The sequence below is a fragment of the Amblyomma maculatum genome, chromosome 11 (assembly GCF_055883805.1).
Source record: "Amblyomma maculatum isolate TAMU_Amacu chromosome 11, ASM5588380v1, whole genome shotgun sequence".
Taxonomy (NCBI): domain Eukaryota; kingdom Metazoa; phylum Arthropoda; class Arachnida; order Ixodida; family Ixodidae; genus Amblyomma; species Amblyomma maculatum.
The window spans coordinates 14796291-14857238 of NC_139354.1; the positions used below are offsets into that span (position 1 = coordinate 14796291).

Consider the following 60948-nt stretch of genomic DNA (forward strand, 5'->3'; position numbering starts at 1 on the left):
TTTTGTAGCCGTATGACTGCCCTTAGTAGGATGTCACTGAGTAATTACTCCCTTATTATGATATTTGTTATGTTTAAAAATTTTGTTTATTTTTTAAATTTTAAACACCGATACTTCGCATCAGCAAACAGTGGATTTTCATTCTGAGCAGTTTGACACCATTAAAAGCATTTGATATTTTTTAAAATTATTATTGTAAATGATTGATTGAACGATTACACACTATAATTTCTTAGCATCATCAAGAGTGGCTTCATGCTGAACACTTCTGCCACCTTTGAAACCCCTTTTTTAATATATTCATTTCTTTAATTCATCAATTAATACATAATTGCAATGATTTCATCGAATCGTCATTGAACATATCACACGCCAATCAATCATCAATCAATACAACCACACATTATCTTGATGTGATTATTTTCACACAGTCCCCGATTGTTTCCGACACGCAACGCTGACTACAACTACACCAAATGCTTTTCGACGTCGAATGCTCTTGTACACTATCGCTTGAAGAATTCTTATCTGTCTCCTGCTTCATTTTCGTTAAATATTGTGCACTGGGGAACTGCTTGTTATGTCGCTTTTTTTTCTGCAACTTGTGCTTCACTACTGAAGATGAAAACAATCGGATGAGATCCAGAGTTTTTTTCGTATCACTTTTATATGTCTCGACTCCTTCTCATTACGTGGGTGCTTCATCACCTAGCCCAAACCTATGTAGTAAACTATAATATGTTGCACACGTTGGTATTTGTTTTGCACAGTTTAACTGCTCTGAATTTTTTTTCTTAAATGTGTTACTTTTAACCTGGTGTGTAAATCCGAGCCTCCCACAACCTTCAGGAAAGCCATCCTATCTAATGGGTCAAACATGCCCAGACTGGCCTGACCCTGCAGTGGCTTGTGCAACAAGGTGCACCCGAATGCGATAGCTACATAATGAACAAGTTGTCGAAAAATCAGTGCAGTCCATAACTAATAACATCAACCATTTGAAAGATCTGGAACAGTTCAGCACTAGGAAAGGCACATGCAGTAATTCTTGGCGCAAGCATGTAACAATATCGTTTGTGATTTACAGCTCCTTCGTTGTCAGCACAAAAAAATTATTAAGTACTACTTACCTCTCATTTCAGTCGCTTGTATCAGCCTCACAATTAAAGTGTGTTTCTCATCAATAATTCTTCTATTCCACTGACATCTGTGCTCATTTCTCAACTCAAACCTATCTTGTGGTACTCAATTCTTCAGTTGGAATCAAATGAAGGCTACTTGCACCAGAAAATTTGTTCAAGCCTCAGCTTCCAAATAATTACCAGTTTCGAAAATACATAATTGCAATTGAAAATGCACATGACAATGGAAAGTATAGAAACAGCAAGCTACTGCGCCCACCGCCGAAGCCACAGTAAATGCAGTTTCATGCAAGGTTAAGATGGCACACGCCATAGAAGCTGAGGCCATGGTCATAAAGCGGCATACAGAAGCTACGCAGAAGACTAGAGGGGCACCGATAACTTCATTAGACTCAGGCCAGTACAAAGCCTCCCGAATCAGATAAAAAAAAGCTATAAAATAGGGCGGTGACGCAGTTGCTAGCACTGAAGTGACGTCAGAATTAGCGCGACACTCTTGCTCACCGACTCTGCGACTGGTGACGTCATGCGCTCAGCATCCTATAAAAGAAAGGATGTTGTGCGGCTTTCCCACATTCTACGGGCGACACTACTCGGGCAAGCACAGCAAGACACTGGTCTTCGGAAGCCAGCCGCAGAAGAGCCCACCTTAAGCGATCTTGGACCTGCGACCGGTCATGGAAGCGCAAGCCCCCGTGGAAGCACAAGCTCCCGTGGCCCCCGTGGAAGCACAAGCCCCCGTGGAAGCACAAGCCCCCGTGGCCCCCGTGGAAGCGCAAGCCGGTGATCTTGCAGATGACTGCAGGTGCGCGATATGCTTTGCCTGCCAGAGGAGGATGCGTGCGGCATTGCCAGTGTGGTTGCGTGAACAACCTATGCAGGAAGGACAGGCTCAGCCGCAGAGACTACGACCAGTCGAGGAAGGTGGCGACGAAGGTATTATTCTGGCTGATCCCTTGTTATGGTAGTAGTGAGGACATTGTGTCGCGAAGGGTTTCTTGTTATTGGCACTAATTCTTGGCATAGGCGCTGTTCACGAAAGTTCGGAATAGCTCAGCGTCAGTGAGCTCTTGGCTTATATGCATCGTTTTTCCTTGGGTTTTCAGCCTGGGATAACAGTACTTCTAAAAAATCTACTCATTCATACTAAATCGCCTTTAATATACTGAGCGCACGTGGGCTCTGGTGCAGCAGCGTTCCTCATTGTTTACAGTGCTGTCTTGTGCGGGGTTTGCCGGGGTTTTATCGGCGACATTACTTCGTATATCTTACCACCGACATCCCGTCCCCTACGGAGTGTAAATTCAGGCGTGGTTTTGCGGTTTCCATACATGCACGGCCCGTTTATGTATTTTGTGAAGTGTCTCCCTTTTTCGCTTCAAAGCACCTAGTCTGCATGAATTACGCAGACTGCGTAGAGATAAAGCCGCCTCGGTTAGGAGAGCCTACGGACTACACTGCTACAGTAAGCTTGGTTATGACATGCAGCGACATAGCTGTTTCCCGCTTTTCCGTCGCTTCACTTGGACTTAATCATCGTGGCGTGTATAAGTGTAACGCCATGCTCTCATGCTTTGCAGCGCGACCCGCATGTCACTGAGGAGGGTGTCGTTTTTAAGCCTATGCGCATACGCATAAGGGCATATTTCCACATTTACATTAGCGGCGCACTCATCGCTGTGGTTTTCATGCGCTGCAGGGAGCGGATCTGGGTCGTCGGACATCACCCCGAGGACCGAGACGTCCGTGGTACTGAGCGCCTCTTCGACGCCCTCTGACCCGTCCCCGCAAGAAGAACCCAGCACAGCCAGCTCAAACAGCGCCTGATCCAGCAGCCCCGTATGGGTCTGGTGACGCTTAGGATGTAAGTTATGTTCATTTGCTGCGGATAACTCCCATGAATCTCTCTACGATTACCATCCGGAGATAAAAAAATTGAAGGCCATGAAACTAATGCCAGTCGCCATAAAACTCTTATTACGTCCACCAGACATAGTTCAATAACACAATTCCTTTATAACCCTCTTCTTTCTGTCCAGTTTTGACGGGGTCGTTCATGTGCGAATGTTGTCTTTTTTTCGCGCCCCTTGCAGTAATGCGCACTAGTCTACACACCTTCTCCAGAGCCTCGCAACGGTGCGCACATTACCAAATTGCGATTATGGCTCGGTGTCTCGATACTTGCTGCCGTCCACTTCAGTGCAGATAGTATTTCTACACGTATTCGTTATAGCACGATCAATGTCTGTACATCCGGGCACCTCTCAACAGTTCCGCTTCCTTTGAGCGACAGCGCGGTATTCCAGCCCTCTAAACAAACTTGCAGACTCTACAGTACTCATATTTATGGGCGTGAGGACAGGAGCGTCTGATCGGAACTTCAGTCGCACCTCTGTTCGCATCCTACTTGCGGCATCTTCTGCTGCTTTCAAAGACATGCTTAAAAGCATGCGCTCTTTAGTTTGTCAGACCCAGGTTTACAGAACCTTTTTCTTACATCGTTGCAAAAGGTAGCCGCCGCGTATCGCTAAAAATGTTTGAGGCTAACTGCCATACGCTCCCTCCTTCGCGGTGATCTCATTACTACAATGCGTTTGAAGACTTCTGTTATGTTCCAGAAACTACTGGCTTCTTTGCCACAATTTCAACGCCTAACAGTTTTCATTAGCCTTTACCTGCTGTTATTAAAACGCCGAGCTTGTCATTAATCTCGGCTTGTAATAACATGCATTTTTTTCTTTCATTCCAGTGCTCTCATCTCGCCCTGCACTCCCAGACTACAATCTGCAACAAGCTATAGCATAACCTGCAAATGTATTCTACTACCTTTACGTCTCGTTATATTTTAACCACCTCTTGTGCTGCAATAAAAATTGATCTGGCTTTTGTAATCACTTCTTCCACGTGAAGTTGAATGGCAGTCTCTTCTGACATCATTCTACAGTCCGCTGACTTGGTGAAATTATTCGGGTGCCGCCACCAGCACGGATATCCATGGCCCTCGGAAGGCATATTAGATGTTGCACGCGCGATGCTTGCAGGCAAGGCTTAACTTGAAATAGCCTGGATTTGCACATGTCAATTCCGAACAACCGCAGTTTAATGGCGCTTAGCCGAAGAGGAGATGCAGTATAGTTTTCGCCCCTGGGATTTTTTTGACGCACAGGACTTGCTTTCTTATAAGCCAGCTTAATGCACTTCCAGATGTTATCAGATACAACCAGGAAAACGATGCTCTTCGACCGTGACAACCTTTATCAGGAACAAATTTCATTGTTATGCTCCACACACCGCTTTTAAGGCTGGAGTCTTAACCGACTCGTAAGTGGCGGGAGCGGGAAGATCCCTCAGTGAGCGGTCGAAAAATTCCTGCACAGTTGCTATGGTAACTGCAGCCAGCCGTTGTCGAGTCGCAGAAGCAGCGAGGGCCATATTGGCATGTACGTGACCTAGCCCAGCAAGCGTTGTCGGAAAAGAAAGGTCGCCGTCAGTGTAGGTGTAGCGAGGGCGCTGCCTGAGAAAGAGGGCATCGCGTTATTGTTAGCTTGCTGGCTTGCGCGCATAGTGTTGCGCGAATGAGCTTTCTTCTTTATGCAAGTAGGCGATCCAATGTGTGTGTGTGCTGAATTTTTAATCGAACGGCGCGATCACTGTTCCTCGAACTACAGGGCAAGCGATGGTATTCCCATTATCCAGCTGACAGCGGCGAGTTTTCAGCTTCTGCACGGAAAGTGAGCGCGAGGTTTACGATGAAAAATAGGCGTATGCTGGAAATATTGGGGAAAGAAAGCCTTCGCTGCGTGACAGTTTCTGTGTGCGACACGTTTGCTACAACGCACTGAGGTGGTTATTTCCTACAGCGCCTTTATCAGCAGATCTCGGCTGCTGATTGGCGCGGAGATAAAGGAAGTGACACCAAGCTATAGTGATACTGTCACAAATGGCGCGTGCTCAGATAAGGGCTATTTGAAACCAGACTTCACCCGTTTAGCCCACAGCAATTCTTTGAAGAGCCTATAGTTGTGTCGTCCTGTTTGGGAGGATCCGCGGATATCCCCTTTGTAAGGAAGTTCTAGCAATTTCAAAGCAATTTAGTACTTGAAGCTTTTCGGCAACTGTTCTGTTTACCTCATGTTCAATACTAGCGGGCTGACACAGGTACTCCACTGCAAAGATGTAAAGATCAACCAAATACCAAATACTCTGTACCAAATACTCTGCTACACTCGGTGTAGAAGCACCCATAAATGCAGATAGTACGGTGGAAACCGTATGAATGGATACAGTTTTGTTCCCTTGAAGACAATTCAATGCGTATCACTTGACGAGAGGAGTATACCATCTAGGCTGTAATTTCACAAGTCTTTTTTGTGGGGCATAAAGCGGCGAAGAGCGTGACCATCCATGGCCCCACTGTCACTGCTCAAGAATCAGTGATTCATTGTTCGTGCACTCCTCAGTGAGTGTTTCACGATCTAGCCTAGGTTTAAAAGGCATCAGATGCGGGGACGGGTATACTATATGACAGCTGTGTTCTTGTTTCTACCTTTAACTCTGGTCATAATATTTTTTGTTGATTAGATACGCTTCGAGTTCCGATTGCTGGCTGCCCTACCACACGCTGAGGATATCTGCAGGCCTGCTGATCTAGTCTGCCTTATTATGACGCAATGAGTGGATGCCGTTCAAATTCGAAGTATTCCGCTTTAGTGTTCTTTTTTTCTTCGCTTCCATATTATTTCATAAACGACTTAGATAAAACTGTTTTGATTGATAATCAGCTCTAGTTATGCTACATCCATGTCGTCAGGTGTCACGTTGTATGTTGGACTGGTTTCTTGACCGGCTGCCGACGTTCGGTAGAAGAAGAAAAGGATGATCACTGCTTGCTAGCTACGGACGGTTTTGTGGTTGAGCTAGTTGAGCACTGGACCGCAAGCAAGACCTAGACGTAAGTAATCATCGGCGTGCAGCTTAGCCGCGCTAGAAATATTTTCACTTTTTAGGGGCCTCACCTGGCTTTGTCCGCAGCATGAATTAACGCCGCTGATGGTGCGTTTTTCGAGCTATGAACGCGGTGCTGCCCCAACTGATTTCTCTTCACTAAGTTAGTTGGCAGCCAGTGTTGAAATATGTTTGCTTGCTACACGCTCCCACAATTTCAATGCCTTTTTTTTTCCGGAGCTACTCGTCCGAGATCTCATGACATAGTTCGAAATTAGGTGGCGTCTCTCATAGCCTGAGTCGCTTTGGGACGTTAAACCCCACAAACCAACCAGTTCGAAATTAGGTGGGAGTGGAAGGCGATACCCTGTATCTGTCCTCGAAATCAAGTCAGCACTTTTGAGCGTCGTGACACAGCACGTTTGAATCATCATTTTTATCATGACTAGTGTCTAGTCATGTGCATTGGATCTCCGATCTGACTGGCTCACGACAAGTGAGTGACTCATGAGTCATGACTCATGAGTTAATCACTTCATAAGTCAACTAAAATAGCTCACATGACATGGATAGGTATGAGACGACATTTATTACCACTTCCCATTGCATGGTTGCCAGCCTCATCTTATATGTCACGCTATATCACACGTTACCCTTTGCTGCCATATGTCCATTCGATTCACCTGAACTACATGAACTGGCTCATGTGGCGCTGCACTTCGCCATTCGTTTCAGCCATGGAGGAAGGAAACAACATAGGAGAGGTCCTTGACATTCCCAATGCATTGAAGATAGTGTGGCGGAAGTGACGTCAAAATTTAGGGTTAGCCAAGGCGGGCCATTAGCAACGGCGACGCTGTTGCTATGAAAACTCAGGCCACTAGCAACAGCGTTGCTAAGGGCCCTAGGTACGTGAGCGTCGCGGAGAAAAAGAATGCGGAGGGTAAAGGAGGAGGAGAGACGTTGCAGCGTCCGGTCGCGGCGCGGCGGCGCCGGCTTCAAAAAATCCGCGTTCACCAAAGAAACGACGACGGGTACTTTAAACCATGTCTGTAACAAGTAAGCATGTGCAAGCGTTATGATGCATGCTGATGAACTTCAATCCTGATCAGTAAAAGTTGTGTGCGCTTTGTGCCAGCTGCCGCATGGCGCGCATGCATCGAGGCTGGTCCGCGTCCAGGCTTCAGTGCAATATGCTATTTCACAATTCATCTTATTCTCTGCCGGTTTGTGTGAGTGGCAATGTTCTAGCTGACCACATAAATGCAGCTGGTTTTTATAATTATGTGTGCCGAATTCATGAAAGAAAGAATTCTATCGGCTGTGTAGATGCCGCTCAGATGAACGGCGCTAATCATTCTGAACATTTTCAAATAGCACATCGCAATATAAGTGCGTGTTGTGCAAGTGCATATATGTGTAGCTTAAAGGTGGAAGCTGGCGATCTATGCACATGGTCATGACTGATCAGCATGCATTACACCGCATGCATATGTTAGCCCCTTCTGAGTACGCGCAGTCGTTTCCTTGGCGAACTCGATCGTGTTCTCGTTGACAAGTGAAATAATTAACTGGGATCTCTTCGCCGTTTAATACAACGCACATGCCAAAAGCATTGTGGCTAGTTAATGGCGAAATTTCGTCCTCATTTGCCATCTGAAAATTCATCAAGTTAACCTGGACGTTGGCGTCGGTTGACGCGAGTTGCACACAGCCGGCCGCAGCTTGTTGGCGACTCCAAGGCTAGCAGACGGCCCGGCCTGCACTCTACCATTCGTTTAGGAAGCTACCGGTGCCGATACTGCACCTGAACCGCCTGAGCTGCTGGAACTGGTGCTGCACGCTTGCGGCACCACCGCAGAACTTTACGGAACTGGTGCAGAAAGGAGGAGGAGGAGGAAAAAACTTTATTTAAATAAAAAAATATAAACACTTCCAGGAGGACCTCTTAGTCCAGGAGCCGTCTGGCTGTTCCTTCTAGCTTAGCCCGCTCGACCAGCCGCAACTGATCTGCAAGTTGCGTGGCTAGAAGGGCAGCCTCCCAGGAGGAGGGGGTGGGGTGTTTGACGGGAGGAACGCGGATGGGATGTGGGCATTCCCATAAGTAATGGTAGAGGGTGAGTGGGGTGGCGTTGCATGTGGTGCAATATGGTGGGAAGTCCGTGGGATGAAAGATGTGGGCAAATTGAGGAGATGGGAACGAATGTGTCTGGAGTTGTCGCCAGTACTTGCTGTCGAAGTGAGAAAGCGTGTGATGTGGTAGCGCGTACGTGGCACGGTAACGACGATAGTAGTGAACAATTGTGGTGTAGTCGAGGGGTTCGATGGGGGTGTATAATGAAGGTTTGGGAAGGCCATCCACCGGCGCCCGGAAGCTTAGTTCTCGGGCAAACGCATGAGCGCGCTCATTTCCGAGGATGTCCTTGTGCCCAGGAACCCATGTTATGGTGATTGGATCGGGAAGGGTAGATAGAGTAGATAATATTTTAGCAGATGAGTGTGGGAGGGTTCCTCGCAGGAGATATCTGCAGTGTATGCTGTTTGGGAGTCTGTGCATATCGTGGTGTGCTGAATCTGCAACTGACTGATGTGTGCAATAGCGAGTGTAATGGCCAAGTATTCGGTCTCGGCGATGCTAGTGCAGTGGATGAAGGCGGCATTGAACGTTGAGCGGCGAATTTCCGTGAATACAGCAGCGCAGATGTGAGGAATGTCCGGATTGTGTGAAGCATCCGTGTAGCTGATGTTCTGTAGAAAGCGCAGCTGAATCGAACGGACCTTATATTATACTTCCACGTTTTTCCTCCACGTTTTGCGGACATGTTTTTGCAAACATAACCAAGTAAAGCCTGTTTCACATGCAAGCAAAAACCTGTTTTGAGCTGTCGCGGCGGGTGGAGAGGCGGCGAGAGCGGCGTAGTTCCAACACGTTGGAAATTTTTCGCTCTGTCGCTGACGCTCGCGATGAGTTCGCTCAATCGCTTGCGTGTGAACCAGCCTTAATAAGGCTTTAGTCAGTTCTTAGCTATGTACTTGGTCTTCAAGTCACCCAGGCCGCGCTGAATAATACGTAACAGAGGCCAGAAAACCAGTCTTTCGCACGAATCACTGCAGACTCCAAACTGCTGACTGCAGGCACTTCCACTCGCAAAAAGACATCGTCTGCTTCATCTTGGTTTGCCGAGCATTTTACGGTCGACTGTCTACTCGCATCGCCAGTTCTTGGTGGAATTCCAGCAGTGTTGGCAACGTATACCTTCATATCCATCCATATCGTATCCAGGAGTAGCATTCTAGGCTCACCACCAGGAGACATCTGTTTCCATTAAAGTATCTGTCTCTCTTCCTGTCGTATCGTGCCGATTTTCTGGATTTGATTTGCGAAAGTTAGTAGTTTGATCAGCATTCTTTCTACCTTCGCTGCCGGATGGAATAATTAAAAAAGGAATTCATCATCTCTGTGCATACGAGGCTCTCTTTTCACATTTCGTAATGTTTAATTGACTCATGCGTCCAACCTCTGCATTGTTCTAAAAGAGCATCAGCATGAAGAGAGCAAACTAGACCAGGCTAAAGAAGGGATTTTGTCGGAAGCATCGCTGTACTGCTGTAATTGTTCACTCCGTCTCAGACTGTAGCAGTGCTCTCACGACTGTGCCAGCTGACCAGAATGGACTTCTTTAATTGCATCTGAGTGGCAGCGATTTTTTTTAGTGGCCTTCATGAATTTCACAGGAGACAAAAACGACTATCTAGCTACGCAAAGGGCGGTTGTTAACATCTGAAACTTCCAGTACGTAATATCGATACCTGGTGTCTTGTAGCTACTCTTTCCTGTCTTTCTACCCATACTTGTCAGGCCCTAGTTTGTGAGACCGCATATTTGGCAGCAGCAGACTCGTCGGTTGCGTCAAAAATGCCGAATAAAAAAATAAATGCATATTTGACGTTTTTCAGTACCCGCCAACTTGACATATCAGCGATGTAATGAGCTCACAGCAGCGTTCTGTTGCAGAAATGAATATAATCTTGAAGAACTTACACTAAATAAATTGAGGAATGACTCAATACCTCCAAAAACGAAGTCAAGATCTAAACACTGATAAAAATCTCGCTTCCTGCAATACAACATTCTTTTCCCCTCTAAACAGTGTAAATTCAAGCCACATTTAGCAAGAAAACCTCCAATTTGGCAACTCCGGCTGTCCCTCGTGTTTGATTGCCTGGTCGTCTCGTTAGACCGGTAAAACATGATGGTATGGTGGTGTCCTGCAACCCCCACAGCGTCACATGCAGGCAACGCGGGCCTGGAGGCACGAAACGCAAAGCGGGAGCTGGACAAGGAAGCGATGAGCAAGCAAACCTCAGTTTTGGCCGCGCATGCGCACGGGACGCGTAACTAAACGCGTCTACAGAACGTTATATGGCGATAACTTGCGCTGCAAAGCACCGTCGGCGCGTTATAGGCAGGTTTGCTCACCGTTGTACATTAGCTAGCATAATGCGGAGGAAATACATTTTTCTTTGATTCCTTAATGTGGTTGAAAGAGGGTTAACTGCCCCCTAACTCCCTTCCCGCCTATGCAAGACAATTACGGCAAAAGGAATGGCGGTCCTTCCTCTTTCGTGTCGACTTGTGTTTTGTTTCTGACTACACTAGGTGCTTTGGATTAAAATGTTCCGTTCCTGCTCTTGCAGAGGGGTGAGATGGCCCGTGATGGCTCCCAGCAGGACCCACCGAGTATCGACGAAGGTCTCTACTCGAGACAGCTGTGAGTATGGTGTCATTATGCCTACAGCAGCTGTCAATATTCCGTGCATTCGTTTGCGGAAGTTGGCAATACAAGTAAATCAACTGGTGCAATGTGTTGCAGCTAATAGGGAAGGCAGTTTCACAGTTTCTTTGGTAGCTTATACTGCCAGTATACACACAAGGAAAAGTACGCCACCGATGTATGCTGCTTGTAGTGTTTAATTGGTCTTTAACTTCAATGTGAACGTTAAGGTTGCTAAAACGAATTTTGGCGTGAATTTCAGAGGAAACAAAAGTTCCATATCTACAGCGCGATAAACGAGACAAGAAAGAAAACATATAACGACAAACAAAGACAAACGTTGCTGTCCTTCGCGTCTGATGAGGAGTCGCGTCACTACCAATAAGGATGTGGTATCAGTACCTCTGCTGCGAAACGTCCGTTCAGCAAATAGATGACGCATTAAAAAGAAAAATGGAAGAAATAACAGATTCATACTGCTGCTTGGAAGTGAAGATAATTTGCGAATATACTGCTTTGGCTTCTAAGTTCCAAACCTGCGTGCATGACAAATACGCGTCTTTAACGCTATTTACATAGTAATAACTATTTATCTCTCTTGATCAGACAGATTTTATATTGCTTCCAGTTTGGGTTTTGCATGATCTGAAGCCCCACCTAAGTCCTTGATGTCGATTGGTAATCTGTCGCTGCCGGCGCAGTACAAAAAGTGTAGCTTATAGCAGCGAATACCTAAGTCAAGACATCTGGTAGCGAATTAACCTACATGCTGTCCTGTATTATTGGTATGTGTAGTACTGGTATGGTAGAATGCTTTAAAGGTACAAAGCTTCGTCATATAGAATGAAGTCAGCATGCTGGGACTGACAAAAAGTGAAGTGTCCTCCTGCACACTAGAGGGACTAAATGCAGAAAGAGTTCAATCTCAAAAAGAAATACTGCGTCATTTCATCTTGAAAAATCTAAACTTGACATCTGTTCTTGGCGTCTTCGCTTGTTTCAGTTCTGAGGTATACATGTACTACGCCTTATTTTCTTCTCTTACTAATTACTGTATATGCAGTTAAACCCAACTGCTGCTGCACAGCAATGGACAATGGTAGTTGGTACTGCGCAACTTTTTCGTAGTTGGCGGTTATATTATAACAGTAAGCACGCAAAGAACGACGCTTTTTCACATGGTGTTGCATTGCATTCATTGTAACACCTACTATTATGACCTTTATTTGTCCTTGAAAACACTCTGAATTGTGCTGAACTACCGGCTAGTTTGGGTTAACTGATCATGGAAGATACGACCGAATTATTCTGTCAAGCGTTCCGCTTTTTCCGTTTCGTAATAGTTGTGTTAATTCACGCTTTGTGTTGTACGCTGTAGTTTGATGGCGCTGTATAAGAGTCTATAGATTCACGCTTTAACACAGCTACGTGCTGGGCCACGAAGCGATGCAACGGATGGCCCGGACTGACGTTCTCATCTCGGGCATGCGGGGACTTGGCGTGGAGATTGCCAAGAACATCATTCTCAGCGGAGTCAAGTCGGTCACCGTCCACGATGAAGGCGACTGCACCCTGTCTGACTTGTCTTCTCAGGTCTGAACGTTTCTGCTGTACTTTTTAAGGTTAGGTGTTGTATGCCTACAGTGAATATGGCAATCTTGCCAAATGTCCCATTTTCTACTCTTCTGGACAAGTAGAAGCCCTTATACATAGCAGGTTTCTAGAAGTAATTATTCTTTGTCTGTGGAGCTGCACTGGAAATGCAGGCTGATAGGTAACTTGCTCTTGTATCGAAATATATTCCGTTTAAGTTTCCTCTAATATATTTATCTGTGAACTTTCCCGCTTCGAGCTGTTCATTAAATCTGCTTTGCTCTACCGCCTGTAGGCCGCACTCGATACCTTATTCATAGTAGAACCATCACTTTGGACAGCCGATGGTTCAGGTTTCAAATTCCGCAGCAAGGAAATTTTTTTTTCAGCTGCAAAGCGCCTGAGAAAGCTGCATATAATTATGACGTAACGTATAGCTGCCGAGACGTGAACAAGTTTTTATTGCCTAAATAACCCTTTCTGATTCATTTTTTAAATGAGCAAAATAATTTATATGCAGTGAGAACCAACCGCACAAAACTCGATCCCACAGGCCGCACATGCGTTTACTTTAACTCCACGAATGCCACCTATTTTATTTTATACAAATCCAAATCCCCTTTATTTCCAACCTACAAGCTGGGGGGTCTAGTTGTCACGGACAGCTTGACTGGGCCCTGGGGACCTACAGGCAGCATCACGAAGTGGATTTCACAGCAAAATCAAAAATGGATATGAACACGAGAGCAAAACAGTGCTTACACTTCTTGAAAAAATCTACACCCAGGGGATATCAAAAATGAACAAACAGTAAATGCAGTGTTCGCACTTCCCGGTGAGTTTTACAATAATATTTCAGTATAATATATTTCATATATTTAAAAACCAATAAACTCTAGCACATTATGATGCAAACAAAAGTTTATCGATTAAAACCCAATAAGTTGTCTGTCGGTCGAGTAGTGGTCTCAGTTCATATTGCTCAGTGCCGTTAATTTGGCTTGCAATAATGTTCATTGCTTCGTCAGAAAATTTATTTCGTGTCTAAATGTGTAAAGCGGGGCAGTAAAGTCATTGCGGGTTTTACAGACCTCCTCTCTTAGATTAAAGACTTCCAGCCTTGCGACAGTTGTGAAAGCAGTGAAGCCATTTAGCACTTCCTTTGAAGTTTTCTTCGACAAGATACGCTAGTCTTGAAGAATGGCTTTAGGCCATCTGGGCATTAAACCACCGTCCCAAGGTAAAATGTCCCAGGCGGCGCTTGTTAAAAAGTTGAAACACAAACTGGTGTGTCTCCTCTTTCCAGTTCTACCTGAACGAAGGGTCTCTCGGCAAAAACAGAGCCGAGGCCTGCGTGGCTTCCCTGGCGGAACTGAACAGCTACGTGTCGGTGTCTGCCCACACGCAGTCGCTGACGAACGACTTTCTGCAACGGTTCAGGGTGAGCCTTCCTCGTGTATTTAATACATTCTTGCACGCCTTTCTTGGACATAAAGCAACTAGGCCATCTGTTGGCCTCCAGAAACAAACATCATGCAGTCAATGAGAGTATTTCAAGCTTGTAATTCTGAGAAAACTAGAAAGTATCAAGATTCTGAACGAATGGGATGATTACCATTGGCGACTTTCCCTATACAGTGCCAGATTAAATGCTTCAGGCTATCGCACCAATTATTTCGTTCGTTCTTTCGTGTATGAGGCTTAACGTCCCAGGGCGGGTCCGGCTACGAGGGACGCCGTAGCGGAGGGCGCCGGAAATTTCGACCACCTGGAGTTCTTTAACGTGCACTGGCATCGCACAACACACGGGCGCCTTGCTTTTAACCTCCACCGAAGAGCTGCCGCCGAGGCCGGGATTCGAACCCGCATCACTGGATTCAGCAGTCGATCATCCTAACCCCTCTGCCATTGAGGCGGGACCCCAACTATTTCTAACGGCCTCGGAAAACCAAAGTGATGTAGCGATCGTTCTAAATTACCCCGCGATTTGGAGTCTTTGTTGCCGCGTGACACATCTTTGAAGTCGTGCAAAATAAAAGCATTTGTCTACATTTTTTTGCTTGTATTGTAACAGAGTGAGTTTTAGGCGGGGAGGGTAGGCAGGCCATCGAGTTCGATTACTTTAAGGGCGCTTGCTCGTGATTCCGTAGGCACATTTGTCAGCTTGTTGTTCTCAGGTGTCCATAGAGGTTAGAGAAGATTAACATGCATTATTATGAGCTGCCTAAATAGTAAGCTGACTAAATATTGCCTTCTGTTCTGTCAACTTCGAAAAGATGCGTACTCAAAAGGTACTGGATGTTTCTTGCTTCGATATTTGACGCATCTGTATTGTGCCTTGGATATATAGTCCTTTTTTTCTCTAATAGTTATTGCTGCATCTGACCAATATTCTTTGCTCCAGCGGTGTAGCGTTAAAGGCCATTTTCCTGAAAATCCTTCATTTTCGGTGTCGGCATGGTCGGCGTTTGAGCGAATAATCATAGGCATCTCTTTCGGGTGAATTAGTGAGGAGGGCACATAGCTGGGCAATGATTGGTAGGTGGGTGTTGTGACGTCATAAGCGAATTAAAGAATTATTGATTAAGTGAGCAGCCATGTGCTTGTACGCAAATGAGGATCCCCATGGATAGCTTCAGAGAAAGAAGGCATTATGTTCGTCATCGTTGGAGTGCCCGCTCCCCCCCCCCCCCCCACACACACACAAAATTTTTCGATGGTGTGACGTCGCCACATGTAAAAAATATTGTGTAATATTTTGCTATAAAATATTCCAGAAATAATATGAAACCTAAGCAGTTTGTGCCAAAATTACAAGGTTACTGAAAGGTTTCGAAAGCTGAAGCGCTTCGAAAACATGCGAAAAAGTTCTGCCTATAGTATACACTTTTTTATGAGAGTTGCACTCTTTTTGATATCGTGGCTGGTGTGGAGTCGGCCCTCAGAAACAACAGGCATTGTGCAGCTCAGTGTTTGACCTATATTTCGGAGAAATATTGCGACGCACGTTTTCACGGTATATATGGCGGCCTATACTGCAGATTATTTCACGCTTCTTTATTCTTTACGCTACTACCTCTCCTTTGTTCCGGTTCCTCGTCACCCTCAAAAAGAATGCCTCTCTTTCTCCAACTACGTTTAAACATCATTTGATTCTAAAGCATTTGCAAATGCCCGCGGACAATGCCCAACATAAATTCAATATCCACAAGAGGACGTGGCACAGCTATGATCGCGTTAGCTGTCCAGTGAACATAAATATGTGGTCGGCCGTTGTCGACAACGCAATTGGTGCAGGCTTCAGGATTGTGCTTTAAATGGCAACTAGCTTCACTCTAGTATGGGCTGGAAGACTGTACCAATTATAGCAGCAGACAGTTTTCTTCTGTGGCAGCATTCGGGAAGCGTGCCGCGAAAGCACATTTATATACACAGGTAAAACGCAATTGCTACTCGGTTATTTTTTCCCTCAAATTTATTAATTTATTTACCTACGATGAAGGCCCTAAATGGGCAATACAATAGGGGCGGACAAACTGAAACGGAATTCTGCGAATTGTTGCACACATAAGCTGTAAGCACACTTCCTCGTTGTCAACTACCAGCGTTCTTGAAAAAAAAAAATCACGTCAATAATAATTATGTTATGAAAATGGGAAAATAAATGTTCCACAGTCAAAAACACATATAAGAACCCTGAGAATAAATATTTTACCAAACGGCGAAATAGTTGTCATTATGGAAACGTTTCTATTGTGTCCACTAAGGACGAGGTGTCAGCGATCGTAAAGTAGGTAGTACCTCACTGGGAAAGCTGTTCCAGTCTAAAGTTCGAGCAGCGGCCCATGCATTATGGCCGTATATATTAGCTTGACGATTGTTGTCTCTCACTCAGGAATTCTTTAGACAACTTTTAATGCGAGCCTTAAAGGCCCACTGTCCACCCTCCGGTCGAAAATATTTTCTTCCCCGGTGACTGTGAGACTTCGCCCCTAGAACGCAAGGCCGCAAAATGTTTTTGAAAAGAGTAACTAATAACGCAGTTACAGCCACCGCAGTCACCCGATTCTGTCATGCCTCTCTCATTCCGTTCCCTCGCAAAGGTTTTTCACTCTCCTGCCCGAGGTCGTCTAGCCTCCGCAATACAAATTCCCCTTCCTCCTCCGCGTTTGGCGGGAGGTGGGGCGTGGCTCTCCGCGAGCGCGAAAAAAAAAAAACGACGGTCGAGGGAGCGCGCGCCGCTGGATTCAGTCTGGCCGTGGCGAGGGAAAAGCGCGCTGCGAGCGGTAGATACCTAAAGCCCCTTGATCAAGGGACTTTATAGATACCCATCCTTCTCCCGTCAGAGCGAGACGGACCAATGGACATCGTTCGCGGTACGTACGTCGTTATCGTGGCCCGTCGGGCCAGCGCAGGAAACGGGGGAGCTGGCTTCCCAAAGGAGGACATGAGAGAGCTTTGAATTGTATTTTCGATGCTTTGCGGCGCGCGTGTCACTGTAGCATTTTGCAGAATCTCCGGTACCTGATCGAAACAATGGGCTTCTTTGCTTAAAAGGGCCTTCCCTGGACAGTGGCCCTTTAAGCGTCCACATAACCTAAGAAGTTAAACTGAACCGCATAACCTACCCTTATTTCTGTTGGCAGGTGGTGGTACTGACAGACACTCCCCTGGATAAGCAGCTGTCCATATCGACCTTCACTCACGCCCACAACATTGCTCTCATCGTGGCCGACACGCGGGGCCTCTGTGGGTGAGTCTCCACTATAGCACGGTTGTCGACGTACAGATTTCCAGCCATAGTCGCGTGCGTGGTCTTAAATTTGAGATGGTGCCGTAAACGCATCCTTTGTCAATACTGCGGCCCACGTGTTTTATTTTCAAGCAGTCTAGTATGGCATTTTTACCCTGTGCAGTTGTAACACCTCAGAGAACTGAGGACCGGAAGTGCGCGCATATTCCGCGATTGTTAGTTGCTGGAGGGTCAGAACAGAGAACTCCCACTTAGCGTTAGAGTCAATCCGACCGTTTGGACCCTTTCTGCAAGAACTGTATGTAGTGTACAGTACGGTCCACTGTAAAAGGGAACGCGCGATCTCATTTCTCATACTTCGCAAAGAGCTGCCACCGACGACTGGCAAGAATGGACAACACCATATGCATGCTGGATAAGAGCAGTCAGAAATTATTACTGCACATACACATTGGGTCATTTTTTTTTGTCACCGGCTCTCGCGGGAGAGCTTTGCAAAGCGCTGCGGCCACGGGACGTCATGTTCCCTTTAACAGTGGACCGTATTGTACATGCATCTACCAGAGGTGTGGCAAATAGCAGGCTGCTCTGTGCGTTTCACATTGTAACAGCAGTTGGAGCTAACATTGAAATAATAATGCAATGACGTAATCACCGTCGTCTGTGGTGTCGATAGTGATGCGTACCACAGGCGTAAAAAGTGACTTTATTTCTTAATGGGGCAAAACAAAAGCAGCAACAGCACATTTTTATTGCTAGAAAATCTGGAGTTAGTAAAGTGTTTCCCAACCGTCCTGACTGACCGCCGCGACATTTGGTCGCGTGAGGCTGTTCCGGCTGCATACCGGACAGCCCAGTGATTTGGAGTACGAGCTTCCAGAATGAAAGCTGTACCGCCAACTATAGGTGGTACAAGGAAGTTTATCCCAAAATCCATGTTGGTTATATCCAAATTACTTAATATTGTTTATATTCTGCGGATAAAGTTAGACATAACATTCGTGTCCTCGACAGCAATCGAAGTGTTTGGTAAGAACTGTGCACTGGATATTAGCGGCCTCTGCGTAACGAAGTTTTCGAGAACCGAGACCGGTCTGCCAACCTGTGCCACCAGTAAATGTGAATTTGTTCCTCTTTTTTTTTTTGCCGTTTTCCACTTTTAACCTTTTTTTTTCCTTCGTTCTCATTTCATGGTAAAGCTTTCCATACAAAACCAGCTTTATTATTCACGAGCGTGATATTCCGTTTGCAGTGCAGTTAACTTGGTCAGCCTCAGCCAATCAGATTGAAATCGCCTCTTATTTCACATTAGTTAAGTTGCGTAAACGTGCTGTTTTCTCTTTTATATAACTCAGGACAGCTCCGTCTTCCGTGCAACAAGCTTCTTTAATTAAGCATATAAAAGTGCAAGCCTATGCCATTGTAGGTTACCGTAAACATATGCTTTTGATGCGTTAAACGCGTAACGGTGGTAACGCGGCTCGACTCATTAATGTGAACGGACTTTTACCATATTGGTGACTCCACAGCACTCACCTTAACGAATAAGGAAGGTGAAAATTTTGTCTTTTGTGCACACCGCAGACAAATTTTCTGCGACTTCGGTGAGAGGTTCCGTGTGTACGACACCAACGGGGAGCCGCCCATCACCGTCATGCTCGCATCCATCAGCAAGGTGGGTTTGAAATGCTCTCTGACCCCTCCTTAGACACAATGAAGTCATCTAGTGACTACCTTGTCTTTCCTATTCTTTTGTTTGTTAGACTGTAAGCTGTACTACTCCGGGAGTAACTTAGGCCTTCGCCTCGCTGGGTCCGAATATGACCCTGACTTAAAAAGTGCAGTTGTCCACCGAAGAGCGAGACAGATACTGCGCCTTCCTTTCCCCAAGACCCAACTTCAAAATATATTACAGTGACGCAATGAAAATGTGTTGGAGGCGCTATCGCGGCAACTCTTAAAGCGGCGGTTGAGCGCCGCCTTAATTAAAGCCATCAAACAGTGTAAAACCTTGTTAAACCATGCAAAACTATGCTTAAACTGAGATTTCGTTCGTATAACTAGGCTAAAGCCATGCTTAAATCCCCACCACTGTTTTTGTTGTTGTCATAATAACACTCAGGAGTGTATTTCCCTGCAGTGTTTAGCGACTTCCCCGTAGTAAACCACACCTCAGAAACATTTTCCATTCTTCGGGCAGTGCCGTTTGAGAATGTTGTCCGGTCGAAGGCTCATATAAGAGGTGACTTTTAGATATCGAGAAATTCTCTAGGCTATATTTTTATTTTCAGTAAGCTTCCGCTTTTTGTCGGCCTGTAACAACGACAAATAAAAAACTGTTTCTGCTGCCGAAAAACTTGTTTCAGTATTGTACGCCATTCCATTCAAATAATAATAATAATAATAATTGGTTCACAGGAAGGGAAAGGAGCAGTACTTGTCACGCTTGCTATGTGGACACCTGAACCGCTCCGTAAGGGAAGGGATGAAGGTGGGAGTGAAAGTGGAAAGAGAGAAAGGGGAGCCGTAGTGGAGGGCTACGGAGTAATTTCGACCACCTGGGGATCTTTAACGTGCGCTGACATCGCACAGCACACGGACGCCACTTCGTTTCGCCTCCATCGAAACGCAGCCGCCTTGGTCGGGTTCGAACCCGGGAACACCGGACAGTAGTCGGGCGTCTTACCACTGCACCACCGCGGCGGGGCTTCCATTCAAAATCATGACGTCAACGTTCGAATGGACTCCGTGGTCACTGTTAGGAAGTGAATGCGAGTGCAGCGCTTAAAAGGCGTCGACCCATCGATGTTTGCTGGCGGCTTCTGCACTTCATGCTAACATGATAGCGTTAAAGGGCTGTTTCCGTAAGAATACAGGTGTCGGCATTATCGGCATCGTCGTTTTGAGCAAAGCATCAGGGTCACGGCTTTAGCAGGTGGCAGCAGGCAAGTGACATATATGGCCGTGCGCTGACATGATCATCGGGTTGTCTGACATCTGATTAAGGTTCAGATTCAAATTTATTTCAACCACACTTGGTTGCTGAGGAGGCGACAAAACGGCAAACAAAAGTTGCCTGACGAAGCGTCCGCTCCCTCTACACTCCATCTGACCGAGCTGGCAGTCGCTGCCAACTCTGCCTTCTCCTTTTAGAGGAAGAGGAGGAAAAAACTTTATTTCACGAGCGAGTTTGGACCCTTCAAGGGCCGCATATTTGGGTTTGCTCGGTACGGTGGCTCCGCAAGGGAGGAAACTACAGAAGAGACGAAAAAAGCGGGCTATTCCGACTAGCGTCTACCGCCCCCCGGAGCCGAGCGGCCTAGCGATTCGCGGCGCATGCTTTTTCAATGGGCGTCATGTTGGCCGCGGCACTACCTTGAGAGAGCCTTTAATAATAATAACTTTTTACTGTATTTCCGATACTGTTGGTCGGTGAAGACCGTCACAGGGTGGGAGGCAGATAATACACTTTGTAACAACAAAACTTAAATATCTGTAGAAAAAAGAACAACGCAACATACAATAGAAACATAATAATAATAATAATAATAATAATAATAATAATAATAATAATAATAATAATAATAATAATAATAATAATAATAATAATAATAATAATAATAATAATAATAATAATAATAATAATAATAATAATCAATCAATCTTTATTTAATGTGCGCAGGAACAACCATGTGGTCTTTGTGCTGCAGCACAAATAAAAAAAAAGAAACAAAAATGAAAAAGCACAAACATGTTTACACACACAAAGAGAACACAAAAAAAGAAATAAATAATACATGAAATGAAACAGACGAAAAGTATCACGGAAAGTAAGCAAACAATGAGTAGCATCACTTATATACACAGTGAGAGAATTTTTTAGCACACCAGGAAATAAAGAAAAAAAAAAACGAACGGTAGATAGAAGACAAAAGAAAAACAAAAAAAAAAACAACAACAAATAACTGACATTGATTATAGTAATATAGAAATATACATAAAATAAACAACCCTTCCAGGCGCAACAAGTGCATGGTACTTAAAACACAGGCTAGAAATACAGAATAATACAATAAAGAAGTAAAATTGAACAAGGGGCAGTAAGATTCGAATATAAAGTTTAAAGTTGAAATATAAGTAAGAAACGGATAAAAAGTAGTTCACGATACAGACAGCATTGAACAGGAGAAAAAGCAAAAAGTGAAGTAAATACAATGTAAGGCTAGAAAGTGGGAGTTTTAAGTGATAAAGTACTATTTAGAATACAACGCTACGAACATCCAATGTAAATGAACAGAGCGAGTTTTGGAAGATGTCAAGGTGAGGACAAAAAGAGTTAAATAACCACTGCATCCTGTCCAGAGGGGAGTGGGAATGAAGAGGAGAAACCTGAAATGGTCTGAATTCCCTCATGCTCTTTCGCGGAACGCGCAGTAGGATGTACTCTAAGAGCTGAGGGCACATAATGTGGCCATGAAGGAGTTTGTACAGAAATATGATATCAAGTCTGATACGACGGCAGTGAAGGGTAGGAAGATTCAGTTGGGCGCTCCTGGTGGAGCGAGAGGGGGAAGTTGCGCAAGGAAAGCGATAATGAAATATCCGTAAAAATTTTTTTTGTACTCTGTCAACCTTGTCCAAGTTCGATTTGCAAGTGCCATTCCAAACAACCGACGCATACTCCAAGACCGGCAAGCATATGGCCAGGTACAGTTTTAGGAACGGAAGTGGAGTATGGAACTCTCTCGAAAGTCTGCAAACGAATCCGAGTGTGCGCATAGCCCGCTGAGCAATGCGGTTAATGTGAGAGGAGAAGCTGAGGGTGCGGTCAAAAAGTACACCAAGGTCATTAATTTCATCAACCCTATCCAACAGCACGGAATTCACAGAATAATGGTGGAGAAAGCTATGTGTTTTACGAGTAAAGGACACAACCCTAGTTTTGGAAGAATTGAGGGTAAGTCGATTCATCGCACACCAATCAGAAAAAGCAGATATGTCCGATTGCAACAACACGCAATCTTGAAAAGAATGTATTACCTTGAATATTTTTATATCATCAGCATAAAGAAGAAACGAGGAGTTCTTTATCGCCGCGGAAACATCATTAATAAAAACGGAGAAGAGAAGCGGGCCTAGTACTGAACCTTGAGGAACTCCACTCGTTGCAGGGTAAACGAAAGAAGTCTGTCCATTGACACTGACAAAGCAGAAGCGATCAAGGAGATAGTTGCGTAGGAGGGCTACGAGAGAGACTTCAACGCCAGAGAGTAGAAGTTTTTCAAGAAGTAGTGAGTGAGTAACAACGTCGAAAGCTTTGCTCATATCACAGTACACAGTGTCAACCTGACCGCTCTGAAGGACAGCTGCAGAGGCATACGTCATAAACGTGACAAGGTTGGTAGAAGTAGAGCGGCCCGACATGAAGCCATGTTGATTCGGTACTATGATATGTTTGAGATGGAAGGAAAGTACGCTGTGCAAAGCTAATTCGAACAGCTTAGAGGTTGCACATAGAAGAGAAATCGGACGATAATTGGAAACATCAGATTTGTTTCCAGACTTGAAGACAGGAAACACGCGTGCCATTTTCCACACGCGAGGAAAGGCAGCATTTTTTAAACAGTTATTAAATATGGCAGTCAGTACTGGTACGAAGATATAACTGAAGGCTTTTATTATGGCAGCTGGAATGCCATCAGGTCCAGGAGACAAAGATGGTCTCAGACGCTTAAGACTCTCAGTTATCAACTCCTCGTCAAAGAGAATGGAATTAGATAGTGCACCAGATGGGAGGCAAACGGAATCACGATGTGGATGTTTGTAAACGGAGGAAAAATGTTGTGCAAAACTGTCGGCAACATCCCGAATTTCCGAACCCTGAGAGTCAACTAAGCTGATACTTAAATCTGATTTAATGGAACGCTTGCGAACGTAACGCCAGAACTGACTAGGACGATTTGAGGCATTCCTCTCTAAAGACTCAAGATAGGAGTCGTAGTCCCACTTGTATAAGCGTTTGCAAAGAGAACGCACACGGCGAAACTCATCTGCCCAATTGTGAAACCCAGGGCGTTTCGCTTTACGATGGGCCCGTTCCTTGAGCTTTAACGCCGTTATTAGTTCCCTTGAAAACCAGGAAGGGAACTTCCTACGCGTAGGAGTATGCAAAGGTATGTACCGACGCATACCATCAAGAACTATTTCTGTAAAGCGACTGACTTGTCTATCTGAATCATTAATGTCATTTAAAAGGGACCAGTCGACGGAAGAGAAGAAATTGAAAAGACCGACATAATCACCACGTGCATACGCGAAACGGGGCGAATTCCCCACCCGATCTGAATTAGTAGAAGGTGAGGCAGAGAGAGCAGTAGTAACTAGAAGCGGAGGGTGAAATTTGTCACAGCGAGTCAGCGGTATGTCTGAACTCGAGACTCGAACACTTTCAAAATTCGATAGACAGATGTCAAGAATATTACCGCAACAGTTTGCAATGAAATTGTGTTGCTGCAAAGAGTTAAAGGCTATAAAATCAAGTAGAGCGTTACACTTACTTAATATGTAATGATTGTTGTGAGAAGAAATAAGTGAGTTCCAGTTGATACCAGGAGTATTAAAATCACCTAAAATAAGAAGTTTGTGTTTGCTATGACGGGTTATAACATGTTCGATTGAGAGCAGAACATCATCATAGGCTGAAGGAGGTAGATTCGGAGGAATGTAGAAAGCTGCAAGTAAAAGTTTTTCATATCGATTTAAAGTGAGCTCGAGCCACACACATTCTTCAACAGTTTCCAGATCGGAACGTCGAACACACTTCACAAAACTGTCAATAGCAATGAGCACTCCACCTCCTCTTGATTTGGGACCTGTTTCAGGGCGGTCGCTACGAAAAACAGAGTAATTATTTGGAAAGAAATCATTGGAAGGAATATCACTTGACAGCCAGGTTTCGGTAACCACAACAGCGGTATAACAAGAGGACAAGACGCTAGAAAAAAATTCTGATCCCTTAGTCCGAAGACCTCGGGCGTTTTGATAATAGATATCCAAATTAGGGGCCACTGCAATTTTGCGTCAGTTCAGAGGGATGAAGCATATCGTCGTAAAGCTTCCCACGAAAGTCCTTGTATATGCAGCCCATCGGCCACATCGAAGGCTCAACAAGCTTACTGTAGGATTCTTCATCAATTTCAATATGGAAGGACGAGTAGGAGTCGTACCTTGTTTTCAGCTGCCGGCAGGAAATGGGAGTAATATTCACTGATTTTAGATGGTTGGTAAGGTCTACCGATGTAGTATCGGGACTGAGTTTAGAGACGAAAATAGTCTTCGGACGCTTCTTTTGGTAAATGGCAACGTTCAGGACAGATGAGCTGGATGCGCCAGTAATGGCTCGACTTCGGTGCTTCTTCATCGCACTGGGTAAGTCAACCGCACGGCGAGGAGCAGAGGCAGAAGATGAACAGGTAATATCTCCAGTAGTCATCCCTCGATGAAGAGCGGCGGAGTAGTCCACAGATGGCTGCTCCTCACGGGTAGGATTGCCCACGGAGACAACGAGAGGACGCTCGACGAGAGGACGCTCACACTGCGAAGCAGCGCACCGCACAAGCTCCTGGCGTAGGCCGTGAACATCGGCACGTAGAGAGGCGATAACCTCGGCTTGTTGTACGAAAGCCCGCGAGTTCTCTACACGAAGGCGCTCGTTCTCTTCCCGTAGCTGGGCAACCTCATCGCTCAGAAAAGAGATTCCCTCAAGCGCGTCGAGGAGGAGAGCCCGTAGCGAGGCAAACTCACCGCCATGTTCGCCGGTCGCGGCTGAAGGGGGAAAACCGGTCGGGTGGCTGGGCAGGAGCGGGGCACCAGGGACTCTAGCACCACCGTCGCTAAGCCTAACACCGTCAGACGACGACGACGCACACAAATTACACAAGAATGGCCGAGAGCCGGACTTCAGAAGTTGCAGCTCGTCATCCGCCCAGGTGACGCACTTCGTGTGAACACGTTTCGCACAGTCGGCACATCGTAAAAACTGCTGCTTGCCAAAAAACGGGCGGGAGCACAGCGCACATGCGTCCTTACTGGGCGCCATCTTGGAAAAATAATAATAATAATAATAATAATAATAATAATAATAATAATAATAATAATAATAATAATAATAATAATAATAATAATAATAATAATAATAATAATAATAATAATAATAATAATAATAATAATATTATTATTATTATTATTATTATTATTATTATTATTATTATTATTATTATTATTATTATTATTATTATTATTATTATTAACATATAAATAAGGGTAATAATATTAAATAATGATAATAATAAATTATTATTATTATTATTTCTTCTCACAACAATCATTACATATTAAGTAAGTGTAACTCTCTACTTGATTTCATAGCCTTTAACTCTTTGCAGCAACACAATTTCATTGAAAACTGTTGCGGTAATATTCTTGACATCTGTCTATCGAATTTTGAAAGTGTTCGAGTCTCGAGTTCGGACATACCGCTGACTCGCTGTGACAAATTTCACCCTCCGCTTCTAGTTACTACTGCTGTCTCTGCCTCACCTTCTACTAACTCAGATCGGGTGGGGAATTCGCCCCGTTTCGCGTATGCACGTGGTGATTATGTCGGTCTTTTCAATTTCTTCTCTTCCGTCGACTGGTCCCTTTTAAATGACATTAATGATTCAGATGGACAAGTCAGTCGCTTTACAGAAATAGTTCTTGATGGTATGCGTCGGTACATACCTTTGCATACTCCTACGCGTAGGAAGTTCCCTTCCTGGTTTTCAAGGGAACTAATAACGGCGTTAAAGCTCAAGGAACGGGCCCATCGTAAAGCGAAACGCCCTGGGTTTCACAATTGGGCAGATGAGTTTCGCCGTGTGCGTTCTCTTTGCAAACGCTTATACAAGCGGGACTACGACTCCTATCTTGAGTCTTTAGAGAGGTATGCCTCAAATCGTCCTAGTCAGTTCTGGCGTTACGTTCGCAAGCGTTCCATTAAATCAGATTTAAGTATCAGCTTAGTTGACTCTCAGGGTTCGGAAATTCGGGATGTTGCCGACAGTTTTGCCCAACATTTTTCCTCCGTTTACAAACATCCACATTGTGATTCCGTTTGCCTCCCATCTGGTGCACTATCTAATTCCATTCTCTTTGACGAGGAGTTGATAACTGAGAGTCTTAAGCGTCTGAGACCATCTTTGTCTCCTGGACCTGATGGCATTCCAGCTGCCATAATAAAAGCCTTCAGTTATATCTTCGTACCAGTACTGATTGCCATATTTAATAACTGTTTAAAAAATGCTGCCTTTCCTCGCGTGTGGAAAATGGCACGCGTGTTTCCTGTCTTCAAGTCTGGAAACAAAACTGATGTTTCCAATTATCGTCCGATTTCTCTTCTATGTGCAACCTCTAAGCTTTTCGAATTAGCTTTGCACAGCGTACTTTCCTTCCATCTCAAACATATCATAGTACCGAATCAACATGGCTTCATGTCGGGTCGCTCTACTTCCACCAACCTAGTCACGTTTATGACGTATGCCTCTGCAGCAGTCCTTCAGAGGGGTCAGGTTGACACTGTGTACTGTGATATGAGCAAAGCTTTCGACGTTGTCACTCACTCACTACTTCTTGAAAAACTTCTACTCTCTGGCGTTGAAGTCTCTCTCGTAGCCCTCCTACGCAACTATCTCCTTGATCGCTTCTGCTTTGTCAGTGTCAATGGACAGACTTCTTTCGTTTACCCTGCAACGAGTGGAGTTCCTCAAGGTTCAGTACTAGGCCCGCTTCTCTTCTCCGTTTTTATTAATGATGTTTCCTCGGCGATAAAGAACTCCTCGTTTCTTCTTTATGCTGATGATATAAAAATATTCAAGGTAATACATTCTTTTCAAGATTGCGTGTTGTTGCAATCGGACATATCTGCTTTTTCTGATTGGTGTGCGATGAATCGACTTACCCTCAATTCTTCCAAAACTAGGGTTGTGTCCTTTACTCGTAAAACACATAGCTTTCTCTACCATTATTCTGTCAATTCTGTGCTGTTGGATAGGGTTGATGAAATTAATGACCTTGGTGTACTTTTTGACCGCACCCTCAGCTTCTCCTCTCACACTAAACGCATTGCTCAGCGGGCTATGCGCACACTCGGATTCGTTTGCAGACTTTCGAGAGAGTTCCATACTCCACTTCCGTTCCTAAAACTGTACCTGTCCATATGCCTCCCGGTCTTGGAGTATGCGTCGGTTGTTTGGAATGGCACTTGCAAATCGAACTTGGACAAGGTTGACAGAGTACAAAAAAAATTTTTACGGATATTTCATTATCGCTTTCCTTTTGCAACTTCCCCCTCTCGCTCCACCAGGAGCGCCCAACTGAATCTTCCTTCCCTTCACTGCCGTCGTATCAGACTTGATATCATATTTCTGTACAAACTCCTTCATGGCCACATTATGTGCCCTCAGCTCTTAGAGTACATCCTACTGCGCGTTCCGCGAAAGAGCATGAGGGAATTCAGACCATTTCAGGTTTCTCCTCTTCATTCCCACTCCCCTCTGGACAGGATGCAGTGGTTATTTAACTCTTTTTGTCCTCACCTTGACATCTTCCAAAACTCGCTCTGTTCATTTACATTGGATGTTCGTAGCGTTGTATTCTAAATAGTACTTTATCACATATAACTCCCACTTTCTAGCCTTAAATTGTATTTACTTCACTTTTTGCTTTTTCTCCTGTTCAATGCTGTCTGTATCTTGAACTACTTTTTATCCGTTTCTTGCTTATATTTCAACTTTAAACTTTATATTCGAATCTTACTGTCCCTTGTTCAATTTTACTTCTTTATTGTATTATTCTGTATTTCTAGCCTGTGTTTTAAGTACCATGCACTTGTTGCGCCTGGAATGGTTGTTTATTTTATGTATATTTCTATATTACTATAATCAATGTCAGTCATCTGTTTTTTTTTTTTTTTTCCCCCTCTTCTACCTACCGTTCTTTTTTTTTTTTCTTTATTTCCTGGTGTGCTAAAAAATTCTCTCACTGTGTATATAAGTGATGATACTCATTGTTTGCTTAATTTCCGTGATACTTTTCTTCTCAGTTTCATTTCATGTTTTATTTATTTCTTTTTTTTTGTGTTCTCTCTGTGTGTGTAAACATGTTTGTGCTTTTTCATTTTTTTTTTGTGCTGCAGCACAAAGACCACATGGTTGTTCCTGCGCACATTAAATAAAGATTGATTGATTGATTGATTATTATTATTATTATTATTATTATTATTATTATTATTATTATTATTATTATTATTATTATTATTATTATTATTATTATTATTATTATTAATTGGTTCACAGGAAGGGAAAGGCGCGGCATGAAATACAATAAAGAGTTATTATTATTAAAGGCTCTCTCAAGGTAGTGCCGCGGCCAGCATGGCGCCCATTGAAAAAGCATGCGCCGCTAATCGCTAGGCTGCTCGGCTCCTGGGGGCGGTAGACGCTAGTCGGAATAGCCCGCTTTCTTTGTCTCTTCTGTCGTTTCCTCCCTTGCGGAGCCACCGTACCAAGCAAACCCAAATACGCTCAAGGGCCCAGGGCCACCGCACGGCCCTCACATTACGCGCATGTGTCCAGGTCACGTAGGGCCATGGCACTGGCACCCCGGGGCGCTGATATATAGAACCAGCCACGTTCGAGACTTTGGGATCCAGCATTAGACCTCCTTTGTTCGCACTCGGTGTTGGCTTAACATCACGGCAAGGTCTTTGACAACGGGAGCTATAAGCATTTCATGCTTAACCAGAATATCAGTTTCGGCGGCGCACCAGATTGGGGAAAAATGAAGTAACCCGTCGCCTGGCAGTGTACCGAGTTGACCACAACTTATACAGAACGAATAGGGGGGACGGAGAGTGTAAGGTTAACAGGTGAGATTATATAGGAACGTAGAGTAGGGTGCAGAACCGTGTCGAATGGAGGTCACTGGCAAAGAAGTTCGTCTGCCGTCGGCAAAACGTGGCTGATTGTGAAAATAAGCTGTACAGCGTTACCTACGGCTTTGTGGTTCCTGGTAGAACCTGAAATGCTGAAATGGTTAGTAAGCATGATATAGATAGGGCCGTATGCCGCTTGAAGATAAAACAGCATTTGCCCTGTGGTTCTGTTCTTGCGAGTCCTGAAGCCTCCTCATTCTCTCATGATATGTCGCCTTGCCATTTTTGAGATTAAATGGTGCTATTAAACTTTCACAATTCGGGGTACATTGATTAATTTTGTTTCCATCGAATTTGAGCATCATGACATTTTAAGCTGTCAGAACACAAAGGGGCTTATGGTGTTAAGCAAACACGACTTCTGGAAAAGCGGACTTCGTTTTCCCGCCCGTTAACATATTTTGAAGCCTTTTAGCCAAGATCAGTAACTTTCGGGCTCGGCGATGGCACATCTGTAAGCAGTCAGGACTTGGGTCGTTCATATTTGTGTCATTTATACACAGGAAGTTCGGAACGGGACTGTTCCCTAATGAAATCAGCTCCGTCTTGTATGCCGCATTTAAATATTCTTCTCTCCACCGGTGGGAAAACGGCCACCAGGCCTACTTAGCAACGTTCTTTGTGGCGTAGGAGATTACGGCCATGCCGCAATAGCGTCTGCACTCACTTCTTTGCATCACTCTTCCCCGCTTAAATACTCGCTCGTGTTCTCTGCCGTACCTTCTGAACCTATTTAATGAACAAAAATGTTTGACTTCAATCTCTTTGTTGTAGCATATCTTTGCAGACAATGAAAGCTTGTTTGGGTAGAGGCTCCTTCCATTACTCAACTTCCATTACTTGTGAACTTCTCCCTTTCTCTCTTTCTCCTTTATCTAGCACATCACTCCCCACATTATTTCTTCCCGTCCCCGACCGCTTTTTATTTTCCTGGTGCTCGCTTTCTTGTAACAAATTGCCTAGGTTGGTCCCATCGTAATGGCTCAGTCTGCCGGTGCTGAGGGTAAGAGTTCAATCCTGGTCAGGGCGGCCGTGTTTGAAAGGAGGTGAAACGCAAGACACCACTGTGTGATGTCAGTGTACGTTAAAGAACTCAGAGTCGAAGTTTCCGGAGACCTAAAACGCAGCGTTTCTCACCCGTAATGACACTTTGGGATGTTAAACCCTTTAAACGAAGCAAACCAAACCAAACCCCTTTTGATATGCTCCACGCATGAAATATGCGTTGTCCAACTCCAGTGCGCAGTATTATGAACTCGCGTCTGGCCAGTAGCCCGCATTTTGCCTAATACTGCTCATATATCTTGCTATCATTGCCATGGTCTAAAAGTTATTCATTGCTGTAGTGCGTCGATATCTTCTACCGCTTTTTGCCATTCCTTGATAGGACAAGGAGGCCGTGGTGACCTGCCTCGAAGAGGTGCGGCACGGATTCGAGGACGGTGACTTTGTCGTCTTCTCCGAAGTGAACGGCATGCCAGAGATCAACGAGTGCTTGCCCATGAAGATCAAGGAGCTCGGTGAGGGAACGGCGTATGATAATCGACATAAATATAAAAGATATCCCCACTCATTATCAGCAAGACTGCTCAGAAAGTGTATCTGTAGTCAGGCATACAGAGCGGGAGCAAAGAGTAGCCTGTGACTGCGATAAGAAAATATGAACGATACAGCCGTTTTAGTAGTAAGCCCCAACACGTATTATCGCCCTCTATATTTCCGCTCCCTGTGCGCTTCCAATATTCTGGCATTAGTAGCGTGCACATGCTGACTACACTGGTGTTCTTAGCCAAAATATTTATCTGTATTTTGACAGACTGTGCATATATTTTAAACCACCAGAAAAGGGTCGTGTCTGTTCAGGTTAGCTACTACGGTGACCTTACGAGTCGAGTCAACAATAAAGCGATTATGGCAATGGCATCAGAGTGTCGTAATGCAAGATCTTGCGTCATTGAAGATGCAACTACTACCTGCGTGTTCTCACAATGATGCGACATTTCTAGTCTAATCTACTGGCATGTAGCCAGATTTTACTAGGGTTGGGTGGCTCATATCCAACCAGAGCACAATCGGAAAAAGAGCATGATGGGTACCGTCTACCAAAATTGAAATTTTCAGTGGCTGGCGCGTGAAGGCTGTATACATTGCCCCTAAAATAAGAATATGTTCAATTCTTCCTAAAGTACTGCGGTGTGTTAGAGAAGAATGGACAATTTAAGATGTCAGTCGGGCATAGCGTCCATATAGGCGTCATGCTGGAGTGCCTCTGTTTCGTGTAATCTGCATGTGTAGGTACTAACCTCATGGCTCGAAAGGAAATTTGTCCTGTTTGGTTCTTCACAACCTGCGACATAGATGAATTGCTATGTGTAAATTCGACTGATAAGAGCAGCACTTCTTGGCACCAAAACGTCAGTGTCATCTCTCTGAGTAGGCCTGCCAATTAATGATTCTACCCTGTGAGCCATTAACAAAACACACCCCGAGATTTCAAACGCTTTTCATGTTATTGCACGTCCAGCTATTGGAATGCCATCGATATTCACTTTATTTTTACATAGCGAGTTTCTTAATGCTTTGCAAAACAATTGAAAATAATGAAATGTGACGAAGTGCAACTTATTAGCATTATTGCATAGTAAGAAATAGCAAGCAGGCTAATCGCGTAATGTTTTACACGACCGTAAGGTTTAAACTGGCCACGAGTACAGGCATGTAAATTGTCCGTTTTTCAAATTTCTCCGTATTTGTTTTACTTTCGCGGCAGGTCCGTACACTTTCAGCGTTGGGGACACAACACAGTTCCAGGACGTTGGACGTGGTGGCCTTGCAACTCAGGTCAAAATGCCCAAGGACATCCAATTTGTGAGTAACGTCGCGGTTGCTTGAAGGCAAATCATATTCTTGCTCTGCTACCCACGTTACACCACGTTTGAAATATACGACAAGAGTCAATGGTAACAGCTCGTTGCAGAAGGCAAGGTGTCACACCTTTTAGCCGGGCGAATCTGCCCATCCCGGCACACAATTTGCCGCTCATTTCAATAAGATCTAGTTGTACTTTCGCTCGCTCTGGTGCAATGGGAAGTGGAATTATTACCAGCACGCGTTTAACGGCTACATCTTCGCCAATTTCTTTCATTGTCCCCATAGTTTTGTCTGTTCATTCGGACATACACTCCACAACAGCACTCGAACAAATAAAACACGCAGACAGGTGAAGGTGTGAGTGAGACTCGAACCCGCGCTTTCTAGCTTCACCAGTGGAGCGAACGGTGCTAGCGTTGATCTGAGGGAGCAAGTTGGATCACGTGACTCCTTTTGCTACTGCTGGAGCAGACGCTTGATTGAATGTGTGCGTCCTAAAAGCTAATGGTCGCATTTATTTCTGTAGTTTTGCTTGATAACGAGTGCCAGGGTAGCACTTCTTGATTTCCCATTGTTATGGAGGTTTCTGAAGTTTATTTAAGCTGTTGGCACGGTCTGTTATTGCTCTGTACCCGGACGTACGCGACGGAACCCGGGTCAAGCTTCCACTGCTACTCGAAAAATAACCTCACCGAAGCTTCCTTACTCAAGATTTGAATGAGGAAAGAAGCGCGAGTAGTCGTTCTCACCTGCAGCAGACATTTCAGGGAGCAAGATTTCTTCCATGAAGTTGGCCCCTTTTCGATGGCGGCGAAAAGCAAGGCGCCCGTGTGCTGTAGATGTAAGTGCATGTTAAAGAACCCCAGATGGTAGAGATTTCCGGAGTCCTCCACTTCGGCATCTCTCATATCCAGAGTCGCTTTGGGACGTTAAACCCAGAAAACCAAATCAAACATTCTCTTATACGCGGAGTTATGCGCAAAGCGAGGTATACGCAATGTGCAAAGACAAGTGAACTGATTCAAAAGGGGATCTTCTCACAGAAAACCCTCAAGGACTCACTGTCAGCGCCCGATTTCCTCCAGAGCATCACCGGAAACGAGCGTTCGGCATCGCTGCACTTGGGCTTCCAAGCTCTGCACGTCTTCCAGAAGACGCATTCACGGTTGCCAAGACCCTGGAACAAGGTACTCACCTTTGACAGCAAGAGTAGTGGAAGTGAATAAGTGTGGCTGTGTTAGAGCCTCATTCCTTTTGTAGAAAGAGTTCGCTTAGGTCTAGTTGAGGTATGTTCATGTTTATTATAGTCTAGCAGGAGCGTGGCACTAGTCCTGCGTTGTTATGTTCTCCCTTTCTTTTGCGCCCAAACTAATTCAGGTGTTATTCTTGTTTTGATATATTACACTTCTATGATTTGAAGTGTTGCATAAGAAGGGACAAAAAGATTATTACTGCGAATAAAACAGTAATATATATTCAGTAACAATGCACAAAATGAGTTGAAATATTTGCAAGACCGACCAGCTCCGAATGTAACCTGTCTATAGCAATCTCAATACTCTTGAACTTCTGACTACGATCTCATAGGCACTTTTCATTAGCACATGAAACAATCACTGTGATTTCCCTTGCCACAGGAAGATGCGGCTGAAATCGTGTCTCTTGCCCGTGAGCTGAACGCTACTCTAGCCTCGCCGTTATCCAGCCTAGACGAGTCTCTTCTCTCCAGCTTCGCCTACACGTCGGCGGGTTCCTTGAGTCCCATGCAAGCGGTCGTCGGAGCCATTGCAGCGCAGGAAATCATGAAGGTGAGGCCGTTCGCATTTTAAGGCCAAAGCCTTTAATGGCTCATGCTGTCGTGGACAAGATGTGTCCCGCATTTGCGGCAACTCTGATTGGCCGAGGTGGGATGACGTCATAAAGGTCTCGACCAATCACAGAGCACCACCACAGTATGCGCAAATGCATGCCTTATATAGTCATATGTTAATCAATGATCAATTACTAATTAATGACTAATTTGTTTATTGATTGCTTAATTTGTTTCTAATTGATGACTGAATAAGTAATCGATTCACTAATTATTAACTGATTATCATTTATAATTATTTAATTTGAATGCCTCACAAGTTACTAACTACTTACTAATTAGTGCCAGTTGCGTAGCAAAATGCGGCACTCAGGCTTACGCCTTTCACAACTTTAGTCGCTAAAGTCCCTCGTAATGTTTACGGCTAGCGTGATGCTAGGTAATTTGTATAACAGCAGCCTGCGGAGACTGCAAACCGGTAATGTTGTCATCACCATTACTAGCCAGCATACGTCCGCTTCTAACACTACTTATGCGCCGCCGGGGGGGGTGCAGTGGTAAGACGCCCGACTACTGTGCCGGAGTACCCGGGTTCGAACCCGACCTCGGCGGCTGCGTTTCGATGGAGGCGAAACGAAGAGGCGTCCGTGTGCTGTGCGATGTCAGCACACGTTAAAGATCCCCAGGTGGTCGAAATTGCTCCGTAGCCCTCCACTACGGCTCCTCTTTCTCTTTCCACCTTCTCTCCCACCTTCCTCCCTTCCCTTACGGCGTGGTTGAAGTGTCCACAGAAAACAAGTGAGACAGTTACTGCGCCTTTCCCTTCCTATAAATCAATCAATCTACTTATCTCGTTGATTTTCAAATTTACCCTGACTAGCTCTAGCTGGGGTCAATAGATATCTGGAAGTTTCCTTGTCTCGTCTTACCAACAGACTTTGTAATCCTCTGGTACGCTTTTCCTCTCTTTAAATCCAACCGGCTACTTTTGCAGACCACCCAGTAGCTGTACTCCGCGTTATAATTATGTTATTTTCGTATTCTTGAACCAGGACAACGCTGCTGCCAAAGGGAGGGGGAAATGTTGAAGTTGACCCCTCTCACTGGACTACAGCTTTTCAATAATAAAAGGCTACTTCTTCTGTAGCAAGCGTGGATTTTGCGTGTATTTGAAAGGTCTCAAGATAGAATGTAGGTATTGCCGTCGTCTGACATTTTTCCATGCATATTACGTGGACGTCATGACAGTTATTCTGACACGGAACACCGAAGCTGTCGCTATCCACTTCCAAGCGGGGATCACAGAAGCGTTTTGGGTCTTGGAGTCGTGAGTTTGAATATAGAAGCGAGAAGGAAATGACCAAATTTAGATTTAATCCTCTTCAGCAAAAAAGCATATTTTATGGCTTATAGAGAATGTAAACATAACGAGCAAAAGCCACATAATCTATACTTTAATATGAAGAAAAACTGGCTAGCCTTGACCCCAGTTGGCTTTAAACTATACATTATAGCACACGAAGCAACTTTTCTCTGGGTCAAAGGGAGTGCTTCGTTTTTTTTCAGTGCCGTACTCTAGGTTGCGACTGACTCCATAGGATTGTTTACAGTCAGCATAATTTATGTACTTCGCTCTTTTTCCTTTTGCGTTTGCATAAACGCAGCCACTGATTCCAGGATCGAACTTTATCACATAGAGCTTATTACTCGAAAGCTGTAGCCACTACTAGTTGTTCGAGCAGGGGCAGCAACTGAGAAGCGCGAAGGAGCCGACGATTTTCATTGCAGGTAGCAGTGTCGGCACGAGGGTATAGCCACAGGTCGTAAGCTAGACAAACGCCTACTGCTGTCAGTAACAGGTGGCCACAGGTAGCATTGTTCTGTAATGCAAAAACATCAGTACATATCACAAGAGTGTGTCCATGACCTGTTATTTCCCTTAAAGAGCAACTCCGGAAATAATTTTGCATTCGAATAATCAAAAATTTTACTCTAGGTTCTCCTCTCCGTCCTGACGCATTCTACAAAATTTGGGCACCGCACGATTATTCGTTCGTGCGCCACACGACTTTAAAATATGCCGTTTTCATGGCTTAAGTTGAGTGTATTTCTGCGGGCAACACTGAGTTTCTGACGTCACAAACAGTATACCTGCGCTACTGTTCACTTCCCGCGTGATTCTGAAATTGTGAGGCTTATATTGAACTACCTCAGACATTTTATGCAGTGCGTCATGATTTCCATACTTTAATTTCACCATCCAACGCACGTACGAGTGTTTTTTTCTAATACTGAGTGTGACGTCACCATTTCGTTAACTGGGACATCGTTTCTGGCCGTGAAATCAGTTTCGGATTCGATCTGCTGGTTTTCTTTTTTAAAAATACTTATAATTGGAATTTCGAAAGACGGTTTTTTTTTGTGTGTGTGTGTGTTGGAGTCAGGACATGCCTAGGAATGTAATTCAACCAAAAACAGAAAATGAAAAAAAAAAACGGAGTTGCCCCTGTCCAGGGAAGAAATGCTGATGCGACTGCGTTAAACTATTATTATATGGTTTGCTTGCTTGTGCTACTTCTCGTTAACAGCAGGCAGGGAGTGTATAAAAAGCTTTTCTGCGAATTAAGCCTTGTTCTTTTAGAAGCGTGCAGCCTTGGACAAACCTCGGCTCAAGCCAGCTCTGGCTAGTAAACTGGGTTGAGGCGATGGTCGTTGGCTTTGCGGCCCTGGGCTGAGGGTTCCATCCTTTTTTGGGGATGCTGTTTTTTAACTCTTTTTGCAATAAAGTGTTTTTAGTTATACAACTAGACTTGCGAGTCAACATGCAGACTTATTTTGCTGTTGTATTTTCTTTCCCCATTGCAGTGAAGGTGTAATTCTGCTGTCTTTGTTTGTTTTGTTTTTTCGTCCTGCTCAGGCTTGCAGTGGCAAGTTCACACCAATCGTGCAGTGGTTCTACTTCGACTCCCTCGAGTGCCTTCCGCAGACAGGCAATGTTTCTGAGGCTAACGCAAACGCATTGGTAAGCTTCTCTGATTCCCTCCTGTTTACACGTCGCTCGGTATTGCTTACTGACTTCTTTATCGCATAGTTTTGCACATCTCGCCGCACACCTTGCCACACATCTCTCCACACCAGTTGACACCACGGGTCCGGCCTGTTAAGTGAGATCAAATGGAAAGAAAGCACTATGATTCAACCTAAAGAGTAGGAAGCGAGCGGTACAGATGGTCAAGGATGAGAACGAATGCTTCTGATCGATTTCGTGAGCCATACTGCGGCGAGGTACGGGGTTTAATTAGGTGACACATATAGTTTTATGCACCTACGTCACAGTCGCCATTTCGTGCTGTATATAGCACGGCGAAAGACCACGGGCATATCTAGTCACCTTACTATCTCCCTTACAATATTGCAGAACTGTGCAGGCCATCATGTGCATTGCAAATTTGTACGAGTTGTGCTTTCTTCAAAGCAGGCTGTGGGATGAAATCCTAGCACACCTCATTGCTAATCCAGACGTGACAGCTTTTCGGGTGCAATATCCTGCCACGAAATGATTTTGCAAGTCACTGCACGGAGTGATGACAATAATGTTTGTTATCGTGCAGAATTTGTAAAAACCCATATCATTCAGACTAGACCAACAGAAATGTGCCTGGTGTGAACACCTACAGCGCATTGCACCAAACTTTGTATTATACTGTGGAATGTTTATTAAATAGTTTGACTACAATATGATCTGAATTCTCGTTGTTCAAACTATGTCATTAACCATTTTTTCAAAGGCAAGTTTACATGATGATGCTGCACGCATTGTAAATTGTGCCATTTTTTGTGTTTTTTCTGTTATGTCCTCTTTATAAACAATTCATTGCAATATTGCAATGAACTGCTGCTTTGTTTACGCGGTGTTTTCTATTATCTATATTATCTACTTTTTGTTCGTGTGAAAACGCTGATATTTCACGCTTTTTTGCTTTACTTCTTTACAACCTCTGTCAAACTCGTGAGCGTTTAGTCCCCTCTTCTATGTTTTGTCGAAAAGGAAGGATCTATTGATTGATTGAATAATAAAGGCGAAACAGCCAGTACCATAGTATTTGTTACTTCTATATTGTCTAGGCTCATTGGTCTTACGACAGTCGGCAATCCACGCCGAACATACAGAAGTTTGAATTTTAACCCCCATACCCATTCACCCTCTGATGTTCAGGTAAAAACGAGGTACGGAGCTCAAGCTTGTATCTTTGGAGATGATGTTCAAAGGAAGCTTGGATCCGAACGGTACTTCGTGGTAAGGAATGCTTATATTCACCTTTTCAATTAACAATTACCTTCATTCAGTGAGAGATTTACTTTCTTAAGCTGTATAATTTTACTTGTAACATTTTTTTTTTGTACTTTGGCGAGAAATAGCCAAACGTCTCCTAAGCATTTGCAGGTCACGAGGTGTGACCAGGTGGGCTGTTACTGCAGTGTTCTATGTACTTCTGTAGTGCTCCAGGGGCTATACAACTCTAAACACTTTAGCGCCTTGTTATTTTTATTAGTGAACCGTATTAGCCATGACAGGAAGCCTGACTCAAAGGTGCGAGCAGAACCAAATAACGAGTGGCCGGAGCAGTCGCACTAGCATGCTGAGTGTCTATGTCTTTCAAGGTCAAATAGGAGCTGAAGCTTCGGCTTGTCTCCATTCTTGGCCGACTAAGGTTATTTGGTACCCAGCGTACGTCCTGTTTTTAAAGTTTACTGCATCCTTGTCTCCTTCACTGTTTCGCGCTTTTTCTTATAAGGTTTATGAGCATGAAATTAATCACTCAAACATGTAGTCTGGCACCACCACAAGCTAAGCTGGAAGCACAAGTCCTGTCTGCAATTTGGTCCTCGCCGCAGACGTATGTTTGTCTTGCGCAGGTGGGTTCGGGAGCCATCGGGTGCGAATTGCTCAAGAACTTCGCCATGATGGGCTTGGGCGTGGAAGGTGGCTGTGTCTACGTCACTGACATGGACATCATCGAGCGGTCCAACCTGAATCGGCAGTTCCTGTTTCGACCTTGGAACGTCGGCGTGAGTTATGTCTGTCGGTGCTCTTAAACAAAGAGACATGCAATAGAGTCTACGATGCATACTAATCGCAGGGCTGCAGATGCTCCAGTTACTTTCTAGAATGCACTCATAGTTTCCATAAGCGCTGCAATTTGTTGTATTTGCGTTTTTCAGAACCATTAAAAGCAGCTGACGAGTGCAAAATTTCATTTCTGGTCCTCCTCATAAGCATGCATTTATCAGGTGGTAGCTGGCAGGTGGTTACTGATTGGTGGGTGGTTTGTCTGATGCGATGTGGGGACAGGATAAAGGCTTTGAAGCAGCTTTTATCTTGTCTCCTTCATTACCCCTCGTACATGTCCTGTACCTTTTTGTTGTTTTGAAAATAACTAAAGCATCAGGAGCATGTCGTGACCAAACTGGCAGGAGCTGCCAACTTGGCTAGCACTTTAGAGGTGGGAACCCAACCTACCATGGACACTTTGATCCAGCGGCAAACACGTTACCCCTAGCCCACGCAGGAACGTTCGTGGGGCTTAGTTATTGCGGGGCTTTTTATGTTCCAGCTATAAGTGGGACTTATAAAAAAGTTCCGTTCAGAACCGGAACATAGGCGAAACCAGATTAAAAGTGTGGTATACATAGCGGGTAGTTTTCCGCCATAGATACCAGATATCCTACGGGCCGGGTATGTGTGACCTCAAACCGAAATACTAGCTGGCGCGCCTAACTCGCATTTGACCCGACCCTGCTAAATCGGTAGTCATTTTTTTTTTTCGGTGTAGAGCAATTCTGCAGAACCAGATTCATATGCTTTTTGACTTCTGATTTGTCATGGAGGTAAGCACGTCCCTCGGTGGAGATATGTGCTGCGCGTTCCTTCAGTCACCGTTCTCTGAAACCAAGGAAAGTAGAGCAAAATGTTGCCTTATTTTTAGAGCTCAGCTCGTATGTGCCCATCCGGCGGTTGGGTCGCGTCGCCATTGGCGTCGTTGCCGGTGTAACTGAGCGAATGAGAGTCACAAGCTAAAAAGAAGTTCTCAGAAGAAGTGAAACAATAGGCACAGGCTATGCGTTGCTCGCTCGTGACCGCTCGCATGTGGCTCTTCTTTCTCTTCTTCCGAGAAATTATCTTTGGCTCGTAAGAAAAAGAGTGCCTTTTAACTGCATATACATATATACAACCATCTCTCAAAATTTTCGTCCCATCACATCACAAAAATGGTTAAAAGCTGCGTTCAAGTGTCGCAATAGTGAGTATAGTAATCGTGCTTAGAATTGTTTTACTAGTGTTGTTGGTCACAGAAAGAGATTGGCGCATTACATTAGATTGTAGATAATTGTAGGAGAAGAAGCACAGCGGCATGCTTGTTGTTGATGAAATCCGATCGACGAACCCCAAAATGCCCTCTACTTTGGAAAGTATTCATGCTCCGCGTTTTGAGGAAACGATCTAATATAAAACAAAATGCTATCGTATTATTAGCGCCCCGCCGGGGTGGAGCAGGGGTTACGGCACTCGACTACTGTTCCCAAGGATGCGGGATCGAATCCCGGCCTCGGCGGCCGCTTTTCGATGGAGGCGAAAAGCAAGGCGCCCGTGTGCTGTGTGATGTTAGTGCACTTTAAAGAACCCCAGGTGGTCGAAATTTCCGGAGTCCTCCACTACTGCGTCTCTCATAGCCTGAAGCGCCTTGGGACGTTAAACCTCACAAACCAAACCAAACCTATAGTAATATAAGCAAGAGCTGCGCAAAAGGCCAGCGCAGGAATATGCATTCGATAATGTGGAGTGCAGAATATACTGATAATCATTCGATGAAAAAACGGCTGCGCCTATCGCCGTACATACTCGGGACACATTGCTCACTGTTCTTCGTGGGGGGTTTTCTTAGGCTACATCTTTGTCTTCTTCATCTATTACTTAGGAACGATTGGTACAGTGTGCACTCATAAGCAAGCGCTGATAAAGGCATCGGTGGTCTATATTTTAAGCCAAAGTGCCCCCCCCCCCCCTTTTTCATCCTTCCCAGATGGTTCTTAAGCTTGGATAGAAAACTGCAGACATAACTAATACCCAACATTTATTCGTTTTTAGTCCCGTGTCTTCGATGTTTGTTTTGTTTTGAAATTGAGTATGGTTGATGCCCACTGTCTCTTAATATTTGTTATCGCGTTTCTGTTCTCTCGCAGCAACTGAAGGCTGACACGGCGGCGAATGCTGTGCGCGCGATGAATCCGGACATGAAAATCGTACCACACAGCAATCGAGTGGGGCCAGAGACAGAAAACATCTACACTGACGACTTTTTCAGCTCCCTTGACGGCGTGGCAAACGCGCTCGACAACATTGAAGCACGTGAGTGTGCATCAGAAAATTTGTCTCTGAATTTCTGTTAACCCTTTCATAAGCAATGTTTTGTTGGCATGAAAACTCATAGGATTATTTTTTGCCGAAATAGTAGAGTCGGTTACAAAGAAAGACAATCCAATATTTGGTCATTGCAAAATAGTAGCGGTTAATTACTTGCGGGAATGTGCAAAATTTCGTGCAGAGTCTCATAATTGATGGCCACAACTTATCAGCTAGCCCCTCAAAAGATCGCGAATATATATCTGCATTTCAGATACGCACATTACCCTTGATATTGGCAAATTAAAATTGTTATTATTAGCGATGAGATAATACCCCACTCACAATTTCAAGAAATGGTATTTACTGCATTTGCTATATTGCCTCTCAGACACCTTATTGCGACAAGAAGGGCACAAAACTGAACGGAAAAAGAAAAGCAATCGCTGCTAGATGCAACAGACACTCGTAAGAAAGCAGCCATCAGCTTATTATGCAGTTAACTATAAGTAGTTTGTAGAGGGGTTAATGAAACTTGGATTTTATGAATGTGTTGGAAAAATGTCGCTGTTTGGGCGTCGATGTCTTTACTGCATTGCAACCGAAGATAGAAGTATATATACATGGGTCAAGGTTAACGGTGATGATTGGCCCCGATGAAAATTCTTCAGGACAAAGGCTTCGCTTATGAGCCTTGTAGTTAGGTGGTTGCGGCCCAAACGAAGTACAAGATCCCTGGAAGGCAAAAGCTTTCGTTCTCACCCCACCTCACCTTTCGAGTTTCAGAGAGCCGATAGATGCAGTGGGCGACTGTACTGCTAAAAAAAAAAAAGAAAAAAAAAGAATCATGCCGCTTAGACACATTCCCCGGCACTGACCTAGTTCCCTCGGTTTTGCTTCGTTGTTGTCATTCGATGCTGTTTTATCCACTTATTTTATTCTCTGAGCGAAACAATTACCCACCGAAGAGTGGATAACACATAAAAATATTAACAAAATAAAAGGGAAATGCAAAGAACAATAAATCCCCCAAACAAAGGAAAGAGTAAGATAAGCGACCACCAAGATGTTGCACATTAGAAGCAATAGCAACAGAACAAAAAGAGAGGTCAGAAACAATCGAAGTGGATTAAGGAAGGTGGTTCAAGTTATACAATTTGCGAGAAAAGAAAGAATTCAAGAAGGGGGTCAAAAAGGTTTTAGTTTAACATATAGTAATGCCTGTGTAGTCATTAAGATGTAATCTATGTAATCATCGTTATACCGTTAATGCATGTGTGGTCATTGAGACGTGATCGATTTAATCGTCGTCATGGCATTAATGCATGTATGGTCATTGAAATGTAATCGTCGTCATACCGTTCGGCACGTCGGTGCTTCAATTGCCATCGCGTCCTCAAGCTGTGCTCGGCAGCAAAAAGCCAGAAATCGTTATGCACATGTAGAAATCTGCCTGTTCGACTTCACCGCCACTCTACCCGGAAACCAACCGGCGAAGGTCAGCTTAGGCACTTCTGAATTCCAATTTGAAATGTAATGTAGGCCCTTGTTTGATACATTTCCTCCTAAGGACTGAAAGCTGCACTCCGAGCTGATAACAGTACTCACACAGAAAAGCCGACTACAGACACTGAAGAAGCTTAGAAAACTGGGTAAGTGCTTCCCCTCAGCCGCATATTCGCCCGTTCTTTCTAAGGCTGTTACGGTTAAGTGCGTTTCATCAGTGGCAGTAGTCGGACATTTAGGAGAATACCCCAAGGTAGAGTAGATTTGTAGTAAGGCGGTAATTATTCATTGACATCCACCCAAGCGTAACCATACGGCTGCAAAGTAAAGCTAAGAAAATTCATAGTTAAAGAAAAATTCGTCCTGTCCGGGGATTGAACCCGGCACCACCGCCTTTCCGGGGCAGTCGCTCTGCCAGCTGAGCTAACCAGGATGGTCAGCAGAACAGATGGTAGGGCAAGAGGGAATTTTTTTTTTCAAGAAACTTTATGCAAAACCAAATGATATGTACGAACACTGTTTGGACCGATAGCTGAGTAGGCTAGTGGCCGGTATTGATCAATACCTCGAAGTGAGAATGGTGTTGGTAAGATATTTAAGAGAATCCCCCAAGGTGGAGTAGATTTGTAATAAGGGTGTAATTATTCATTGAAATCCACCCAAGCGCAGCCATTCATCGGTGGCAGTGGCGGTGATGCATGGCGGCATCATTGCGGTAATCATCATGCGTGGTGGTATCGTTATGTCAACCATTTTTCGAAGCAGTTGACGCTGATCACTCTTCCTACTTTGAGGGTAAAGGGCTAAAATTTCGAGAACGGCTGTACCTATGTACTTCGTGCCATAATTTTCCGAGTACAATGGACCAAGTTCTTGATGCAGCTCAGTACATTCCAAAGTGATTCCAGAAGTGCTTTGCCGTCTTTACAACCATCGCAATAGTGTTTTTCGGCGATGGGATTGTCTACCATCGGGGGCTCTGTCGATGTGTCGCAGTAGCAGGAAACGAGAGCTGTAACTTGCTACCAGGATATGTCTTAATTGTTTCCAAAAAATTCGGAAGCATTGCCTTTCTGTACGAAGTATTAGTTCAGTGGTCAACTTTGCTAAATTGCCCAAGTAGTAGGCATAGGTCTGCGACTCCCCGCTAAGACTTTGAATTACTAGCAACTGTGGTCGAAATATCTAGGAGCCCTAAACTACGACGTCATTCATAGCATTAGTCCTTTGAGGTGTTAAACCCCATAAACTAAGCCCACGTTAGTCTTAGGCACCTGAAAAGTCGTCCCAATATTGTTCGTCTATGTAGCCGCCATCCATTATTAATTGAAAAGCTGACCTTTACTTTTGTTCAGCGCGGTGCAATACAGAAGTGGCAATGAAACGCGTATATGTTGCAGGCATGTACATCGACATCAGGTGCGTCCAGCACGCCAAGCCTCTGCTCGAGTCCGGCACCTTGGGCACCAAGGGCAACGTACAGGTGGTGGTCCCACACCTAACGGAGTCGTACTCCTCCACTCGCGACCCACCCGAGAAGTCAATTCCCATCTGCACACTGAAGCACTTCCCCAACGCCATCGAACACACCTTGCAGGTATAAAGGCTTTGAGGTCGGTTGAAAACCAGCGGTTAGCTGGAGTCAGTTTTATGGTTACTAGCAATATAAAAGTCCCCAGGTTTGCCGCTGTTTCCATTAGCGAAGCAGTGATTGTTGTGGTCTTACCGGTTTCTGAGTTGATTTTCTCATTGAACACTAAAGTCATCGCGAACTCTTGGTGTCTGGCATTTGTGCACGCAATAATAGGGTTTCTAATGGAGACAATCAAATCACAAGGTCGTTCTGGCTAGAAAGCGCGCAACAGAAGAGTGGCGTATTTTATTTTCCGCGAGGTGCATTTTTTGTTTTATACTCATATCATTTGGCTCTTCTATTCCGTCGTGTAGTTTTCATGACAGATTCTGCATTGTTTTAAATCCCAATCTTTATGCCAAGTGCACCGTTTGTTGCGAGAATGGCAGGCCCCTTCAAGCAGTGAACCTTTTGCCCAACTTTAATAATGTTCACTGTATTAAAGCAATAAAGCAGTGCCGCACTAAATCAACCTGAAATTATTTATTCCTGCAGTGGGCCCGTGATGAATTTGAAGGCCTGTTCAAGCAGGATGCAGAGAATGCTTCAAAGTTTTTGACGTGAGTTATATGGGCTGGGCATGCACGCCTTTCATTTTCTTCACCTGCATTTGGCGCCTTTTTAGAGCTTTAAGTGTAAACATATGGCGCAAAATAGATCCATACACGTTACTAAAGAATTGTGGTCGAAGTCTAACTATACAGAAAATAAAATCCAATAGCAAACAACTATATAGTGGCGAATGCGTGGTACGTTTACATAACATGAAACGTGTATCAGGGTCAACGGTCCAACGCGTCACGTACGTGTGAGGGGTTTAATCCGTTATGGGACCAATTAGTATGACCGAGGAGCCTACGCTTCTACTACGTCATGAGACGTCGCTTTGCGATGACGTCAGTTCATGCGAATGATGATCAATTCATTTTGGGGACGTTTAATTATGATGGATTATGTCATAAGAGGATGACTAATAAGAATTTGTCAAACCTTATATTCATTCGAATAAAAAATTTAGTGGAGGGCTCGGAGAACTGACACGAAAGCAAGTGAAAAAAATATGCGCTGGCAAGTTGAAAGAACCAATAACAGGAAATAGAAAAAATGCCATATATAACTTGGAAATGAGCCCGTGGGCTATTGTCATGCACATTAAAAAAAGAGAATAACCAAAAGAAATTTGTAAATCTTGCTAAGGATAATTTTACTTTAGTCTATATTTCCACTTAAATAATGAGCTTCAGTTGCTCATGCTGCTACGGAAGACTATGTCGCTGCGAGGGGCTCTTTTTGGCGTTCACCCCACTTGTGTGTTTTGTGGAGCATCCACTAGATGATTCCGAACTTTGTGGCGTTAAAGAATTTTGTACGACATATTGTTTGCCGTAATCTTCTCCTGTTTGTTGCCTGTTACCAGTGATCCCATGTTTGTGGAGAAGACGTTAAAGCTGTCGGGTGACCAACCAGTAAGTATTGTTGTCTCTTTTTTTTTCTATCCTTCACTGTACTGTATTTAACGCCATATGCAATCATGCGCCATTTTGTTACCTGAACAACTATCGACGCTCATTCGATCTGCTCTTTAACGAAGCACTTGGTCTGTTGTACACTTAAACTTTGCGATTAATTGTAATTATTATTAAACTGCCTGTTCTGTGATGCTGGACATATAATTACCGTGTGAGTGGGCATCTTAACATGAGTGTTCAGTGCACATTCCTGTCTATGCACGCGCGCCCGTGTGTGTGTGTGTGTGTGTGTGTGTGTGTGTGTGTGTGTGTGTGTGTGTGTGTGTGTGTGTGTGTGTGTGTGTGTGTGTGTGTGTGTGTGTGTGTGTGTGTGTGTGTGTGTGTGTGTGTGTGTGTGTGTGTGTGTGTGTGTGTGTGTGTGTGTGTGTGTGTGTGTGTGTGTGTGTGTGTGTGTGTGTGTGTGTGTGTGTGTGTGTGTGTGTGTGTGTGTGTGTGTGTGTGTGTGTGTGTGTGTGTGTGTGTGTGTGTGTGTGTGTGTGTGTGTGTGAGAGAGAGAGAGAGAGAGAACCTTTTCTCTCCCAGGCTACTTGAAGTTTTCTGAGCGTGCTTTTATCCTTACCTTTTATCCCCCCCCCCCAGCTTAGGAAAAAAACACTTTATTGAAAAAGGGGCCTTCGGAATTATCTGACGATAACATGGGGGGGGGGGGGGGAGGGGGCTAATTCCTACATTAAGCTAATGACCTGGCTATTCATTTGACGGAATAGACGACGCTCAGTCAACAGCAGGCATGTTGAGACGAATAAAATAAGGAGAACAAAACAAAGCCACTCAACCTCCGAAAATGCTAGGTCGAATTTGAAATGATCTTCTCAATGGCGAACTAATACTCTTATCCCAAACTGTTATTGTGATCCACTAATACACATTCTGGATAAATTATGCAAGCTCAGTGAGGACTTCAGTTTTTTCACGTCATTTCGCTCTGCTCCGCTGTCCGGGTCAGTTCGCTTACATTCTAGTTTTGCATTAATAAAGCATCGCTTGAACGAACCCCTCATCACAAACTTTCCGTGTTTCTTTTTTCTTCGATTGAGCACTGCGAATCAACCCTCACCACTTAGGCGAATTTGAAAAGTATATGTGCGTGTTTTGAGTTGTTTACGATGTTTGTTAGTTGTTTTTTATCCCCGGAGTGTTGTTAATTTCGCTTTTCGCTTGCACAGATCGAGGTGCTCGAAGGGGTCAAACGCATGCTCGTGGACGAGATCCCGACGTCGTTCAGTGACTGCGTCGCCTGGGCGAGGCTCCACTTTCAAAACCAGTACAGCAACCAGATCCAGCAGTTGCTCTTCAACTTTCCCAGGGATCATGTGAGGAGTGCCTTTTCTCGCTCCTCGCTTCGAATTCAAAGCTGCATTCTGAACTAACGACGGACATTACTGGAAGAACATAACCATCTTTATTAGTACAGTGGGTTAATAGGAATCTCTCACGATGGCGTAGATAACTTTTGTGAAAGGCAATGTTGCTCATACTAGGGACCATTCTGGAACGAGCTATACTATATGATAAGAAAATTGAATGCCTTAAAATGGATTTCAACGAACCAGGCGTTATACGTGGCCCACACTCATAGCAAGGAGTAAGACATGGGAGCGGACGAGTTGTTTCGTGGGAGCTCGCGGAACCTACGGCAGCAGTCCGCGGAACCCCTGGGTACCGTGGAACCTATTTTGAGATCCCCCGACCATAAACAATAAAGAATTGCTCATTGTAGTTAAAACAACGCCGCCACACTGTTGTAAAAAGCTGCCCATGTTTTCACAGAAACCTATTGAAAGAAAAGCTTGTCTTGATCCTCGGACCAGGACAAATTTCTTAAACTATTGTATAGCCATTTCCTGTGCAATATGGCCGCGCTTTTCTGGATTCTGAAAAACTGCTCTCTTATTTCATTCTTTTTATTATTCTCCACATCAATGTATTCCAAACTCTTAACTAAGAGTCTATCTGGTGGCTTAGTCGATCAGATTTCAATTACACTATACGAAATGTTCCGGCCGTAGGAAGAACTATGTTTTTTTTTTACATAATCCGCATTTGTTTTTCTTACTCTTTCATCGGTGCGTCGCATAAATATTTGCGGCTTACGAGTATATGCGGAAAAGAAACTTATTCTTGAAAGTTTCGATTTTGACGTCATATTCGTTTGCCTTCGCGTGTGTCCTCCACTGTGTTTCTCAGTGTGACGCTGCCTAGGGGCGAAGAAGCTACGACGCTGAATTCAAGTTCTGTGCTGTTACACAGAATGGGAATTGGGCAAGGGAGACAGCTGAAAGTGAGCGAAAAAAAAAATATATCCGTGACAAGTGCAATCTCACAGGACAGCTCCTCTCCATAAAAGCAAAAAGTGAAAAATATTAGGAGGGCTGCAAGTGTGTAGCGTGACTGGTTGGGCGTCTACCGCTATCGCGTGAGCGTCAGTGCGCATGCGCAGATGAGTAGCGCCAACAGATGGCGCTACTTCCCACTTCCCGTCCCGTCACATACCGGCGGATTCGACGTACAGAGACTAATTAGTGCGTGCGCGGCTGACGGTGTGCGGTTGCGCACCCGCGGCGTTTTGGCATGTTGCCAAGTTTGTCGAACCATTGCCTTTTCGAGTACACCAGCGTACTCGGCTTTCGCCTACACTCAATTCAGCTGTAGACTTTTTTTTTTTTCTAGAAATCTTCATGGTCTCTTGGGCTAAAAGCAGCTCATACAGCTTGACGAAGACCCTGGAGGCCATTATATCACCGTAGCAGTTTACAAAAATTATTGGCATCAGTAATTAAAAATAACAGTTTGATAGTATTTTCAAACCATAGAAACCAACTCACTTCAAGAGAACTGTATGGTAAAACCGTACAGGTATCTCGTAAAGTCTCTACACGAGCTTTCTTTACCATTCTTTCTTTTTCCCATCTAAGACAATGTGTTAGGCTACATAGTCGCATTGTTTTTGTTTTTTTCTTGCTGTTGGCATTATCAAATTTAGTGGGTATGTTTGCTTCTCATACCTGTTAAATTTTTTACTAAGATTTTTTTCTGAAAACCTTAGCGTAAACTGCCTAGAAATGAATATATGTGACTGTTTTACTTCACCATCTTCCTCTTTACGAGTTTGTCGCGCAAAGCCCGCAAGAGTCATAGAAGCATGGCGGTAAATAAAAAGCGTTGCAATTTTTCATGTTTACGAGATAAATCGATGTCGTATGCTATTGTACAGCAGGAAACATTATGTGCGTCAGATAGCTCAATAACTAGAAGACAGTTGACTAAAGTAAACTAAGCAACTTTATAATCTTGACTTTAGGGGGGAAAATTAGAAAGAAATGAAGGTCGTGAATATCGAAGGCGCGCTCAGTTTTGACACGTTTCTTTAAATCGGCTGCGTCGTCCAAAATACCAAACCTCAAAAATACGAATTTGAAAGTTTGTTGAGCGTTGAGTCGGCTTTGCGTTGGAAAAATATAAAAAAAAAACGGCGTCGCTCGGGATTCTTCTACATCAGACAAAAGCGTCGTTTAGGTACTTGATCGCACAGAAAAAATTCAGGGGAGCAATACCAGAAGCACCCACGGAATTCTATAAATTCTATAATTAAATTCTATAAATAAATTCTATAAATGCGGGAATTCAAACTCTATCGGATTTCAAATGCGGATTCTTTCTTTTACATTCCTTATCTCAAATCACGCTGCTGATTGAGCAAAACTCAAATCTGTGTACACTTTCGATGTTGACGACCTTCAATTTCGTATTACTATCGTACCTCTGTAATGTAAGAAATGAACTTTAATTAGCTCCAGATGGCTTATTGTTTGACCATAGAGCTCCATCACGGGCCTAAAGTCATTCTTGCTGTACACTTTGCCTACATTTACCGTACCAGTGTATTTGAAAGAGTTTTCTTAATCCTTTAAACTTAAAAAAAAAAAAAAAGTTCTTAATACTCTAAATCTAAAAAAAAAAAAAAAAAGAAAGAACGAACAGCCTAATATAACCAGCCTACGCCGAATGCCTTCTGCACTGTTCTGAAATATTCATTTGCTTTGCACTTGCTTATTCTTTGATTTAGCTCACAAGCTCGGGCGCACCGTTCTGGTCGGGCTTCAAGCGATGTCCTCACCCCATCGAGTTCAACGCTAATGAGGTGTGTTCACTCATTGACACCTAATTGTCCATCGGTCATGTGTGCTACAGTTTTTTTCAGAAACATGAGCACTTTTCACCTCTACACTCGGAACCAGCTGAAGGGCCAAATTAGAAAAATGCCGAGGGCCGCCTGAAATATTAATTCTTGAAGAAGGTGACTGCAACGGCAGGACAGCGTTAAAATTATCTGGCCGTAATGGGGTACTGGCGGTTATTCAAGCTGTTTTTATTCTTTATTTTCTTTATGTGGGAGCGCATTTTCGCCAAGGTTTATTGTCCTTTACCATTCAGCAATCACCAAAATTAGCTAGCTTTAAGTACTCTTTGGTCACTCGTTTTTCGGTAAATCTTTCTTTTATTCTACATTTCTTCAGCGGAAGTATAAATCGGTGACAAATTCCTGGAAGCTCTATCAGACGTTTCAGTAACTGACATTACAGAGTTGAGTAGAACTGAAAACGCATGATTATGTATTGGCATGTATGTGTAGTAGCTGGCGCAGTTGTGCACATTTCTATAAACGAAGTACACACCAGTGCTTTCCGTGCACGTTGGTCTGCACGTATAGCATGATGGGACAGTGCGACGTCAAAGAAGACTCAAAAAAGGGCAACTCGGGCCCTTCCTAACCAACTTCTCAAAATCTCGCCAGCATCCTACAGCGGCTTCAAATAGCAGGTAATAAATAGCATAGTCATCTTTTGCCTTACTAAAACCCATGAATAAAATTGGTTTATATCTACCGCCGAGCTTGAATAGCAAAACAATTCTCGAAATTATCTCTGCTATTTGCGGTAGGTAACTCATATGCAATCTAGTGCATTCTGCGCTGGAGTGCAGCCCAGGCATATCGAAACCGAACATTTCGAATTATTGGCTATATCGAACATGCATTCGCACCTTGAAACTCCTGTGCAAAAATGTAACTTATTACACCATTATTGGAATTTCGATCATTTTTCGCGAGCGAGGATGGGTCAGCTGCGAGGAGCCCATGGTGTGTGCTTGGGGGTTACTATACGACCTATCGTGCTCATTTTCAAGCCGCATATCTGTCGTGCGCTGAAGCCAACCTTACTAAGGCCTAGCAGTAGTCCTCGCGTGCTTTTCTCATGAGATAGCCAGTCGAGAGTTCCTCAGTAGCATCCGAAGCGCCTTCAATGCATGCGGAGCAGCTTGTGCCTAACAATGCCTTCCGAGTGGGCGGCATGTGACTGAAAGAAGTGTACCATTAGCGTGGATGCAAAGTGGTCTTGCATGTATATTACAAATAACCTTATCTATATCCATTTTTATGAATCTATGATCTAATTTGTGATCCAATTCGAGATCGATATACCTCGGTTAGCCTGGATTATGATTAAAAGCGCAATTGCTTTGATCCGCAAATTTTCTACTCGTTTGAGTAGCGAATTTACTCATTGGGGAATAATTGTGCGAGTTCTGAATCATTTTTATTATGCGTCTCAGTATCAGCAGCAGATTCCACTTTCGCAGAAAAAGCGCTTATACGACTCTAGCACCGACTAAACTGCATCATAATGACCGATTTCCAGTATTTCAAGAATGCTCGAGCTCGACGGAGATAAACCAGACAACCAACATGCTCGCCTATAAGAATGACCTATTTTGCGCCTATATAGTGATACCAGCTGCCGCCGCGATGTGGAGTTACGTCAGCGTTTAGTCGAAGATCGCGCGGTATGCGCTACTTTTGCTCCCGAATGCACTGGTGTTTCATTTTACGTACGCGTGCATGTCAGCGCACAGAGAACGATTGTCGAGCAGCTGCCGTTTGCCTCGTGTCTTGCAGACGCTGCACATGGACTATGTGGTGGCAACAGCCAATCTTCGGGCGACCATGTATGGCATCCCAAAGTGCACGGACAGACGAGAGATTGCACGTATCCTCAAGCTGGTCAAAGTTCCGCCGTTCCAGCCAAGGTCGGGCATGCAGATATCCGTCACAGACACACAGGCACAAATGGGGGGAACTATGGGTGCGTTGCTTTTTTTTTTCTGTATTTGTCTGACGTTCCTTTTTGGGATCCTACCACATTCTTCCTCCAAAAAGCTCAACAGGAAGTAAAATACTGTTTACTTGAATAGAATATTTTTTTTAAGCGGCATAAATTAGATATATTTGCCTTATTTAAATTCCGTGCACATGCCCCTGCTTGGACGGCTATAAGTTCAGGGTCAGAGCGAATATGGTCGTGTCTGTAAAAAACACGGGCAGGCTATAACTTGTGAATGAATAATCTGCATATCAGATGTTCAGAAGATGCCTTTGAAGATATATCATATTTGCAGCATATGAAGTTATAAACGATGTTTTTTTTTTTTTTTTCGTAGTTACGGCGAGTTTAGCAGCAGCGCACTCTTGTCGAATTGTGACGAAGGTCCAGTCAGTCTGAACTCACGAAGCGACAACTTCTCAGATGATTGGTGACAAAACAGCGCGTAGCAAAGGGACAAGACACAAGCGCTGACTTACAACTGTCTTCATTTGGAAGAAACACGACTTCACATTGCACCACATTTTTAATCACATGCGTCACAGCCATAAAATTGAGCAATCTTAAATGACGAGCAAAGTCTTCTAATCAAAGAAGCGAGTTACATTCTTAACAAGTTTAATTCTTGGTCGGTTAATGCGACGGATGGCGTGCTAACACAACAATCACTCAGCCTCGTTATCCAAGCTGTCTGGATAATTTCTCGGACCAGCTGTTCTTTGTGTCTGACAATTACTTTGCATTTGCTGAGCTCAGGTGCACAAGTTCTTCAGGCTCAGTCTCTGCAATGAATCCCCAGGTTTCTGGACGCTTGCTCAAAATTCGTTTTGCGTTCTAGAAGTTTTTAGTTTATACGCCTGTCAGTTAGCCCAATGTACTCTTTACCACTTGTCGCTGGAAACAAATAAACACGCGAGGCGAATATCCACAGGCCTCGTTTATTCGTTTCCAGTGAAATGAAGACAGTTGTAAGTCAGCGCTTGTGTCTTGTCCCTTTGCTACGCGAAAGAAGATTCGCTCGTGATCGCTTTTATATTCCAATGTTTGAAGAGATGCAGACATTCTGCTTAAGCGGTATTTTCGGGAACATTGCACATATTAGAAAGTTTTAGCGTTTGATATTGGCTTATGCACCAACAAGTAACCGAATTAGCCCTTTTGTTATCAGATCCGGACCGACTGAACACTTTGCTCAAAGAGCTGCCGGTGCCTTCGTCGATGGCGGGAGTGAAGGTGACCCCGCTCGAATTCGAAAAGGACGACGACACAAACTTCCACATGGACTTCATCGTAGCAGCCTCCAACTTGCGTGCCGCCAACTACGGGATCCCGCCTGCCGACCGGCACCACAGCAAACTCATTGCGGGCAAGATCATTCCCGCCATCGCGACCACCACGTCGCTTGTCGCAGGCTTTGCCTGCCTCGAGCTGTACAAGGTACGCAAATTCGACCTATACCTGAGCGAAGTGTCTAGCGAGTTTTCGCTGCTAAGTTTCAACTTATAGTTCACTAGTACACTGCATCCTGAGTGGCGGTGAAAGAAATATTCCATTGGAAGCAAATGATTAATAAAATTTAGGAACGCCTCAAACGAAGTTTTGATTGGCGTCGAAGTTCTCAGGGGCATTCGCGTAATGCGCATTTCCTGGCCTCCGCGATCGGCGTAGCTGGAGCTGATCTCGGGGGCCATGCGCAATTCATACCGTTGAGAGGCGTATGCGACAGATGACGGTAGCTTTCAAGTACAGACATGGCGATTTCTCAGGCAGCTGCGTCTCCCAAGGACGTTTTCAACCAGTAGCAGACGATTTTTTAACCACACCTCAGAGGGCGCCACAAGTTGTCAAAAAGGCGTAAGCGCACTCTGGTGAGCAAGAAAAAAACGAAGAAAAAAGTCGCCACGGCGCCCCACCAAGGCCCATTCCTCGAATGTCATAGCGCTCAATCAGTGGGCGCACTGAGCAAACCCTGATGACGCCATCGGAGAGGGAGCGCGTGAGGAGGTTTCGTCCTAATGCTTTCGAGCGGTCGCCTGAAGCATTTTTAAAACCTATTTGTAAATTATAGGCTGCACGCAAAGGTTCAAAATGTTATCCCAATACTCACTAAGGCCCCCTCTGCGGAATTCTTGCATTCGAATATTAGAGATGCTTAGCTTACCGTGATCCGTGATCCGCCACTGTGACCCTCTACCGCGCGTCTGATTTGTCCCGACGCGGCAGATCTATGTGCCGACATCCAGTATGTGGCGCCATCTATCGGTATCAAGGAGGTCTGGGCATGCGCAGTGGAACGCGCGGTGGCGGATCACGGTAGCGGATCGCGGATCACGGTAAACTAAAACTTTCCGTTACGTCAAGCACCGTTTCAGGGGCCCTTTAATGTTTTTCATTGCCTGCTTTCTGTCGTGCAGTTGGTCCAGGGGCACAGCAAGTTAGAGCTCTACCGCAGCAGCTTTGTCAACTTGGCGCTTCCTTTGTTTGCCTTCTCGGAGCCAATAGCTGCGAAAAAGACCAAGGTAAAGCTATTTCCTTTCGTTTTGCCTGGCACTAATTCTATGAAAGGTTAGACGCGCGCGAGTTGTTCAGTGGATATTAATTTCAGCTTATAAAGAGCCCTGATGGGCCGCGAATGGTAACGTCCGAATAACCTGCACATATGCATAAGAGATGAATGTGGAACATTTACTAGTAATATCGGAAATGGCGTATACTAAAAACGGAAACATTCCACAGAGGTCTCAGAATGCAAATTCTAGAGCATTTTTATTTTATTCGATCGTTCTTGACATTTTTTTAGATATCGTATCAATAATCTTATGAATACAACTTTGCCGTTGTGTGTGCTTGTGTACTAGAACTTGGAATCTCTAATCCATTGTTGTACTCGCGTAGTACACAGCTTGGCTGAGTTTGATGAGAGGGAAAATGGGCAAACGCCTGTACACTACGTTTTGAAAATAATGCACTCAGCAAGGTTAAAAGAACACTGCGTACATCGAAGCTGGCTTGTGCCGATTAGTTATCATATATTTATGGAGGTTACGTGCACTAAAAGCAAAGCTTATGCAAACTATAGGAAAGTGCTACGAGTTTGGATCAGCAGCTGGGGAAAAAAATAAATCTTAAATTGAGAAACGTTTTAGCAAAATATCTTACCTTTGTTGCCACTTGGGAGGGAGCAGTCCTCAGAAAGTCAAGAATCGGATTCTGCTGAAAGCAAAATTTAAACGGAGTTGCTTGCGAAGTCTCATTAATGCGCGCCATGTATGTGTTAAACATGAGTACTCAAGTTGTTCCATTCCCTCGCAGCTTAATGGCCGCGACTTCACCCTCTGGGACCTCTTCGAGGTACAGGGAGAGCTGACGCTGAAGCAGTTCCTTGATTACTTCAAGGTGGGTACGCCGCTGTAAAGATGCCAAGTTATGCTTTTAATGTTACCGGCGTACCAGCATAATGAATGTGGTTTAGCGCTAATATATTATTGCTATTTCGATTACTTGACTTCGAGTTCCTCAAAAGACAACATTGAGTTCACTATATTTAGCTTTCTTTTTTTTTTTTTAACGGAATTGCATCGAGGAAAGAAGCACAAAATAACTCATCTATCTATATACGGAAAACGCCACATTCAGGGGAGTGAATTACAATGCTTAGTTAATCAGTGCATAAGCTATCTGCGTTTGAGGTGCCGTAACTATCCCTGTTATTCTTGTGACATTAGAAATGCAGCAACAAGGAAAAGTTAGATTAACACTCTGAAGCACTGGTGAAAATAGCTGCAACAGGCGCTAAAAGCGCTCCTGGCGCATTGCAGAAGCAAAACGAGTTAATTTTGGTGGCTATTCGTTGTTCGCAAAAACAGATTAAAAGTAAAATGCCAGAACAAGACTGGCAGAAATCTAGTTCTGTACTCAAGCACTGGGTTTCTCCAGCCCATGTGCGAGTTATGCACTAACGGCAGGAGCCTTCGATGAACAAAAAAAGCAAATCAAAACATTCAAAATCGTTTCAGAGCGATAACATTACTCAACGCAAAAGCCGAGCTTGCTGTCGTGTATTACCGGATATTTGACCTTCATCCAACCTCAAGGATGTACATTCAGTCAAACCGCATTAACATCAACGTTGACCCATTGCCTTGATCTTATGATCTCGACATCTGACATTTATTTTATGACCTCAAGTGCGACGCGGCTGTCAGAAAGTTGGGAGTAGCTGGCAAATCGGATTGCTCACTGGAGGTGAGAGGGTTGGATAGAAAGCCACTTTTCAGGACTCTCGGACTCCTAGTTAGGCACACCACTCCTAGGCCATGCTGGCACGTTTATAGGGTTTGTTTAAAGGGAGGCATTATATTGTCACGTACCCAGCATCTTCACCAGTGTCAGGTTACCGTTTAGACCCGTAACCAAAAGGTTGGTTTTAATGGAGGTTGAGCCAAAAAGCACCGGAGAGCAGGTCCAAAGCACCGAGAGACGGTCAGCACCCGTAACCAAAAGGTTGGTTTTAATGGAGGTTGAGCCAAAAAGCACCGGAGAGCAGGTCCAAAGCACCGAGAGACGGTCAGCACCAAACTTCAACGTCTTCGCATCGAACGTCACGGGGCCCCTTCTTCAAGTCAGCGCATGAGTCTCGCGGTGTGTTGCACACGCTACAATATATATGTCGGGTGGACGCTTACGACCGGTAGATGGATAATGTGGTAGCTGAGGGCTGTATACTAACGTCACCAGGTCGCGCGATCACTGTATAAAGTGGCTGCTGAGCTTCCGCCTTGCCAGTCATGACCCAGGTGCCGAGCACGTCGGATCGTGAAGTTCGAAGAGCTGATAAACGCCGGCGTCGCCAAATATTGACGGAATCAGGTCACCCATCGGGTTTAGCCAACCAGGAAAACGAATTGAAGAAAGAACGACAGCGAGAGTAAGCCTTATACAGGCAGGGAAACTCCACAACAATGATTACCGCAACTCCAAACTAACCGTGAATAGACCAGTGAACGAAGCCGCGGAGAAGCCGTCGCTCAACCCACCCCCCAAGCATCTGAGCTATTGAAACTGAAAGCGTAACCGCGAAGAGCTACTGTTGGATCTTCAATTTAGAGTTGAACCGCTGCTATTTCTTTTCTGAAGCGATATAGCTTCACAACACCATGTATCAGGCAAGGTCAAACTAACAAGCCGCTTGACCTTCAACAAGCCAGAGGTCATAGTGTGGCTATGTAGCTTAACCATGGTACCACCTATGGTGCACAACCACTTGACTTTTGACTTTGACCTCTGACGGCAGATACCGCGTCACGTGTTCCCTATTGTTATTGGCGGCGTCCTCGACTCCATAGTCTCGGTAATTTATTCGCTGCATACCCAAGTCTGCCCATATCTAAACCTAAGCCTAACCTGAGCAAAAAAGCAAGCAAAACGAGGCTTTGGATTTGTCTAAATGGGATTAGCAAAGTTAAACATCAGCCATTTATGTTTCTTTTACTGTATTTGGGATTGCAGTAAGATGGACATGAGGATAAATGCACGTTCTTAGCACTGCTTGCTTTATTCCTGTCGTTTGTCTGGTTGCGCTTACACGTGACTGGCCAAAGCATAGCAACGATGATTCGCAAAAAAAAAAAACAACAACAACAAAGTGTTCCCGTATTCTTTTAGAAAAACAAACATGCACTTATACTCATCCAGATTCGACTTGACGCCTTATAACCAGTTCTCTATCGGGCCTTCATCGCGTTACACCGTTTTTCTGTCACCCTGTTAAACAAGACCAACAGGATGACACCGGCAGGATAGCGTTCGGACGTTTAGAGTTTGTACGTACGTTGCTCATATACCACCTCTTTCCTTGCACAACGTCAATAAGGGTTGAAGCTTTCCCATGCCATTTGTTATGTAAAATGTTATATAAAATGCAAATTAGTTCTTAGAGGAAAGGAAGGAAGAAGTATCTGTCACACATCTCCGTGAAAGCCTGATTTGCGATTTAATGGAAGGGAGGAACGTAAAGGATTGAAAGAAAGTGAAAAGGGTGCTGTAGGGGAGCGATCCAGAATGATTTCGACCTCCTGAGGTGTTTAACGTACGTGCACTGTCATAGCACTGCACACTGACGCTTTTGTGTTTCGCCTCCATAGGAACGCGGGTGCCGTGGTCGGGTTCAAACCTGGGAACTCCGGACGAGTATTTGGGCGTCTTGACGACTGAGCCACCGCGGCTGGTTGGCGGTTGCTGATTTTCTTGTTTTTCGCCACCTGCAGAACGAGCACAAAGTCGAGATCACGATGATGTCCTATGGCGTCAGCATGCTGTATTCATTCATCATGCAACCACCCAAGGTTTTCGAGCGGCTGAACCTTCCGTAAGTACGGCTATCGTTGCGACAGCAACATCCTCGCTTGGTGATGCCGCGTGAATTATTCCGGTAACTTCTGAAAACAGCAGGGCGGCTAAAAGTATTAAGTAACGAGAGGTGTCGAATGGGAAAAAATTATATTGAAACATTTTAGATAAATAAATGTACAGCCAGAGGGATAGAAATAAAAAAAAAAAAACATTCGTTATAGTCATTTAGATCTCTCTTAAGTACAGCAAGGCGAAAGCTTTTCCTGGGACTCTATACTCCGTTTCATACATCAAGTGCAACACTGCAAAGCTACAGCTCTTGTTCGCGCTCTCCGCATCCGCGATGAAAAATAGTGCCTGCCCTTGACGAGAGCAAATAATAGTTATTTTGTCTGCAAGCTTAATACATCTTACATTTGCCATCAACTTCATAAACAGCACCTTTTTTAAGGAGAAAGGCTCGGATTCGGTGAATTTGTATGTTTTTAAGTCGTTTTCGTTCGTGTCGCGTTTTCGCTGCCCCGCAACCTTGCCAGCGGTGCCACTAGATGGCGCTGGCTGTGCCCTCCGCGCTGCGCATCTCTTTTTGAGAAAATGGTTCTTCGGTGCGCATTTTTTCTATAAGATCCGCACTGCGAAGACGTCTAAGCACGTGAAGCAAGTTATTGCAAACGTGTATGCTCGGAATAGAGTCCGTTTCCGCAAGAACCACTCTGCTAACTCTTCCACAAAACGAGCGTGTAGTGATACCAAGATACTTTGCTGGGCGAGTTGGTACCTATTCATTATTAATATAAACAGCGCGAACACAAAGACAAAGGACAAGATATAAGAAATCCACAGTACAAGCGCTTGTACTGTGGCTTTCTTATATCTTGTCCTTTGTCTTTGTGTTCGCGCTGTTTATATTTATAATGTAGTGATACGCCTCCATTTTTTTTCTTGCGGACTAATTACGTAGCTTTCGCTGCGTTGCACCTGATGTATGAAACGGAGTATACACTAATTTCCCGCTTCTTCACTCATTTGTTTCTTTTTTGCTTCTTTTTCTCTTTTTCCCACGTTTTTGCACAATTTTGACGCATTTTACACAATTTAGACGTCCGTGACTGTTTAAACGTCTGCGCACTATATCAACGTGCTTGGCTATTTTATAGTTTAATTAACTTTTCTAGCTGTAAATAACTACTCGTTACATTAACGAAATTTTGCGCACACATTTTTTCACCCTTTTCCTTATACAACCATTATTTTACTCATCAATCAATTCATTACTCTGCAATGAATGGAGTGGCACCCTCCGCGGACGCACAAATCTTGTCCGCACTCATGCGCCCATAAAGGCTTTCGCCTTACTCTTTTAAAGCTGTCCATTTAGTAGCGAGAATCAGCTCTCCTGCTCTATATTTTCGTGGAACAGTAACAATGCACATATTAGAGTAACGGTATTCAGCAAGCGTCTCGTGTTGTTTTGTTTTAAAAAACAAACGATGTATTCAAGGCAGAAAACGTGCATCATTTTTGGCAACCTTCCTGAAAATCAGCTAACAAGTAGTAGCGGTAGTAGTAGTAAGTGGTGATATATTAAGGTTAGAACAACAGGAATTAGAAAGATTTTTGTCACCTCGGAATCTGCTTTCTCAATTGCTGAAGCGCCTGAACTGGGGCGGCGGAAACAGAGAGATAGCGAAGAAAAAGGAAAAGGAAATAAAAAATATGATTGACCGGGAGAAAGGACAGAGTAGAACTGAATAAGATATGAAACTATAATACAGTATGTTAGAGTCAGCAGTAGTATAAGAGCTAACAAGAATACTCCCTTATAGGCCGGCAAAGTCTATGTGCGTCATAGTACGAGAATCGTCTTTGCATAACGGGTTCTCACTAGTGACAGGCACCAGTGGCAAGCCCATCATTTCGTCCTCCCACGCAGCATGAGCCAAGTGGTGAGCCAGGTGTCCAAGAAGCCCATCGAACCGCACGTGCGCAGCCTCATCTTCGACCTGTGGGTGAATGACAGCAACGGCGACGAGCTCGAAGACGTACTCACCGTTCGCTACGTGCTGCCGAAGTAAAGCTTCGCCAGGCCGCATCGGGGAAGGTTGGCACTAATTTTACCGTGATAGCTGTTAAGGGCGCCTGATATGCGCTTCCCCGGATTTATGGCGGCATCGGTGGCTTGCTTTCGTTGGAGCAATGCCGGTCGTGCGTTGGAGCAACGAGCGCTCTTACGTTAACCACCTCAATCAGGTGTCACTAAATTTTGTTTTGTGAAGTGGTAATCACCCTCACAAATTGTTTATCATCATAAGCAGGAACAGCATCATACAATAGTATAAAATTTATTACACAGAATCTACTATCTTATATGGTAGGGTAGGGGTAACATTAAGATATAGAAAGCGTGCAGAGTGGGTCAGAGAAATAACTCAAGTTACCGACATTCT

The 60948-nt window shown here is 44.4% G+C and overlaps 2 protein-coding genes across 3 annotated transcripts; both read left to right on the top strand.

Annotated features, from left to right (window-relative positions):
- The first annotated feature begins 1702 nt into the window (after positions 1-1702).
- On the top strand, positions 1703-4033 carry LOC146172912 (uncharacterized). 2 transcript variants are annotated; one of them, XR_014701838.1, is made up of 3 exons: positions 1703-1947; positions 2842-3006; positions 3892-4033. XR_014701838.1 is itself a non-coding variant. In XM_084583592.1 (3 exons), exons 1-2 carry the CDS (start codon positions 1820-1822, stop codon positions 2967-2969), a joined length of 387 nt encoding a protein of 128 aa, XP_084439718.1. In that variant the 5' UTR covers positions 1706-1819; the 3' UTR covers positions 2970-3006; positions 3892-4033. The 2 variants fall into 2 exon arrangements, 1 of the variants encoding a protein (XP_084439718.1); XM_084583592.1 differs by having other exon boundaries at positions 1706-2078.
- A 6757-nt stretch (positions 4034-10790) lies between these two features.
- Positions 10791-60576, top strand: LOC146172913 (ubiquitin-like modifier-activating enzyme 1). Its single transcript, XM_084584535.1, has 24 exons — positions 10791-10858; positions 12286-12454; positions 13761-13895; positions 17101-17207; positions 18792-18882; positions 30626-30758; positions 32009-32106; positions 33153-33296; positions 33747-33917; positions 36837-36941; positions 38136-38216; positions 38837-38989; positions 41162-41327; positions 44228-44424; positions 44956-45020; positions 45878-45926; positions 47156-47302; positions 50056-50130; positions 51946-52132; positions 53319-53587; positions 54565-54669; positions 55463-55546; positions 58417-58517; positions 60435-60576. Exons 1-24 carry the CDS (start codon positions 10794-10796, stop codon positions 60574-60576), a joined length of 3039 nt encoding a protein of 1012 aa, XP_084440661.1. The 5' UTR covers positions 10791-10793.
- The last annotated feature ends 372 nt before the right edge of the window (positions 60577-60948 follow it).

Coding starts and splice junctions, on each gene's coding strand:
- LOC146172912 (XM_084583592.1), top strand. CDS start 1,820: ATGGAAGCGCAAGCCCCCGTGGAAGCACAAGCTCCCGTGGCCCCCGTG. Junction 2,079..2,841: donor CGAGGAAGGTGGCGACGAAG/GTATTATTCTGG, acceptor CATGCGCTGCAG/GGAGCGGATCTGGGTCGTCG.
- LOC146172913 (XM_084584535.1), top strand. CDS start 10,794: ATGGCCCGTGATGGCTCCCAGCAGGACCCACCGAGTATCGACGAAGGT. Junction 45,927..47,155: donor AGCTGTCGGGTGACCAACCA/GTAAGTATTGTT, acceptor TCGCTTGCACAG/ATCGAGGTGCTCGAAGGGGT. Junction 52,133..53,318: donor ACAAATGGGGGGAACTATGG/GTGCGTTGCTTT, acceptor TTTTGTTATCAG/ATCCGGACCGACTGAACACT.